At 31.9% G+C, this 60,948-nt stretch overlaps 8 protein-coding genes across 15 annotated transcripts in view; 4 read left to right on the plus strand and 4 right to left on the minus strand.

Annotated features, from left to right (window-relative positions):
- LOC106757680 (eukaryotic translation initiation factor 3 subunit C) overlaps window positions 1-3,408 on the plus strand; it is a 4,078-nt gene extending 670 nt beyond the window's left edge. For both annotated transcript variants that reach the window (XM_014640423.2, XM_014640424.2), the window contains exons 3-4: window positions 1-1,552; window positions 2,178-3,408. The exon at window positions 1-1,552 is cut by the window's left edge and continues 251 nt beyond it. In XM_014640423.2, coding sequence (XP_014495909.1) covers window positions 1-1,552; window positions 2,178-3,173 — 2,548 coding nt within the window. In that variant the 3' untranslated portion in view covers window positions 3,174-3,408. The remainder of the gene's footprint in view (window positions 1,553-2,177) is intronic.
- A 1,805-nt stretch (window positions 3,409-5,213) lies between these two features.
- Window positions 5,214-8,415, minus strand: LOC106756954 (TNF receptor-associated factor family protein DDB_G0290931). Its single transcript, XM_014639548.1, has 2 exons — window positions 7,486-8,415; window positions 5,214-5,855 (listed from the first exon to the last, which is right to left on the minus strand). Exons 1-2 carry the CDS (start codon window positions 8,413-8,415, stop codon window positions 5,214-5,216), a joined length of 1,572 nt encoding a protein of 523 aa, XP_014495034.1.
- Window positions 8,416-10,824: 2,409 nt separating this feature from the next.
- Window positions 10,825-23,581, plus strand: LOC106757619 (splicing factor 3B subunit 3). Of its 4 annotated transcripts, XM_014640333.2 has the most exons (16): window positions 10,825-11,231; window positions 11,458-11,592; window positions 11,745-11,824; window positions 12,321-12,404; window positions 13,356-13,440; window positions 13,794-13,954; window positions 14,084-15,197; window positions 15,339-16,028; window positions 17,023-17,333; window positions 18,336-18,651; window positions 18,807-18,962; window positions 19,413-19,551; window positions 20,149-20,225; window positions 21,077-21,216; window positions 22,568-22,676; window positions 22,966-23,581. In XM_014640333.2, exons 1-16 carry the CDS (start codon window positions 11,064-11,066, stop codon window positions 23,158-23,160), a joined length of 3,960 nt encoding a protein of 1,319 aa, XP_014495819.1. In that variant the 5' UTR covers window positions 10,825-11,063; the 3' UTR covers window positions 23,161-23,581. The 4 variants fall into 4 exon arrangements, with proteins under 4 accessions (XP_014495819.1, XP_014495818.1, XP_022635029.1 ...); XM_014640332.2 differs by having other exon boundaries at window positions 14,084-16,028; XM_022779308.1 differs by having other exon boundaries at window positions 14,084-16,028; window positions 23,204-23,581.
- Window positions 23,582-29,960: 6,379 nt separating this feature from the next.
- LOC106756955 (strigolactone esterase D14) lies at window positions 29,961-31,170 on the plus strand. The gene is made up of 2 exons (XM_014639549.2): window positions 29,961-30,360; window positions 30,498-31,170. The coding sequence occupies exons 1-2, from the start codon at window positions 29,981-29,983 to the stop codon at window positions 30,931-30,933; spliced, it is 816 nt and encodes a 271-aa protein (XP_014495035.1). The 5' UTR covers window positions 29,961-29,980; the 3' UTR covers window positions 30,934-31,170.
- A 2,665-nt stretch (window positions 31,171-33,835) lies between these two features.
- LOC106757576 (serine/threonine-protein phosphatase PP2A catalytic subunit) lies at window positions 33,836-40,987 on the plus strand. Its single transcript, XM_014640258.2, has 11 exons — window positions 33,836-34,121; window positions 35,262-35,318; window positions 35,707-35,790; window positions 36,105-36,176; window positions 38,078-38,149; window positions 38,352-38,392; window positions 39,049-39,115; window positions 39,746-39,937; window positions 40,050-40,139; window positions 40,231-40,338; window positions 40,425-40,987. The coding sequence occupies exons 1-11, from the start codon at window positions 34,029-34,031 to the stop codon at window positions 40,488-40,490; spliced, it is 942 nt and encodes a 313-aa protein (XP_014495744.1). The 5' UTR covers window positions 33,836-34,028; the 3' UTR covers window positions 40,491-40,987.
- Window positions 40,988-41,369: 382 nt separating this feature from the next.
- LOC106757575 (lipid phosphate phosphatase delta) lies at window positions 41,370-45,673 on the minus strand. Of its 2 annotated transcripts, XM_014640257.2 has the most exons (8): window positions 45,279-45,669; window positions 45,063-45,158; window positions 44,911-44,985; window positions 44,677-44,807; window positions 44,264-44,367; window positions 44,040-44,168; window positions 43,693-43,808; window positions 41,370-41,946 (listed from the first exon to the last, which is right to left on the minus strand). In XM_014640257.2, the coding sequence occupies exons 1-8, from the start codon at window positions 45,444-45,446 to the stop codon at window positions 41,545-41,547; spliced, it is 1,221 nt and encodes a 406-aa protein (XP_014495743.1). In that variant the 5' UTR covers window positions 45,447-45,669; the 3' UTR covers window positions 41,370-41,544. The 2 variants fall into 2 exon arrangements, with proteins under 2 accessions (XP_014495743.1, XP_022635031.1); XM_022779310.1 differs by lacking the exon at window positions 45,063-45,158 and having other exon boundaries at window positions 45,279-45,673.
- Window positions 45,674-49,872: 4,199 nt separating this feature from the next.
- On the minus strand, window positions 49,873-52,580 carry LOC106756826. The gene is made up of 2 exons (XM_014639426.2): window positions 51,945-52,580; window positions 49,873-50,703 (listed from the first exon to the last, which is right to left on the minus strand). The coding sequence occupies exons 1-2, from the start codon at window positions 52,467-52,469 to the stop codon at window positions 50,176-50,178; spliced, it is 1,053 nt and encodes a 350-aa protein (XP_014494912.1). The 5' UTR covers window positions 52,470-52,580; the 3' UTR covers window positions 49,873-50,175.
- Window positions 52,581-54,971: 2,391 nt separating this feature from the next.
- Window positions 54,972-59,725, minus strand: LOC106757628 (protein ROOT PRIMORDIUM DEFECTIVE 1). Of its 3 annotated transcripts, none has more exons than XM_014640345.2 (2): window positions 58,375-59,725; window positions 54,972-55,295 (listed from the first exon to the last, which is right to left on the minus strand). In XM_014640345.2, the coding sequence occupies exon 1, from the start codon at window positions 59,666-59,668 to the stop codon at window positions 58,451-58,453; it is 1,218 nt and encodes a 405-aa protein (XP_014495831.1). In that variant the 5' UTR covers window positions 59,669-59,725; the 3' UTR covers window positions 54,972-55,295; window positions 58,375-58,450. The 3 variants fall into 3 exon arrangements, with proteins under 3 accessions (XP_014495831.1, XP_022635033.1, XP_022635032.1); XM_022779312.1 differs by lacking the exon at window positions 54,972-55,295 and adding an exon at window positions 56,793-57,204; XM_022779311.1 differs by lacking the exon at window positions 54,972-55,295 and adding an exon at window positions 56,794-57,195.
- Window positions 59,726-60,948: the final 1,223 nt, after the last annotated feature.

Consider the following 60,948-nt stretch of genomic DNA (forward strand, 5'->3'; position numbering starts at 1 on the left):
TGACAAGATTAACAAACAGCTTGAGAAGGTTATGCGTGTCACTGAGTCTGTGAAAGTTCCGAATCTCTACATCAAGACGCTTGTGATGTTGGAAGATTTCTTGGCTCAGGCCTTGGCTAATAAGGATGCCAAGAAGAAGATGAGCAGTAGCAATGCTAAGGCTTTGAACACCATGAAGCAGAAACTGAAGAAAAATAATAAGCAATACGAGGATTTGATTAATAAGTGTAGGGAGAATCCCGAGAGTGACGAGGAGAAGGAAGAAGAAGAGAGCGAGGAAGAGTATGAGAGTGATGATGAGATTATTGAGCCAGAGCAGCTTCGGAAGCCAGAAGCAAAATCAGATTCTGAAGCCTCTCAGTATGATGATGAAAAGCAGGATGCTGGTGATGGTCCTTGGGACCAAAAGCTTAGCAAGAAGGATCGGCTATTGGATAGACAATTTATGAAAGACCCCAGTGAGATCACATGGGACACGGTTAACAAGAAATTCAAAGAGGTTGTGGCTGCTAGGGGCAGAAAGGGGACTGGGAGATTTGAGCAGGTTGAGCAGCTTACTTTCTTAACGAAAGTTGCTAAGACACCTGCACAGAAGTTGGAAATTCTGTTCAGTGTGGTTTCTGCTCAATTTGATGTCAATCCTGGGCTCAATGGACATATGCCCATAAATGTGTGGAAAAAATGTGTGCAAAACATGCTGGTCATTCTTGATATTCTAGTGCAGCATCCAAACATATTGGTTGACGATTCGGTGGAACCGGATGAGAACGAAACTCAGAAAGGGGCTGACTATAATGGACCAATTCGGGTATGGGGTAACTTAGTTGCTTTCTTAGAAAGAATTGACGTTGAGTTTTTCAAGAGCTTGCAGTGCATAGATCCTCATACACGGGACTATGTTGAGAGACTCAGGGATGAACCCTTGTTTCTGGTTCTTGCTCAAAATGTCCAGGAATATCTTGAAAGAGTTGGGAATTTCAAAGCTGCCTCTAAGGTGGCCTTGAGGAGAGTTGAGCTCATTTACTACAAACCGCAAGAAGTTTATGATGCAATGAAAAAATTGACTGAGCTGACAGAGAATGGAGATGATGCAGGGGAGACAAGTGAGGAGCCAAAAGGATTTGAGGAATCAAGAATTCCTACTGCATTTATTGTTACCCCAGAGATTGTGGCCCGGAAGCCCACATTCCCTGACAATAGCAGGACCATAATGGATTTATTGGTATCATTGATATACAAGTACGGAGACGAGCGAACTAAAGCCCGTGCAATGCTCTGTGATATATACCACCATGCTCTCCTTGATGAGTTCTCAATTGCCCGTGATCTGCTTCTTATGAGTCATTTGCAAGATAGTATTCAACACATGGACATTTCAACGCAGATACTTTTTAACAGGGCTATGTCACAGTTAGGTTTATGTGCTTTTCGGATTGGACTGATTTCTGAAGCTCATGGTTGTCTCTCTGAACTGTACTCTGGTGGAAGGGTAAAAGAGTTACTTGCCCAAGGTGTATCACAAAGTCGCTATCATGAGAAGACTCCCGAACAGGTACTTTCCCCCTCCCTTTTTACTAATGTTTATGATATGGTGGATATTTTTTGGGTTCTGATCTTAAGATTCAATGCATTCATTGTGATGTGACTAAGAGAGTGGATGAAAGATGTATAAATGCATTTATATTTGTGCTATTTTTCTTATACCACATATATTTTCAAACTTGAAAATCATTTTAAAATGCCACTCCTAGTCAGCAGTTAGGCTTTTCAGTGTTACATTTTATAAATTTGTTTAACTGATTTGGTTCACAATCACAACAATAAAAACTCAATGGTAACTATTTTCATGAGAAACTGTCATCATGTCAATAATTTGTTGCAAAAGAACTCAGAGAAGTGAAGGAATGTGAAGTTGTGATGATAATTTGTTCAGCGTGACGTTATTCAGCTGCAATTGTCTAGTTACTGTCTGTAGAATATTACGTTTCCTATTGTCCCTTTTAACAGTCCAAAGTTATTAGCTTTCAGTTTTATATGACTGATCAATGTAGCTGATAAATTCTGTTGAGGCGTAGTAAGTTCCCATACATATTTTTTGTTGTATTTGTTTTACAATTGTATGTAAGAATTAAATTTTGATATTGATGTTAACATAACTATTTTCGATCCTCTTTCAGGAAAGGTTGGAAAGAAGGAGGCAAATGCCATATCATATGCACATCAATCTTGAACTCCTGGAGTCAGTACATCTGGTATCTGCCATGCTGCTGGAAGTTCCTAATATGGCAGCCAATGTTCATGATGCTAAACGCAAGGTAATTTCTAAGACTTTCCGTCGCTTGCTTGAGGCCAGCGAGAAGCAAACATTCACTGGTCCACCGGAAAATGTGAGAGATCATGTTATGGCTGCCACAAGGTTTCTCGTAAAGGGAGACTTCCAAAAGGCTTTTGACATTATTGTGTCTCTCGATGTATGGAAATTTGTGAGAAATCGAGACACTGTGCTTGAAATGCTGAAAGACAAAATCAAGGAGGAGGCATTGAGGACATACCTCTTTACCTTCGCTTCTTCTTATGAATCCCTGAGCCTGGATCAACTTTCAAAATTTTTTGATCTCTCTGTTTCTTGCACTCATAGTATTGTCAGTAGGATGATGATCAATGAGGAGCTCCATGCAAGCTGGGACCAGCCAACTGGGTGTGTTGTTTTCCAAGATGTTGAATACTCCAGGCTGCAGGCATTGGCATTCCAGTTGACAGAGAAATTATCTATCCTTGCAGAGAGCAATGAAAGAGCAACGGAAGCAAGGATAGGTGGTGGTGGATTGGATCTGCCTCTAAGGCGGAGAGATGGCCAGGACTATGCCGCGGCCGCTGCTGGTGGTAGTGGAACAGCCTCTTCAGGTGGTAGATGGCAAGACCTGGCCCTTTCACAGCCAAGGCAAGGCAGTGGGCGTGCTGGATATGGTAGTGGTGGTGGGAGGTCAATAGGTCAAGTAGCCGCAGGTGGCTATTCCAGGGATCGAATGGGACGGGGCACAGGTGGTGGCTACCAGAGTGGACGGTATCATGATGGAGGTTATGGGAGGAGTGCTCAAGGGGGTTCTGCATTGAGGGGACCCCAGGGCGATACGTCTTCACGCATGGTTAGCCTTAAGGGTGTTCGAGCTTAAAGAAATTAAAATCATCATCCGTACGTCAGTTTTGAGGATTTGACTAATGCACTTTCTGTATTCTTGTATTGTAGACTTTATCTAAAATTTGCATTGAAATGTTTATGGATTTGTTATAATGTTACACATAAGCTTATTTTCGCCAGGGTTTATTCTGTTCGATTTTGATTAACCATTAGTACAAGAGGGCCATCATGTCGATTAATCTATTTTACATTGAAGAATGGTTCCTGAATTGTGATTTTGAGTACCAATGGACCTGTCTACTTCAATAGCACGGTTAGAGTAAACCATTTGGCTCTTCTCGACCCATCTAGCGATAAAAACCGTGGTTTCTATTGCATTATTGTCGTAATTTTAACACGGTAGTTAGAGCTTGTTGCATCTGACGTATATTAGTTGAAACTTATACTAAATTTGTGTTTTTTATGTGTGAAAATAATTGTTACAGCGAAAATGTTTATGCTAGTCTGTTTAATTGTATGATTCAAAGTACTTGAATGAGTTGTGCTTCTCTTCTCTTTATTTTTCATATCTATAAATAATAACTAATGTTATCAGTTTGCAATGACTAGCATCTGTCACCCATTTATACTTCACATTAAAATTACTTTTACTACTACTCAACAAGGGACGATGTAGCAGAAAAGGAATAGCATCATACAGAAGCCTAATTCCATACTGATGTAAACACAGTCCAGTCTCGAAGTTTTAAACTAATGGCACCACGATGAAGCCATGATACGATTGAAAATAAATTCGGAGCAAAAATAAAGAAAATTTAGGAAGAACCTCATCTTGCCTCCTTTATCATACATCAGTAGCATATGGATGTCTCCTCTCATCGGCCCTTTTACATTCTTCATCCAATGACTGCAACGAGTTCAGATAATTCAAAAACTCTAAATATATCATCTAAAACCTGTATATGTTAGTTTCATATATTAGTTTATGTATCACTCATCACTAATTAATGAGTAATAAATACTTTCATGAATAGAGTGATTTTTAATTCTTTTTAAAAATTGTACCTGAATTGACTATTGGAACAATGTAGACTGAAATTTGATCTTTTTCTTTTAAAGTAGTTCCTTCTTGATTTTTTCTTTTAAGTAATAAAGAAAAAGAAGGAGAAATAATAAACGTCTTAACAAATGGTGTTATTTTTTTTAAGTTTTAATATTTTAATTCAACCTCTCAACAAATTTATGGTTTATACACAATAAACCTTTCAAGAAATATATACATTTATTCATAATTAATTAATTAGATCACTTTAATAAATTGATTAATAAAACATGTTTAACAACAAATCTATATTTGGATTTATTTATTCTTAACACATAAAGCATTATAATTATCACACTTTTACCATCAGATATGTTATCTAATCCGTTTAAATATTAATCTTTCTATGGACCATCAATACTCACATAAATCTTGAGATGTCAAAGTATATCAAATTTATTATGCATATTTATTTAAATTATATAATTTTATTTGTGGGTGTGCTCCCACTTGAAGAAATGCGATTATTTATCTATTGTGTGATTTTCTTACATTAAAAACTATTTAAATTGTAAATTTGTTAGTAGAGAAATGTGATATATGATTCTCCTCCTACTTAGTTAATTATCTTAATAGATATTTGTTTTTGAATGGAAATTACTATACATTAGTTAACGACAAAATAATAGTAATACTGACAAAAATAACATAAATATAATGTGCATAAGTAAAAGTGAAATTGAAAAATTATATAATGAAGTATGAATAATCGCGAAAAAAAATAATAAGAATAATCAATAATGATATTAGAGTTTAGACAAAAATGAAAAATAAGCATGTTGTCATTTATTACAAAAATTGAAATGATTTTTCTACATTTAAAGATACATTTAGCAAAAGAACATTATTGAAAATTTCAATAAAAGTTCTCATTCTATATGCTCCTTTGGAGATATTGTCATAAATAATATATCTTATACCATGTAATTATATCTCATAAGCTTTACATGTTTGGAGTTTTTCTGCTCTGCATTAGTTGTCATCTTCACCATCTTTATCCTTGACATTACTCTGTGCACCATCCTTGAGTTCCATTTTTGAATTATATATGTTTTGTTGGTCATCCTTACCTTTGAATTTATTGTCTTCATTTAGTATTTGCTCATTGTCTTCAATAGGTTTGCTTTTAGTATCATTCTCTGCATCGTTCTTGTTTTTTACACCAACTTCCTCATTGGACATATTTTTGTTGAGTGTTTGAATGCTCTTTTCATCATCTGCTTTAGTTGTTAATTCTGAAGTTGCAACATCTTGATTATTGTCATTCAAGAGGTCAGTTTTAGTAGTATCAGATACATTTGTCATATTTGAAGTTTCTGTCCTTTCTTTATGACCTTCATTTTCAACATAACTAGGCTTATTATCTTCATTTTGTGATGCATTCAGTGTATCACTCGCTTCAACTTTATCTGGAGAAATGGTCATATTTGAAATATTAATGCTTCTTTCAGCATTGTTCATATTATTTTCGCCACCTTCCTCTTCACCATTATTGGCGTCAGTCTTTACATCACTTTTATCCACAATCGTTACTTTGAAAGGTTCTAGCTTAGCTTCAATATCCTTGACAATGAAGCTTAAAGATCTAACATCTCGAGCCTCTGTTAAACGGCTGTTTGGTGATGCCTATCACATAAAAACTACAAATCTAAATACTCATTATAATAAAATTAAAAGTATATCATTTAACAAATAATAAACAACGATGAAAATCAACAATTTTATAATGAAAATTAAGATAATTCCTATTATATTAGCATTTGTCCCATTCCAATCTAACAGGTAAGTTATTCTAAATAATATAATTTTGACAATAATATCATAAATCATAATACAATTTTTATTTTTAGAATTGTACTTAAACATCAATTAGTCAAAACTTTAAAGTGGACACAATTATGTTATCACCAATGTTAGTAAATGAGATACATTATAAATGATGTAAAAATTTATTATTTAATTTAAAATATGTATTGTAAAAGATGCATATTCATAATTTTCTACCATTGTTTCTCTATAATTAGAAGAAAATTTCATTTAGAATATGAAAAAAATATATAATAACATGATTTCTTTTAAAAAAAATTCTTATGTAAATTAAATTTATGTAGAAAAAAATTAAATATTTCATATAAAAATATTACAACTAAAATGGATGGACGCACAAATTATGTTATAAATAATTAATGTACTTTGTCAAATACAATCATTTAATAGACATTATTTTATTCATTGTGCCAGTTAAATTCATATGGATAAAAATAAAACAGTCTATATAATATTAGTATAATTGATATGAAGCATGCACACATTACATCACAAGTAATTAATATATTTTTGTGAACTACAATATTTAATGTTAATTAGGTTATGTCGCAAGCTTATTTCACTATATATGTCCCTAACCTACAATAAATGAATATTTGTAAGCATGTGTTAGATTGTAACAATATTTGAAAATAAAAAATCTTAATATTAAAAGCTTTAAGTTTTTTTTTTAAATAAACAAAATGTAAATTAGTAAAAGGAACTAGAGTAAACTTTTAATATTCTTTTTCCATTGATATGTTACATTCATTTTATTTAACACTACAAAAAAATTATTGAATATCAATTAAATTTAGAAATCAAAATAAATATTGACTAAATTAAACATTATTTTATAAATTAAAAAGTATTAATATTTAAAATAATTCCTTATGTTAATAAAAAAATATAATTGATTTATGAAATAAAGTTCAAAATAGTATCTAACATTTACTATTAAGATTTTAGTCATTTATTATTGTTATTTTTAATTAATTTGAAACTACATATCAATCATTTTTAATTTATAAAATAATGTTTAGATAAGTCAATATATTGACTAATTATTTTTTTCTCTAAATTTGATTATCATTTAAAAACATTGTTATACAATGATTTTCTTCAAAATGCCCTTAATCATAAATTAAATAATTTATTTATAACATCTTTTTGTTCAAATATTTTCAATAATATTTTATTGTGAACTATATTCATGAATAAACACATAATTTATAATATAAATCTATTTTATTGGTCTTAGAAATCTTATTGCATTTAACAATAAAGTTAACAATCATAACAAAATCATAAATTTAGATTTTAAAATTTTACAGTATAAAATTATGGTTGCTTTTAAAAGTTTTAGTTGAGAACAGATAATATTAAATTTTGGTGAAATAAAGTTGTAAGCTTTTTTAACTAATGATTGTTTACATATACTTACCTCTATTATTTGTTCCACTCGCCGAGTGAGATCATCTCCAGATGCTTCTTTGTAAATCCCTTTAAGAAAATGCCACAAGTGAGAATTAATATCATCAGAACGATGTTTTTCAATCATACATTGTGCAACTGCTGATCGACAACCAATAGCATAAAAAGGACAATTTACAAGCTTCATTGGACAAACAGTTATACAATGTCTGTCCATCTCACGTCTCATAATGTTAGCAGGACACTTCTGTTCACACGGAATTATCTTGAAAGGACAAGTTGAATCATGATCATTTAGATGAGATGCGCAAAATCTAGAATTGCAACCCTCATTTTCACATATTATAGATCTAAAGTTGCAATTATCTTTATGATTGGCAAGATCTTCTATGTCATTAAAACTCATGTTGCAATGATATGAGTTCTCAAAGTCAACATTTTTTAACAAAGTTTCTGCAATTTTTTCCCTCCTCTCAAGTGTCCAAAACCCATTTACTTCCATCTCTTGAACAAAATCTTCTATGTTATCTTCTCTCTTTTCACTTAGTAGCCATCCAGAAACCCGACTAAACAAATTTCTCTTTGAACTTGCAAAATCATCAACTAAATTAGAAATAATATCATAAGGATGGTCTGATACTTCACCGTCTGGACCACCTTCCAATATAACAGACTCAGCAACAAATGATTCACTTCTTTGGGTAAGATATTCTATCATCTCCTTCCTCATATCAACAGCTACTGAACCGGCTGTCTTAAAGAGATCTCCTGATGTATTATCAACACAAGCACTAGCTAGACCTGGAAGGAACATTTGTGCCAACTTGTGAACTACTTCTGTATCACAAAGATCACAATGAAACAAAGGTCCTCCTTGTTTTTCCTCTTCAAACTTCTCCGGCCCAAGGTCCACATCAATGGTAGGCATGTCCATTGTTGGTAATATCTACACAAGAATTTTAAGATAAAGCATTATCATGTAATGTTTAACACTTTGAACTCCCTTTTAAATTTCTTCAAAGATAATTTTTACAATCTATGAAATGACAACTATTAATCAATTAAAAAATTGTAAGTTGTAATTCAAAACATTGATTCATATTTTATAAACATCATCATTAATTATAATATCAAGCGTAAATGATGAAATTACATTGATACATGACGATAACAACAGAAATTAACTTTTAAAAGTATAATACAATTGAAATATGTTTATGAATGCACGAAATAAACAATTTCTATATCCAAAATTTTCAGTATTGGAAAGCGATTGCAATAAGAACAAAACATACCGACATAAGATGTATCGATCTAAAAATGTTGAATTCTGGTTTTGATTTTGATTGTACAAGTTCAATATTAAAAGAACATTCAATATTTTAGGTGATGAAATGCTACAACCTCATTCCCTCACCTTTAATATCAATTCTTTATCTTAACCATACAATTTTACTTTTACTATTTTTTATTTTATAAAATTAGAAATTTAATAGCTCTTGCACACCTTTCAAAAATTTGATAAATTTAACTATTTTGTTTTTGACAAAAATATGCAATGAACAAGGTATATATTTTAAACATCTATAAGTTTATTAATCAAAATTATTTTAAATAAATATTATTTGAAAACAAGTATTTAAAAATAATTTTTAATTAATGTTTCTATTGTTTATTCATTAAGTATGTTAATTGATGGTTAACATGTCAATGTTAACAAATCAACATTCAATCTAGTACTATATTAATAGATATCAATAGTATACATTAATTAATAAGTGATGAGAATTATATAATATTGACTAAGTGATAGGATAAAGGATAATTATAAAAATATAGAGACAAAATGTTTACTTTGTTTAAAATTTTAAACACGTCTCTCATTTATTATGACATTAAAAAATCATAGCTTTTTATGCCTATTATTTGTATTTCTTTTATAGATAGACAATGTAAACTATTATATTCGGATTTGATTTATGTTCTAAAAGTTATGAGATCTGAATTTGAATGAGAGTGACATGACACAGACGGTTTATTTCTTTCTACAATTCTGATAAAAATAATATATCACATAAAATTTATTATTTAATAAACATTAACTAAGGTTGTATAAAGTTATACAGTGTGACAAATACAAAGTATATTCTAAATAAAACAAGGAACTAAGTTTAATTCTGACAGTAGTATTCATATTTCAATGAGATTTAAAGAAAATAAAAAACAAATATTAATTATTTTTGTTAGTATAAATAAGTTTAAACTTTTTAACATGTGATACATTTTTGTTTCGAGTATTTAGTATTTATTTTGCATTTATATGTACAGTAACATAACTATTTTTGTTTAAATCTAATTTATTATTTACGAGAGTTTCGTTATCTCGCGTCAAAACACCCATATAAAACATAAACTGTTATGAAAAAAAGAGTTGAAGATGAAGAACGAAATGCAAAAATATTTTAAGGATAAATTTTAAAATGAAAGAAAAAACGAAAGAGAAACACGATATATAAAAATACATGTTAAGATTTAAACTAAAATGGCACAATCCATTAATTTTTAAAAAAAAAACTGAAAAGTAAAAATAAAAATTTGAAAACTTGAAATTTAATTGAGTTTTAATATAAAATAAAGGGTTAAATACGTTTTTAGTCCCTATACTTTGGGACGATTTTAGTTTTAGTCTCTCTTTCAAAGGTACAATTTAGTTCTTCAACTTTAGAAAACTCTGCTTTTAGTCCTTTTTATCAATTTTTTTTTTAATTTTATTTGCTATTTCAGATGCATTTCATTATAGCATTTGGATTGTTTACACTGTTTGACTGTTTGACACAATTTTGCTTCAATGTTAACTGAAAAACAATAAAAAAACTTTGGTAAAAAGGACTAAAACCAGAGTTTTCTAAGGTTGAAAGACTAAATTGTACCTTAATTTAAAAAAGGACTAAAACGAAAATCGTTCCAAAATACAGGGAAAAAAACATATTTAACCCTAAAATAAAGTTTGGGAAAAGTATTCATAATAATAGTTGCATCACTTTTTAATAAATTTTTATTTCAATATATTTTTAAACAATTTGCAGATTTCACCTCATTTTACATTTAGTCTTATTTTTAGATTTAAAAAAATATTTGTGACATTTTTTATTGTACTACAGCGTATAGAATATTTATGCCATGAATGCATATAAAAATCCAATCATCAAATATTAACCTTTGCACATTAAAAAATTTGAGTATATTTTCAATAAAATTGAATAAATATAGAAAAATAAATAAAATTGAATAAATATAGAAAAATACATATATAAATAATAAAAAAAAAAGTGTGTGTCTCCATTTTGTTTGTTGCTGAGACATGAAAGAAGGAAAAATACGAAAACGAAAGTAAAGGAGCCCTCTTCTTCTCCTTCTTCATCTTCATCATCTACTGAACTTGGAACTGTGTGTTTTTGTGTGAGCGCATAATCGTCACCATGTTATCCAACTCTCGATGAACGCTATTCGTACTCTCCAATTTCTGAGCTACCAAATTGAATCAATTCGCTCAACTCAAACCTAAGGGGCAACTATTCGGAAATGGCGGTTTCCGAAGAGGAATGCTCTTCAGCGAAGTCTGGTCCTTCTTCTTCTTCCTCCGCCTCGCGCTACTACCTCTCCAAATGCGTCCTCAGAGGAAGCGTCGTTCTTCAGGTCCTCTACGCTCACATTCGTTCTCCCTCCTCAGATGACATCATTTTCGGCAAGGTCAGCTTCTTCTCTTTCTTTTTCCCTCTATGTCTCTTTGTTTCGTGCATTACGGAAAATCTAGCTTATGGTGTGTTGCCACTACACGCTGCAGTGTAGAGTAGGTCTTCTATTTGGTGTAATTAACTGAACTGAGCCGAGCCGAACCGTGTGTTTCTCTTGTCATATTGTTTTGATTGAGATTGGGATGACATCTTGTGTTGCTCCTGTTTATTTGTGATTTCAGGAAACTTCTATTGAATTGGTGGTTATTGAGGATGATGGGAATGTGCAATCTGTGTGTGATCAGCCCGTCTTTGGCACCATCAAAGATCTTGCCATATTGCCTTGGAACGAGAAGTTTCGTGCACGTGATCCTCAGGTGTGTTGCTCGGTTTTCTAACTGTGTTCAGTTTGTAAGGAAACCATTGTATCTGCCTGTTTCTGAATCGATGAAGTTATTTGTTGTTGTGAGTGGATTACTTTTATATGCCGAGGTTGGTTTTATTTAGTCCTTTTTATTTGGTTCTGTAGCTGTGGGGTAAAGACCTTTTGGTTGCCACATCCGATTCTGGGAAGCTGTCGTTGCTCACGTTTTGCAATGAAATGCACAGGTTTGCTTGCCCTGTCTTTGTCTCTTCTCTTTTTCACTGGATTGGTATAAGACGTTATGGTCGAGGGTTTCCAGTTTCGGTTCATTAATGCATTTTTAGAACATCAGAACTGTTCTTTACAAGTCAGGAACCGTATTTAGTGGAAAAAAAAACGATATTAAATAAGATTTTGGCACCTACGAAATTGATCCATATTGAAATTGGTCTTGAGATTAACTTTATCAATGTTGGCATGCAATCATTCTATTAAGTTATTTCCAAGTATGTGGCGTATGATACTATCAAATCAGCATGTCTATTCCATTAATTCAAAAGTAACAGAGTAATTGCAGGGATCAAATTCACATATTTATTAGATGTTGAGCATCAGAAAAACTGAAAGTTTTTTGGTGGGATCAATTTTATGATGATGGTCAATTTTGGCAGTGCTGAAAGTTTATTTAATCCAAAAATAATTATTTTTTTAATTTTTTAATTTAGTTATGCATCTTTGTAGGTTTGTTTCTGTAACACATATACAGATGTCTATTCCTGGAAACCCATTGGATCTTCCTGGAAGAAGGTTAGCCGTTGATTCCAGGTGATGTTTTTTCTGGTCACAGAAATTCTTGGAAAGCATCTACTTTGTCTTTTTTACCATCTCTCAGTTATGTGTTTCAGTTCCATTCTGTAAACATATATTACTCTGCAAAACAATAAGGAAGTCCTCATCATTGGTCTACACGAGCTTCTAGGTCAACCACATAAATTACTTTGGTTAATAATAAATAGGTATCATGTCTGGTAGGATCTCCAGATCTTAAATATACTTTTGTAATCATATTTACAAACATCTTGTACCTTGAGATATATAGTCATTGGTGTGAGAAGGATGTATTGGAGATTCTTCATCTTTTAGAAATATAGCAAAGGTATATATGTGAGGTACAAATACCATCTTACAAATCTATTTTATAGCTTTTAATTAGACTCCATCCTAAATTCTTATACACAGTATTAAGCTTTATCACTGCACCCATAGATTAAATTTAAATCCTTCCAATAAACCAGTTTCTAATGCCAGTGAATTATTTCACTGTCGGTTAGGTGACTTGTATTGTTAACACACTAGAGAGCTATTTTCATAATTTTTTTGCTATGATATGTTCTTGTGTACGCAATAGAGTAATTTCATGATTACATTTGTTCTTCGCGAACTCTCTAAAAAACTGAAACCATTAGGTGAAGGGTCATGAATTATTTTATGTCTAGCACAACCTTTCATACAAGAGTCCCTTGTGCTTGAAAGCATGTACATTCCTTTGTCCCATCTTGTGTGGGTATTCAACTTTAATTTAAAAGTTTTGAAGCATCAAAAACCTCATGGTTAAACAGGTTTGATATCATGTCAAGGTCTTACTCATCTAAAATTTTAAGTTGTTGGATGAAGGCTCATGAATAGTTTTATACTTATTGTCTAATGACAAACGGAAAAAAGCATGGTAAGCCTTTTTGGTGAATATTACTAATTCCTATGTTTTTCTTTCTGCAGTGGTTGTTTTATTGCTTCTAGTGCATACGAAGATCGGCTGGTTATGTTTTCTATGTCGATGTCCAGTGGTGATATCATTGATGAGGTCTAAAATTACTATAACATTCTTCATTTTAGAAAAGCTGCATGCCCGTGTGCTTTATTTGTGTCAGCAAAATCCGTATATGAATATGAGAGAGAACTGTTTTTTTTTTTAAAGGTGGTATTGGCTATAAACTAGACATACATATAGGGCATGATTTTTGGTGGATCTTTGAAGAGATTGAATTTTGAAGGTTCTAATGTATCGGCTTCTTTTACCAACCTTTCTTTTCTTTTTCTTTTCATCTTGTAACAGTATATATTGTTATCTTATTTGTATTTTTTATTTTGTCTAATTTTGATAATTTGATTAATGTCTGAAGAAATATGCTTGTGATCTTTTTTGCTTAATTCTAGAGAATTCTATATCCTTCGGAAAGTGAAGGAACTGCAAGTTCTTCCAGAAGCACCCAAAGAACCAGTATGCGTGGTACCATTTGGAGCATCTGCTTCATTTCACAAGATTCCAGACAACCAAGCAAAGAGTATAATCCTGTACTTGCAGTTATTATAAATAGGTATGGTGAGGTGATACAATGTTGGCCACTCTCACAAGTTTATTCTGCCTCGAATACACCTCTGTGATGGAAGTTATCTTCTGTTTCTGCTGTGTACTCACTGAAGCATGCATTTTTTTTGCACTACAGGAGGGGATCCCTTCAAAATGAATTGCTATTATTGGAATGGAATGTTAAAGCACACAAAATATTTGTTATTTCTCAGTATGCTGAAGCTGGGCCTCTGGCATATGACATTGCTGAAGTTCCTAACTCTGGGGGACTTGCATTCCTGTTCAGGACTGGTGATGTTCTCTTAATGGATCTTAGAGATCCCCGCAATCCATTCTGTGTCTATAAGACTAACTTGAACATTTTGCCAAATGCCATGGAAGAGCAGACTTATGTGGATGACTCTTGTAAATTACACGATGTTGACGATGAACGGTTTAATGTTGCTGCCTGTGCTTTGTTGGAACTGAGCGATTATGATCCTATGTGCATAGACAGTGACAATGGTGGTGCTAATTCAGGCTACAAATACATATGCTCATGGAGTTGGGCACCTGAAAATAATAGAGATCCTAGGATGATCTTCTGTGTAGATACTGGGGAATTTTTTATGATTGAAGTTCTTTTTGATTCTGAAGGCCCTAAGGTTAATCTGTCTGAGTGTCTCTATAAAGGTCTGCCGTGTAAAGCACTTTTATGGGTTGAAGGTGGATATGTAGCTGCCCTTGTGGAAATGGGGGATGGTGTGGTCCTGAAATTGGAAGATGGAAGGCTATGCTATACAAACCCTATTCAAAACATTGCACCAATCTTGGATATGGCAGTTGTAGATTATCGTGATGAGAAGCATGATCAAATGTTTGCTTGCTGTGGTGTGGCTCCAGAGGGGTCATTAAGGATAATTCGAAATGGTATTAATGTGGAAAATCTACACAGGACTGCTTCTATATATCAAGGGGTAACTGGTACTTGGACTGTCAGAATGAAAATTACTGATTCACATCATTCTTTTCTAGTTCTATCGTTTGTTGAGGAAACCAGAATATTGTCAGTTGGGTTAAGTTTTACTGATGTGACTGATTCAGTTGGTTTCGAACCTGATGTCTGTACTCTGGCATGTGGCCTTGTGACTGATGGTGTACTTGTTCAGATCCACCGCTGTACTGTTAAGCTTTGTTTGCCCACTAAAGCTGCTCATTCCGAAGGTATCCCTTTGCCCTCTCCTATTTCCACATCTTGGTCTCCAGACAATGTGAGTATCAGTTTGGGGGCAGTTGGGCATAATTTCATAGTTGTGTCGACCTCTAACCCATGCTTTTTGTTTATCCTTGGGGTTAGATTGCTATCAGCTTATCAATATGAAATTTATGAAATGCAACATTTGGTACTGCAGAATGAATTATCATGCATTTCCATCCCTGGACAAGAAATTGAGCGAAAACCATCCAATTCATCCATTTCAGCAAATAATAGTAACATCTCTTCTTTCCAAAGTGGAGTGGACATCAGTAAAACCTTTGTTATTGGTACACACAGGCCGTCTGTGGAAATTTGGTTTTTTGCACCAGGTGGAGGAATTACAGTAGTGGCTTGTGGGACAATTTCATTGACTAATACAATAGGGACTGCCATCAGTGGTTGTGTACCTCAAGATGTACGACTTGTATTTGTTGATAAGTATTATGTTCTTGCTGGATTGAGGAATGGAATGCTCCTCCGCTTTGAGTGGCCGGTGGAACCATGTCCATCATCACCAATAAATATGGTGGATACTGCTTTATCTTCTATAAATTTGGTAAATTCTGCAAGTAATGTTTTAGGCAAGAGAAACGACCCTCCTTCAACACTTCAATTGATTGCCATTCGACGCATTGGCATTACTCCAGTTTTCTTGGTGCCACTAGGTGACACACTGGATGCTGATATAATTGCTCTTAGTGATAGGCCTTGGTTGTTGCATAGTGCAAGACACAGCCTTTCATATACTTCTATCTCATTTCAACCTTCCACACATGTGACTCCTGTTTGCTCTGTTGAGTGTCCAAAAGGAATATTGTTTGTTGCAGAAAACTGTTTACATCTGGTAAGAAAATCATATGACAGCATCCCTTGCCGCCATATTTTTTTGTTCCTTTATTTTTCTGTTCGCACTTTCTTTTGTAAATTATTGCATTGAAGATACTTGTAGATGGTATATTTAAATGCACAGAGAAATCTGAGATATATTTGTTGTGATTACTATCAATTATATAACTTGTGTTGTGGTGAATATACCATAATTTTATTAGATTGTCTCATTTCATTTCTTAATTTTTGCTGGTCCCGTTTCTTAATGGTGTCTAGTAAGTATTGTTCATATTTTTGGGTGTAGGGAGGATAATGTCACACCCTTGGGGCTCACGGTCAAAATATATAGGAGGTTTGAGATGGAAAAGGGTGCATATTACAATAATTTTGGTTAGTGTAAAGTAGTAACCAAATTATGAATGAATGGTTGGGGAAAGTCAGATGAGAAATTAGTTGTGCAAATGGACAGCTGGTAACTGGAGAGTGGATAGCAATAATTGGGAAATATTTGCAAGTGTGGGAGGGGGATGAGAAATGGGTGGGGGCCGAGTGAGGGGAGGAAATTGTTAGGTAAAAGTTGTAGTTCATACATTTTATAAAACATTTTTTCTTTCTATCTCCATTGGATCACTCATTTTATCCCAAATTTCTCTCGTTTCTCTCTTTCTCATTGTTGTAAAATTAGATGCACATTGGTCTGGAGAAACCATTGTGTTGTGAGTTATCTTCTCTATTGTTTTCTGCATTTGAATTCCCATAAACCAGAGGACCCTGCTTTATTCTATGATCTTGTCTTCCAAATATTATTAGTTGATTTTCAGTCCGAAACAGATAAGTTCCGTTAATTAATATGATTTAGGTTTAGATTACATACTCAATTCAAAATGAGAAGCATGTAGCTTTTTGCTGACCAAGAAATAACCACTTTTTCATTTCTTGTTTTATGCTTTGTGTGGTTCTTATTGTTTTGCTGTTTTGACTTGTACTGTATTTATGACTCGATACTTTAGGTGGAGATGGTTCACAGCAAGAGACTTAATATGCAGAAGTTTCATTTAGAGGGCACTCCTAGGAAGGTCCTGTATCACGATGAAAGCAAAATGTTGCTAGTGATGAGGACTGAACTGAATTGTGGTACATGTCTGTCTGACATATGTTGTGTGGATCCCCTAAGTGGATCAGTAGTGTCGACTTTTAGACTTGAACATGGTGAAACAGGAAAATCCATGGAATTAATAAGAGTTGGAAGTGAGCAAGTGCTTGTTGTTGGAACTAGTTTGTCTTCTGGTCCAGCCATAATGCCCAGTGGTGAAGCTGAAAGGTATGACATTTAGGTTTCCTTATATTTTGAATTTCCTTCTTTGTTTTAAATTCACAAGCTCATTGGTAGGAATTTCTTTCCTTTTTACTATCAAATTGTGAAACTGCTAGCTACCAATTTTCCCTGAACTGCACATGGCTTTTATGACTTTAAACGAGCTGAGCTGCTGGTGAGCTTCTTGCAAGTTCCTTCTCAAGGAGTGTACACATCTCAACTCTCGAAAAGAAGAGTTTGATTCGTGCTTCTGTGACAACTGAGTCCTACTAGTGTGCAATAATGCAATGAATAAAAGATAAGCAGTATAATTGATTAATGAAGCTTCAGGTAATAACCAGTAAACACCAGCTCCATCACCTACCTCACCGCCCTTAAATCCACCAGTTTGGGACTCAGTTGAACTTTTTGTTCATTGAAGTCTCAAATGTAAATTTTCTTAAGAGTACACTATAGTCTTCTGAACGGTCCTCCTCCTTTCCACAGAGATTTAAACAGGTGGGCTCCTGAAATCTTTATGTGGCAGAATGAGATGCAATTTTCTGATTATGCTCGGGTGTATTTTGCACCCAGCAGAATGGTCTATTTATATTCAGGAGTATTACAAAGATAATTAATGCATAAAGAATCTACAAGAGAGAAATTAAGATACTAATATTTCCCAAGATGCATTGAACCTAGTAGCTTTACCAAGTATGTAGGTTTAATGTAAAAGTCTGAGAGGAGACGGGTTTGGTCAGAATGTCTTTATTCTTCTGATTAAGAGCTGGCGTATGCTGAACCAATTAGCTTTTGCTTAGAATTTTCTCCATGAGAAAGAAAATATCAGGTCCCATGTCGTGTATAGTTTTTCATGAAGAACATGTGGGAGTGTAAAACACTGCTTATATTTACTTTGATAACCATGTATTGCATGTATGGTGGTGAAAGGTTAATATGTGCATCTGTTCTTGAAATTTATGCGCTTCATATTGATTACCATATTCTAATAGGTTGCTTCTTTTGCAGTTGCAAGGGTCGTCTTCTTGTTCTTTGTCTTGTTCATGTGCAAAATTCAGATAGTGGTTCAATGACATTCTGTTCAAAGGGAGGGTCATCATCTCAAAAAACTTCGCCATTCCATGAAATTGTTTCATATGCTCCTGAACAGTTATCGAGCAGCAGCCTTGGCAGCAGTCCTGATGATAATAGTTCTGATGGCATCAAACTTGATGAAAATGAAGTATGGCAATTCCGATTGGCTTATGCAACAAAATGGCAAGGGGTGGTTTTTAAAATCTGTCCTTATCTTGATCGTTACTTCTTGGCATCTGCTGGAAATGCTGTAAGTAGCAAATCTCTTGCCCTATTCTCCATTCGTTCTGTTACTTGCTCACTTTCCTAACTTTCCCAAAAGGATTCCAAATCAGAAGGTTTTGTATCTATTATCTTCATTTGCTTTATACAGTCTTCTCATCAGGTTACTTTCTTGCTATTCAGTTCTATGTTTGTGGTTTCCCTAATGACAATCCTCAAAGAGTGAGAAGGTATGCTATGGGAAGGACGCACCACATGATAACATCTTTGAGTGCACATTTTACAAGAATTGCAGTTGGTGATTGTCGTGATGGAATCATATTATTTTCTTATCATGAGGTGAGTGGTGATGGCTGTCTTCAGTGTATTTATTTTTCGAACTAAATTAAAGGACTAAACTAAAAATTAGTTTTATCCTTGGTACTCCTTTCCTTCTTAAAGACTTTATATTTTTTGTGCCTCTTATACCTGTCTTCATTTCCATTTGTATTAAAATTGTGGTGTTATGATTGAGGTGCGAAATGAGAAGTACTCATCGGTATGCATTGCATTTTCATGTTATGAACCCATGTCTTTCTGGTTTTTCAGCCTCAATTTCTTCAGTTTCGAGGATCCCCTCTTTCATTTCTATCTTTGTATTTCATCTTAATGAAACCTTTGTTTACGAAAGAGAAGTTATCTTGTATGTTTAATAGTTTATGATTGATATTTTTTTATTTTTATAACGTTCCTTCATTTAGAAAAGTCTGAGTGCTGCTGAACATGTTTAGTTTGTATGTTCTATGCTAGGAAGCTAGAAAATTGGAGCAACTTTGCTGTGATCCATCACGAAGGTTAGTTGCTGATTGCATTTTGATGGATGCTGATACAGCTGTTGTTTCGGATCGAAAAGGAGGCATTGCTATTTTATGTTCAAATCATTTGGAAGGTATGGTTTTCCTTGTGCAATTCAATTCTAGGGTTTACTTTCATCTTTAAAAATTTGTTTTCTCTGGTACCTGGGTTTTCAAAATGTAAACTATAATGTTTTGCCAGTTGCTACTAATCAAAATATCCCATTTCTGTTACTTCTGATTATGTTTGAATGAAATAGAAGAACATCATATTAATTTCTATTAAATATTTTGCCTGCTCATGTAACATACATAGTGGTCTTCCTAAAGAATGGTGGAATCAATGCAATCTCATTTGAAAATACGAATAACAGTGTAAGACCTTGTAGTTTGTGTATGATAACAAGTTTTTTTCAAAGCTTCAGTACCACCCAGCTTTCATGGTGTGACTGGATTGTGTTGTTTGTACCATGCTTAATGGTGTAAATGACTTTATCTTTAGTAGAATGTGATATGTTAGTATTGCCCATGTCAAGCTGCAATGCTGGTTAAGATTTTGAAAAAAAAAAAGAGCCTATTTTTATGCTTTTAGCAAGCTTAAAGCTATTTGTTCTTTTTTTTTTTTTTTTTTTTAATATTCCCCCTGAAAGTAAGATTCTAACCATATTTTTGTTATTGGTTACCTGCATCAGATAATGCGAGTACTGAATGCAACATGACACTAAGCTGTGCTTATTTCATGGCTGAGATTGCCTTGAGCGTACAGAAGGTATATCCTTTAAATGTCCTGGAAGAATGGGTATTAATATGCCTTAAATCTCGTAACTTTTATAGAAAATTTGATTTGTTTGAAGCTGAGGTTGCCCAGTTCTGTAATCGATCACTGCAATGGTGATGTGAATTACTCTTCAAGAGATAATTTTGATATTACATGAGACTCTACTCGTTAAGCACTTGTTCAATGATAATTGTCTGCTATCCAACTGTGAACTGTGCTAGAGCATGTCTTCATACGTGACTCAAAATACCAAACAAACCTTTTTGTTTTTATTCTTTCAATTATAGTCCTTTCTTCTTTGTATGATATATGCACCAAAGGTGAATGTTCTCTGGCATTCTGATTCTATGATAATGGAAATAATGCTATTCACCAATAAAGACAGATACATGGACTTGAATCCTAGAATTATTGCTTACAAAGCATTATTTTACACTGTTGTTTATAAATGTAATATAAAAAAAGTTAATCTCTCTTAGAAGTGTTCCAAAAAAAGTATTTGCAATGAATCATCAAGTGTCTTGGTGCAGTAGCTCATACTTTATGGCCTATATATGTTTTGTGATTGGTGCAACCAATAGCACTACCTAAACCAGAAGGGCTCTGCTATGTTTCACAAGCCCCATTCATTACTACTTCATGTATTTTGGCATTATATTTTGGTGATTCTATACTTTGGATTAGCTTCTTTGCTCTCAGAAGAACACTGATGATCTTTCATATTGATAATTTTGTTGTTGGGTTTAGTGATGACTTGTTCTGTAACTTGTCAATTTACTTGTACTCATCCCCTCTTTTATTTTAATTTGCTTTTTCGGTAATTTATATGTTTTATTACTCAGGGCTCATATTCATACAGACTTCCAGCTGATGATGTTTTGCAAGGCGGCAATGGCCCCAAGACAAATGTTGATTCACTTCAAAATACTATTATTGCCAGTACCCTGTTAGGAAGCATAATGATCTTCATCCCTTTATCAAGGTACCAAAATATGCTGTCAGTAACTCTCAATAAATATCCAGTTGAACATTAGTTGGGTTCAGTTTGGTCATTGTGGAACTTTTTATCTTGCATGATCTTGGTTGAGATAGATTTATAGCTTTCCTGGTCTAACCAAGTAAGGACTTCAAACATTTTGTGGTCCTTGGTCCATTTTAAAAGCATGGATGAGTTTTATTAAAAGGAAATTCATTTATTACTTTTTTGAGTCAAACCAAGAGCTTTTCTCAGAAGTTGTGATATTAAGATAATTAAGCCAAAATATGGTACTCTTCTATGGTTTTTTGCGTATCTTCGCCACCTTCTAAATACTTCGAGGAGCAGGGATATAGACCCTGAATGGCACGACTTGCATGTAATGTAGGCATAACTACCTGCATATGTACAAGAGCCTCGAGTCTGAGAAGTGGCGAATCAATTAGAGGCAGAGAATAATAGAAGGGAAGGGAACCATTGTTCCTGGAATGAACAATATTCTGAGTTAGAAGATAAAAAATAATAACAACTTAAATTATGCTTCAGACCTTGAATCTACAATTCTGTTTCATTGCTATTTTATCTGTAAATTTTCGTCTCATTGACACTGGTATATCATTGATATCATAATAGAAAATAATTACGTGCATACAGTTTCACCCTAATTTCTGACACAATCTTTTGCAACTGCAGTCCAATTTACATGGGGTGGAATGTGGATGATCCTTGTACTAAGATATTTTATTGTCTTGATGATGATATGGTTGACCATGTGTTCCAATATAGGATCTTTTTCTTTTTTAACTTTACTGCATTTAGTGTTTTAGCCTTGATAATTTACATGAAACAGTAAGTAGAAACATTGAGTTCCATCTAAATTTTCACTTGCGCCAGTTATCCGCTGAGAATAAGATTGCCCTTTGAGGATTCAGTTAAACTGAATGTACGGATAAAAAGATAATACATTAGCTGTTGATATTTATTCCCTTATTGACGAGGGATTGTGGAATGGCAATTTTTGTTGGTAGCGTCATTTACGAGCGTGTTGCTTTGTTTCGAAGATGTGAATGTTAAAAATGTTTTTAGCAAACCATACTTGTAATGGTATTCTGTTTGTTAGAATATATGAACCGTATCTTGGAGTATCCTTTAGGATTATAGAATATACGAAGCCTCTATGCCCAGTACCAAAAACCCATAATTTCAGCACTAGTGAAAATTTTAGATGCTGTTTATTAACATACATAATTAGCACCTTTCAGCGGATTGACGAGTTTTGGGAGGCGAAGCTCTTGTGCTTTTTACTTAGGCATTAGTTTTCTATATGTATGAGAAACACCATTTATCCTGTGTACAGGGAAGAATATGAGTTATTAGAAGCTGTGCAAGAAAGACTTGTTGTCCACCAGTTGACCGCACCTGTTCTAGGAAATGATCATAACGAGTTTCGCCGTCGTGAAATTCGGGTAAGTACTTCACTTCAGTTTATTATCATGTGATGATTCATTTTCATTTCAATTTTCCTCTTAGAATAAATATTGCTCACTGATTGAATATGGTTGACTCAATCATTACATAGAATAGATTCTGCCGTTCATATCCTTGATTCGTGCTCTTTTTCCTTTAATTCATGTTTGATTTAGCATATTTGAAGGAAATTCCATTTTAGCTTCCTGATAAAGCATTTTAAAAGGAACACAACTATTGAAAAGAATATGTTGCCAAGCATGTTTTCTTACATCTAATTCATATTAGGGTGGAGTACCCAAGATACTTGATGGTGACGTGTTAACCCAGTTTCTAGAGCTGACAAGTATGCAGCAAAAGATGATTTTGTCTTCCGAGCCACCTGATATAGCAAAACCAAGTTTGAAGCCACTCCTACCCCCCAATGTTTCTGTAAATCAGGTGGTTCAACTTCTTGAACGAGTCCATTATGCTCTGAACTAATTCACCTTCCACTTTCCAACTGTTTTCTTACAACGGCACGCAGAAATCGGAACTGTTTTTTTACAAAGGCACGCAGAAATCGGAACATGCATATGCAGTTCTAAACAATATTTTTCGTCAACAATTGCGGGCCTGCCTCTCAAAATGTTGTCTGATATAGACCTCAATTCTGTGAAGCCAAAAATCAGGTGGTAAGATTCCTGGTCCTCAACGACAGGTGCACTCTCCGCTTCGGCATCACTTGGTCTCTGTCTCTGTATCTGTTGTACTTCTCATGAACTATACTGTAGGAAAATATCTTTGGCACCATAAATTGTATATTAGTTAGTGAGGGGAACAGTTTTATTTCTTAGCTATTATGTTCAAATTTTAGAATTCATGTATATTAAATAAAATCATTTTTGTGTGAGTTTTTTTCTTAGACCTTGTTCTTGTGTAGTCATTCATTATTCCCATATATTTGTCTTTAGAGTGCTGCTGCTTAAAGTAAGGTTGTTTTATCTGTAGTTGGATCTGCAATTGGTCGTATCTGTAGACTTTAAGATGTCATACAGTGTGCGTATACCGTCTCTTTCTCCACACACACAATAAGAGAAGAGATAGACAAAAGAGAAAAGTATACAGAGCAAAGGAATACAACGAAAACTCAATCTGTACGCAAATATGAAATCCTAAATCCCTCTAAAAGAATTCTCTCACTAAAGTGAAACTAAAACGAAAGTGTTTATGAAAACCAGGAAGGTTTAATTAATTCTCACATATTTTCTATATGTATTGTAACATAGCTAGTGTTTCCATTCTGATATGCCCGGGTTGATGTTTTAGTCTTCGGTAGTTTACATATTGTTCATATGGATTTAATTGTTAAACTAACACATTATTCACAATTGATATATTTCTGTTAATTTTTTTAATTTATTCTGGAAAAGATGAAATTAAATTTAATTAATAGGGAAAGATACGAGACTTAAAAGGGTAAGTTTATTATGAAACATTAACACTCAATAAGAGGAAGCTAATATAAATTGTTTATATTTGTTTAAAAGTATTAAATGAAAATTACTTGCACCCATATGACCATCTCAATTATAAATAAAAAAAAAAAAACAGTTCTACACAAATATTAAAATTCAGGTATAAATATTATCATTAAGAGTATATAAAAGTTGATATATAATTAGAACTCTAAGTTTAATGAGTGTGTAATAGAGATTATACCAATTAAAATAACATGATAGGTCGTTCGAATATAAATGAAATTTGATTGTGGTTAGATTAATTATAATCAAAAGTCCAAGAAGATAATTATAAATATAAGTCAAATACATTATTACATTTATTATAAGTGGAGCTAACTTTAGTATTAAAACACTTCTAACAATTTTTCAATCTATTGAAGAATCACTTATGTGAATGAAGAAAATATAGCACTAGAACAAGAAACCAAAAAATTGTTTTAAATGAACTTTCGATCCGATGTCTAAAATATTTTTGTATTTATCGTGAAATTAGATAAAAACTTATTAAGTTCACATGATAACTAACTTAGGAACATGAAGAATAACATTGTGTTGAAGTCCCTGACCATTAAATAAATCTAGTGAAAATGATGAGAATGATACAAAGATAGACAGACAAAATGCAAAAGAAGTGTGAAGAGAAAATATGGAAATTGTTTTAACATAACAACACTTGAAACATATATGTATATATAATTTTTAAAAAATGATAATATAAAGACATAACAATTTTAAATTTAAAACAAAAATAATTGTAGCCACTGTAAAAATTAACTAGAAACAAAGTCACTTGAATTTTGATTACTATTTAGAATGTGATTGCGATATATTAATTACAAATGAAATACACACTGTCGTCAATGCAAATGCGTGAAAAAAAAAACAATAAAAATTGGCTTGAAATGGACACTTAAGTAGAGGAGAATCACAAAATGGTGTCTATTCTTATATATTAAACATTGAACAAATTTGAAAGGACAACAACAAATCAAAAGCTGCTAAAGTGTGAAAAATGGTTACAACGTAATACAATTGCAGATGATAGAATAACGTTTGTGTTAAAATTTTAATTTTAAGTCGGTAAAATTAAATTTGATTAAAATTTAAAATTAATGCCTGAGACAAATAAAAAAAAATGAGATTATAATTCTGTACTTAATTGGAATTCTAGTTTTGTAAAGTATGTAAGCTGAGAAAATAATCAACATTGATCAAAAGCAAAATACTAATTTTAACATATATTGTGAAATGTAGACTAGTTTTTTTTTATATTATTATTATTATTATTATTATTATTATTATTATTATTATTATATGGGACGATCCAATTAAAGTTTCAAGTTTAGTTCATTCTAAACAATTCGATGCAACTAACACAAAGTCCGTGGATATTTCCTAAGCTTAACTAAAAAATATTTTTCCTTTTTTTCATATAGAAAATGGTCAAACCATTTGAGAGGTTTGGATAGTATACACATTTCCTGTTGTATTATGTTTGACTTGAAAAAACTTATGGTTGTGTTTTACATTCACAATCAAAGTGAATAAAATACATTGAAAATGTTTGCCATAACAAAATGTCAAAGCCTATAGCGTTGCCCAAGAAATCATTAAAACATTCATCCTTTCATAAAGAAAGAAAAAAAGAAATAAGAGTAGCATGACGTATATTGGTATTCATTTTGACATATTTAACAAAAATAAAATTATACTTTTTCAAAAAAGAAATAAATAAAAAATAATAAAGAATAAAATTTATGTGTATCAAATTATTATTTAAAAAAAAAACATTTTCTTAGTACAAATGTCTTGGTTGCTTTTAACTATAAAGTCAATTCAAAAACTCAATTATTATATTTTATTTTTTTATTTATCTCATAGAATCTTCAAGATATTCTTCAATGCTACCTTTTCACATTTGTACTTTTTTTGGTAACACTAAAATAGCCTTTTTCACATAAATGACTCTTGCTTCTACGAACAGTCTTTCAAATAAAAACTAATAAATAATTTATTTAATGTTTGAAGCCGACAAACTATGTCATGTTTCATTCAAATTGCAAACAAGAATAAAAACAAATTATATATATATATATATATATATATATATATATATATATATATATATATATATATATATGTGTGTGTGTGAATGGTGTCAAAACGAACAGTTTGGTTAGTTTTAAAAACAGAGTAAAAATTCTAACTCGTCCTATTAAAAAACAACTTGATTCACTAGTTTTTTTAATTATATATAAATAAACGTTAAAATATGTTGTGAATATTTTTTAAGTTTTAATTGATTGAATAATATTTTTTATCAAATAAATTAAAATAATTATTATTTCTATATGCTAACTTATTACATTATAATTAATAATTTCAAAATTATAATATATGTTTGCATCTTTCAAATAATACACCGAAATTAATTTTCTTAAACTATTTTTTATTTTAATTTCTATCTAAAAATATGAAATAGCAAATCATAACGAATTGGCCGATTAAAATTTCTATCTAAACTTGTATTGTCATCCGTAATTAAATAAATAAATAAATAAATATATATATATATATATATATATATATATTAACAAAATTTTAAAATTAACTAATGCAATTTATTAAAAAAAATAATGTGGTGTAATAAATTGTGTAGCAAGTATGGTGGCTGCATTGATGCTGCTTTTATTGGGTTTGCAAGTCAACTGTTGACTTTATGCTTACCGTGATGTATGGGGAAATAAAATCTCTTGTGTTTTTCATTTTGAAAGTCACTTTTATTTTTTTTATTCTTTAAGTGATTTATACGGTGTTTTATGAGAAAAAAAATATTCAAATCACACATTTCAAATTAAAAGAATATAAAGTAAACAGAATTTCAAAAAAATATATTAAACTAAGCTTTGAATATTTTAAGGAAATTTAAATATATTTTTTTATCATAAAAAAAAAACCAATAATGGTTGCAGATTGAAGCTAAATGAATAAAAACTCAAACCATTATGATTATTGCTTCTACAATCACGACAAAGAACCTTAACCATAAAAGTTAGTCCTTGTATATTAAAATAAAACAAAATATTTAATGCATGCTTATAACATAAAAGTGTAATTAATGTGAGTTAATCGAGTTTATGTTAAATACTCTGTGAGTTGAATTTTGTTTAACAACACAATGTAATAATAATTAGGATTAGTTATTAAGAAGTTTAAAAACTGTAATTTCATAAAATAAAATATTTCAATAGACAAGGGATAATTATATTTATTATATGACAAGGTATAATTTATTTATTAAACAGTTTTTAATTATATATATTTTATGAAATTAAGTTGAGTTAGATTTAGTAACTTGTGAATACGGGCACGTGTCTTATTTATACCTTTTTTTTACACTTTCTGCACAATTTATTTGGTAAAAAATGCGTTATCTGATTTTACACCAGGCTGTCATAAAAACATACATACATACATATATATATATATATATATATATACATATATATATATATATATATATATATATATATATATAATATCTATATTTTTCTTAATAAATAATGTATTTTTTTAAAATTTATCTACTCATTTATGGGTATATAAGATTAGTATTTAACTCAAACTTTTCTATAGTTATAATACTTTTATGTGTGCATATAATGATAAAAAGATTGAGTGAAAAACTTGATTGTCAAGTTATACCCAAACTCTTTGTTATTAAGTCAACTTGTTTATGTTTAAAGGTCGGTGTACTTAAAAGAAATTGCTGTGAATTAAATTAAAAAGGTATCATAGTTTTTATCCTGGTTAGGTAATATTTAACAGTTCTTTAAAATCTTAAGAAAATTTTCAGTCGATCATGTTAGAAAAAGAAAATCATGAATAGACTAAAATATTTGTTTTTCTCTTAAACATCTAGTTATTAAAAGTTAATAAAGATGCATAATTATTTGACATGTTAAGTGTCATGTTAAATAAATAAGGTTCAAAAGAATAAGGATATAAGAGAAAGACAAATACATTAAACAATGTAATAAAATAAATATATTAAAATAGATATAAAACTGAAAAGTTAGTAAAAAATGAGAAATAAAATTAGAAATATTTATAAAAATTAAAATCCACCTACTTTTTAACTTATTTAATTTTAATTAAACTCACATAGTATATTCTTTCTTTAATTGTAAGATCTAGAAAATGATATTTTAAAATTGATAATAAATTTAAATATAATGAGGTTTTATTATTTTAATATTAAAAATGTTTATATAAAAAAAAGTTTTATAAATGAGTTTATTATTTTAAAACACATTATATCTTTACAAACTACTTTTTTAGAATTATCTGATTTATTTTTAAGAGTTTTCATCCTCTGTTTGTATGATTCAAGACCACAACAATGATCTTTACGGTGAATTTTTAATTTACACCAATCAATTTCTCTGTTTGAGTAAGATGATTTTCTATTCATTTCTTGAGTCCAATCTATGTTTCTCTTGCATGTGAGCTTTCTTTCATTTATATGTATCATTTTAGTTTTCTATACGAGTCTCTATTAATTAGTGATCATAAATGGTAAGTGTTGTTGTAAGTTATTATGATGTTTCTATGTGTAGACAGAACATTTTATAAGTTTAGAAATGTTGAGTTGTTTTAAAACTGTTTTAACAAATTTATTTAGGTAAAAGAAGCTAGTTTTGGTATATTTTGTTAATTTGACAAATGCATTTTTGCTCCTAGATCAATATAAGATGACTTTTTTTGACTAATGTAGTTTGGTATGTATATATTGATGAGGTTATTTTATATGATTTTAGTTATAACTGGATGTTAGAATGATTAGGCTTGATTGAGTTGAGCTTGTGTTTGAACGAGAGAATTAAAATTTCAATAATTGAGTAAATTGGTACAAGTCTCAATATTTTAAAAATTATTTTGAACGAAAACACTAAAGGAAAGTACCAAATTAAGCAATTGAATAAGACAAATTCCCTTTATCATAGCATGATTTTCTGATACAGCACTCAGCGCTAATTTCCTTATGCAGGCTTAGGAGAAATTTAACTCCAGAACTTTTTAGCACCCTGAGCACCAGTTTTGCAAATACTTTAGTGTTGAGCACGGTCGTTGAGAATCAATTTTTTTCTCATGTTTCTAGTTTTAATGGTTAATATATATAATGTGAAAATGTTATTTTTTAATGTCTAGTTTCTTTGAAGAAGAAACGTTTGTAGATCCGATGTCAAAGTGATGCCAAAACTATCTTATTTCTATTAAAATCAATTGGTGATTGTATATTAGTTTGAATGAACTACATGTATATCTCTAACTTTGTAATAATAGTAGGTTTTGAAACTCTCTCGTCCATTATATATTAATATCAATTTATAATATATAAATAATATAAATTTTATTTTTCAAATTGATTTTATATATAAATTAAATTTAAAATCTTCTTGATATAAGAGTTATTTGTTAGAATTTTTTCTCCCAAAAATCACAAAACTATTGAAATTAATGTAAAAAGGATCCGCGAGCAAAGTCATCCGTCTCATAATTGTATAAAGTTGCTTAGTTGTATAGAAAGTGACGTGCATAATACTGTCAATTGAGCACTTTTTGGAACTATTTTTTTAATAATAAAAAAATATTTAAAACACACTATCAAAAAATTATCAAAAAAAATTATTAAAGAGATTTTTTTTTTTTTTTCTACAAGGTTGTCCTATATATTTAGCCTCCAGACAACCATGTCTCTATTAATTTGTTCCTAAACTGTTCCATTGCTGAAGAAACATATGGGAACAGCGTGCGGAGGCATAGTTAATGCTCTAAATGCTAATCTCAGTGGAAATGGCACTCAAACTTTGGTTCTGGCTCACGGATTTGGCACAGACCAAACTGTGTGGCATTATCTTATTCCCTTCCTTGCATGCTACTTCAAGATCCTACTTTTCGATTTGCCTTTCACCCCAAATGCAAGTTCTTCCCTTTATAATCCAAACAAGTATTCAACTTTCGATGCATATGCTGATGACTTGGTGTGCCTTCTCGATCAGCTCAATTTGAAGAAAACTATTTACGTCGGCCATTCCATGTCAGCCATGATTGGAACCTTGGCTGCAACAAAGAGACCACAACTCTTTCACCATCTAGTCCTCCTAGGTGCTTCTCCAAGGTACTTTCTCTCCTGCTTTTTCTTTCATTAACAATTTTTTTATTCACTCAATTTTATATTCCTATCTCTGTATTTCTAACAAATTTTAAATATACAGTTAAGTTTCTAAAATAGTGTGCCCGTGAAACTTTGTTTAGGTATTTGAACGAAGAAGGATACGAAGGAGGGTTCACAGGATCAGAACTGCACACAATCTTCGAATCAATGCAAAAGAACTTTTCAGATTGGGCACACGGATTCGCTCCATACGCTATCAGCGCAAACGATCCTTCTGCAGTTGCAGAATTTGAAGACAGTCTGCTAAGAATGAAACCAGAAGTTGCACTGAGTGTGGCTAAAACAGTGTTTCTAAGTGACCTCAGATGGGTTCTGCCACGAGTTCGTGTGCCTCATTGCACCATAATTCAGACCAGAAAAGACCCTATTGTTCCTGTAAATGTTTCTTTCTACATGAACAAAAAATTGGGCACTCCTTCCAAACTCAAAATTCTAGAAGTACCAGGTCATTTTCCTCAGTTGACAGCTTCTACTTTGTTGCTGCAAGTTCTTAAGGATACACTCTCCCTCAACTGACATATAAAAGTCTGATATATCATTTCGATACCTAATATTAAAGTTAACAAAAATACCCCATTAGGAGGTAACATGAGTCTCTAGCAGTCTAGTTATTTATCATTACTACAATTTATTGTCATTTCTTTTTAATTCTTCTTAAAATACCTTTGATTAAAATATTATGTTGTAGTCTTATTCTGTTGTCACTTCTTATATCTTAAAATTTTAATTAATAATAAAATAACTGCATCTGTTCGATTATATTATCTCAATACAGTGCTACCTTATGTTATTTATAATTGTGATTTATTGTAGCTCGTTATTTAATGGAAAATGATATTTTAACACCAATTTTTGATATCATTTTGACACTGCACACGTGTTAAAATGTGGTTGGACGATTTCAAATTAAAAAAAGTTGAGGCAAAGACATATTTAGAAGAGAAAAACCAAAGTTTTTTTTTTTTTAATTTGAAATCGTCCAACTACATTTTGACACGTGTGCAGTGTCAAAAAATTGGTGTTATAATATCATTTTCCTTATTTAATATTGAATGCATTTTTTAACTTAACTTGAAGACTTTTTTTTAGAATGAAAGGATGAAAAAAATTACTATAGTTTGATAAATGTATGTACAATTTATTTATATTAAAGAGAAAAATAGAATAAAATAAATTTGATTACAAATTGATTCACTTTTTCGGTCTTTGAATAAAATTAATTTTATGTTAATTCGATTAGTAAATAAAACGTTTAAGAAAATCAACTGATAATTAAAAATATGAAAGTGCAAGAAGAAACTGCCAACTACTAAATAGAGTGAGTTAAAAATAAATGATACTGGGCTTTCCTTCTGACTATTCCCACGCTCATAATATTGATATTATCTTTGTTTAGAAAGACATTCCTATGTTTCACGAAAAAAGTTGATAAGCCAGATTAATCTTAGATTTTTTATCTATAAAAATATATAACCTCATTTATATATATATATATATATATATATATATATATATATAATATTTTTATTATTAATTAGTTTTAAAATTAAATATAAATTACTTACACTAAAAAGTAACTTCATGGTACTATAATTCACATGCGTTGTCGGAAATTTTGGCCTCTTAAAAAAAGGACAATACTAGATAATTAAGCAGGGAAGGAGGATAGGCATAGGCTACTTATTCTCAACACAACAAAATAAACTAAGGTTTTAATTTTATTTAATGAAATCTCTACATTTAATAATTTACATTGTTTATAATAAATACTGGATTGTAGGCTAACTAAGTACTTTTGTTAATTTAAGTTGCCTGTACGAGAATTTAAAACTCTAACATAGATTAATACAGTAATTAACTAATTTAGAGGTGATTTATTGAAGTTATAGAATATATACTACTAATTAATAAAAAAAAACTTCATCAATACAATTTTAAAACAATTATTAAAAAATAAAAAAAAATTAGGGTTAAATATGTTTATAGTTCCTATACTTTGGGGCGATTTTGGTTTTAGTCTCTCTTTTTAGTCCTTCAACTTTAGAAAACTCTGGTTTTAGTCATTTTTATCAAATTTTTTTAACTTTATTTGCTGTTTCAAATGCTAACTGAGAAACGCATTTGAAACAATAAATAAAGTTAAAAAATTTTGATAAAAATGACTAAAACCAGATTTTTCTAAAGTTGAAGGACTAAATTGTACCTTAATTTGAAAGAAAGACTAAAACTAAAATCATCGAAAAGTATAGAGACTAAAAACATATTTAATAAAAAAATTATCATAGATAATCATCTATGATCAAACAATTACATAAAATAGATTCATATTTTCTAAGCATAACTTTTTTTCATGATTATTCCTCTTATATTCTTATATCATTGGTATCAAGTTCAATATATAACTTAAGAAATATATTTATTTTTAATTTATATTCAAGATGGTTGTACCTTTCTATTTTTGCTTAACAAAAAATTTATTTAATTTATTTTTAATAAAATATACAGAGATAGATTTGTTTTTAATTTGAAAGCTTTAAAATAAAATTGAAATTTATTACTATTTTGAGTTTTAATCCAGTTTTATTTTAATAAATATATTATTTAAACGTCATTTAATATGTAAAAATAATAATATTATTAAGTTATTGAAATTTATCAAAATTGAAGAAAAAATAAAATATAATTCTGCATTCAAATTTAAAAAATACAAACATATTTAATCTAATAATAAAATGTTGTACTATCAACTTTCACGTAAAAATATCACATAATACTTTTATTTTGAAATAATTAATAATTATAAAAGTTACAAATCATTGTTATTCTTGCATTTGAACAAGTTTATTTACTTTCAATTTAGTTTCATCGCATCATTGAATTAATTTTTATTATATATTTCAATAATATACTCGTCTTGATTTAAATATATTACAACAATATAAATAATTATAGATTAAGGATTTTCTAATAATGCAATTTATATTATTATTCTTTAATATATTAATTAGAATATGTTGACTATACATAATTTTTATGTTATTATCTAATCAATAAAAAAATTATCTCCATTCCGAAAATATTAACATTTTAATATATATATATATATATATATATATATATATATATATTATATTTTGTAAAGTCACTTTAGAATAAATACTTAAACACGTTTATACCTTTAAATTAAATATGATAATATATTACAAGAAATATATGATAATAAATTTGTTGGCTTTATAAATTTTTTTAAAAATGTTACTTATTTATTATACAATTTTTAAAATTTAATAATTAAATATAAGTGAATTGTTGAAAAAAATTACCAATATTGAAATTAAATAATATAAAAATAAACTTCGTTTTAAGTAGAAAAAACACAACGTGGCCGTTCATGATTGGGAGGGGTGAAGTCCTTCTCGCCACAGGTAAATTGAGAAAGAAAAAGATCTGAAAAAGAAAAAGAGAAAGGAAAAGGGATTGTTGGACACCGTGCAAATCAAGCATTTAGTTGTTTGTTATTTCACGCGCCCCCCCCTCTTCGTTTGGACCTTCTCTTGCTCACTCACTGCAACGGCGCCGGAGATTCGTCGCTCCTATTCTCCACCGCCGCGATGGGCGCCAATTCCATGCTCTCCGAATCCTCTCACGATGTCGACGATCAGATCTCCCAGCTAATGCAGTGCAAGCCACTCTCCGAGCAACAGGTTCCTTTCCATTCCTTCGATCTGTCTCATTTACCTACCAAAACGCCACTCACGTATTCAAATTTTCTTGATTTGTATACTTGTTACCTTTTCACGCTCAATAGGAGTGCTGTTAACATCGCGTGTGTTGATTTCACGTAATTGCGACTCAGATGCCATGATTCGTTGCGTTTTGATGCGATGTGGAACGATTGGGAGATTAGTGGTGTTTGTTCACTGGAAAACGATTTTCGGATTTGGAATCTGCTTTTAGGCGTTTTAGCATGTTGTTAACGAGTTTCGTTTGCAGAAGATAATTTCGATGTCCTCTTACAGGGTATATGGATGTTTTGTTAGGCGTTTGGAGGCTAGCCATAGCCAAAACGTATATGTACTTGAAACTGTTTGACACTGGAAATTTGTTTTTAAGTGAACTGTTGCTACTTACCTAATATAGCATTAGGTAAATTCAAGAAGAACAAAACTTAGACAGTTATTTTTGTGCAATTAGGGTTGTTCTGTAGTTAGAACTGAAGTTTCATCTTGATGATTAGTATGGCAAAGGTTTGCTTTATAGGTCACCGTAGGTTATCAGAGTGAAATTTCAGTAATGATTATACAATAATACCAAAGACACCTACCGTGATGTACTTATCCCTCTTTGAATAGAGTAGCATGTTGGTGAGGGATTTTTAAAGAGAGACATGGCTCTGTTGGCATGCTAGTGGAGTGAGTGTTGGCTTGCTATGGCTTTTTGTTCCGAATGAAACTTAACAATGATTTCGGTTGAAGTGATTAGATTAATGGAAAGGGACGCTGGTGCTTGATGCATTGTATATGTATTACTTTAATGGTAATTTCTAGATTGTCTGTCTTTTGCAGCAAGATTGTTTCATTTTTCTTTCCTTACAAAGGATCTTATCTCACTAAGTTTGTTTACTCGAACTGTACTGAGAAAGTAAAAGTGCTGGATTTGATTGCTACCTGAGTGAGGTGTGTTGGGAAAGGTTTTGCCATCATTTCATTATATCTTGTTTTAAGCAGTCGTGTCCGTTTTTGGGGAACTATCTCAATTTTCAACTACTTCTTGTGGTACTATTGCACTGGGGGAAATAGATATAAAATAAAAAATAATGATTGTGTTTTCTGCTCTGCCTGTAGGTCAGAGTTTTATGTGAGAAGGCCAAGGAGATTTTAATGGATGAAAGTAATGTTCAGGTGCAACCCTATCTTCCAGTCTATTAACTCATGTCTTCATTTACATGATGTCATTTTCTATTTCTTAAACATTGATTTTAGTTGCATCACCGTTGTCAATCTTCTGCTTGCTTGCTTTGCATGTATCTTTTTTTAAGTCATAAATGAGCTATTGACGTTTGTTATTTTCAGTTTTATGATTTTCTTCTTTTGTGTGGATTCGGCCATTCATTCATCTGATGTCATTTCTATTTTAATGCCTGTTTCTGGAGGAGGATCTAATTTTCTTGTCTTGTATAGATAGATGTTTTACGTCACTGTATCTCTGTGCATCTGTTAGTTACTAGTTTATTGTGCTATAGGGAGACAACTCTAATTATTTTTTGTGTATGCCTCTCCTGTATTGCAGCCTGTTAAAAGCCCGGTGACAATTTGTGGTGATATTCATGGGCAGTTTCATGATCTTGCTGAACTGTTTCGAATTGGAGGGAAGGTATAATTTCTGACTATAGATTTGGTTCTGTTTTCAATCTTCTGTTTCAGCTGGGGAATGTCTTAAATAAACTAATTGAGACCTGTCAAAGAAAAAGCTTTTGAAGATTGAAGTGCATCAGAGGTATTGAAGAGTAAATTGTAAAATTCAGGAACTACAAATTAACTCCTCTGTGGCCCTATTACTCTGTCAAAAGTTCCGTAACATTTTAATTTTCTTAAATGCATTATGTGGATATATTTTTGTCAGCTTCTGTATAGTATATTTTGCTGATTTTTAGGCATGGATTCTAAATATACCTGTTTTGTTTACAGTGTCCAGACACTAACTACTTGTTTATGGGTGATTATGTGGACCGCGGTTACTATTCAGTCGAGACTGTAACTGTAAGTACAACCAAGATAAACTTGTTTGTTTTTCTTAACTTTTGGATGGTTATTTTTATTGAAAATTTGGTATTCACTCTGTCCCCAGGCCTCTCTGTGGGGTAGTCATTTTTCTCATTCATGCACTAGGTTGGGAATTTTGTTCTTGTGTGGTATTCAATGAAGTTTGGATAGCTCTTTCTATATAAGGTTGAAAACAGAAAATAAAACTATTCCCAAATAGCTAATAGTTCAGGGTTTAGAATGTGCCGCAAAGGCACCTGATAATTGAGTAGCAAATGTTTTCCAACGTGTCTTTATTTAGAAGGCTCACTAAGATGAAAGGTGAATTATATGCACTCAATATTGTGTTGAATATACACATAAAATAATTTATTTATAATAAAAAATATATGGATTAAGCTGAAAATACAAATAAAGAATAATAATAAGCTAACATAAAATAAAAGATAAAAAATAAGATATCTAATAATCTAATATATTTAACACTCTCCCTCAAGCTGGTGCATACAAATTGTAAGTACCAAGCTTGTTATAAGTATAATCAATTTTCGCTCCCATAAAAACTTAGTGAAAATATTTGTTTCTACACTCGGAGTGATACTAAATTGTTAATAATTTGCGAAGACAACATACCAAACCTAGAAGACTCTCCCTGAGCAACAAATTCAGAAAATTGCTCCATGTATATCTCTTCTTTCAATTTGCTGTTCAGGAACACATTGTTGACATTCAATTGATAAAGAAACCATTGTTGAAGAGTCACTATAACTATAAATAAACTAACAAAAGCCATGTTTGTCACTGGAGAAAAAGTACATATGGACGGTACATTGGTAACAAAAGAAAGGTCTGAAGAGACAACAACGAAAGAAGCCATGGACAAATAGGAGAGAGAAAAACCCTAAAAATTCTCCAAGCACAAATTCTGAAAGAGGAGAAAGAGGCAACCTCGACGCTTTGAACCGTTGTTAGAGAGGAGATGGGACGCATAGCACTATGGAAAAGGGAGTAGATCCGCAATTTTGAGAGGCGTGCAAGAGTGCGTAGGAACTTTGTTGAAGGTGTCATTTATGGTACGACGATTGTCTGGCCGAGACAATCAAAATTGATGCATCGGTGACGGTGACAAGCAGTGACTATAACTGCTATGGTGGCGGCGGTCACACTGAGCAAGGGCGACGAAACTTTTTTCCTAAAAGAACCATTCTCTAGATACCATGTTCAATATAGTAAAAAACTATATATGGGATTAATCTCTCATTAATACTGTATTTATAATAAAAGAAATATGGGATAAGTCCAAAATACAAATAAGGAATAATAAAGATAAAGATAAGATATCTATCTAAGATATCTAATAGTCTAATATATCTAACAATATGCATTAAAATTGTATAAAGTTTGCATTATCCTAAAATCATTTTTCAGAATTAGTTTGTTCAACTTGTGAATAACAGATAAAGTAGTTTCACATACAATTTTAGGCATTGTAGTGGTTTTGAAAAAGGTCATATTTTGATGAAATCTCAAACCTGCAACTAATACATGCAGTTGAATTTCTTACAGAAGATGTTTCAGGATTCATCTTCTAACTTTACTGATTTTGACATTTGTTGATGGTTGTAGCAACCTAAGAATTTTCTGAATCTTGATATTTCATCTAGTAAATTTCTTTTCAGTTATTAGAAAGAGGCTCACTTGTTTACAGCATTCAAGAGTTTCCCCATGTTTACTTATGCAGTTATGCTGTGATAATTTTAGATCACGTAATTTTCCTTTTAAGTTGGGATGCAGAGTGAGATGAAGTTACACCGATATTTACTTTTGTTTGATATTGTTGTTTGTAATTCTTTTTTATTGACAGTTTGTTAGAAATGCTAATTAGTTATTCTATACAGCTCCTTGTGGCACTGAAAGTGCGGTATCCTCAACGGATTACTATTCTTAGAGGGAACCATGAAAGCCGTCAGGTTTGTGCTTGAACTCTTTCCAAACTATAAATAACTTTTTTGATCCTGTAGTTATTTGTGAACGGCACATAAATTAGCTAGGCTTGTATATTTGATGATAATTTGTTTCTAAACTTTTTTATCTATGATTGAAGACTTCTATGGGCGTTTGATGTTCATTATCTGTTGAACTAATTGTTCCTTCTATCGATCGTTAATGCAGATTACTCAAGTGTATGGATTTTATGATGAATGCCTTCGAAAGTGAGTTTTCAACACCTTCATTATAGGTTCCATGGAGCAAAAGTTACAAAAATAAGATATTTCTATCTAGAGAAAGATTTGTTTGTGTACGATGTTATAGTTGATTCAATTTTACTACTTTTACCATGATGGAGTCACTGAAATTTCATTTTGGATGACAACCGTACAGGAATTCTTTTTCGTTTCCCTGCAATATGCTCTTTTTGAATATCAACTTGAGAACTTGTTTAACTAGTTTCTTGTTAGTATAATGTACTGGGATGAGCATCTGAATCTTGCTGTTGATTTGGTGTCATGAACTTGTTAAGCTGTAATTTTTATGTTAATTCAGTTTTACATATTGATGGGTGTGTGACAATGGGACGTCTGATTGCCTTAGTACTTAGTGGTGATGTGATAGTGGTTGTTTGGTATAAGATATCATATTGATGCCTAATGTGCTATGTTCTTGTTAACATTGGAAATGAATAATTAATTCTGCCCCTGCTTTATCCCAAAATAAAAATTATATGATTTATTAAATGTGAAAATTTCAGTATAAATTGAAAGTGAGAGAACAGAATAACATACTTGGCTTCTAGCTTATATACAATATGATTTCTTGTTTTTTTTTTTCACTTTCGTGACAATTACTGTTTTTTATTATTTATGTGCAGGTATGGTAATGCTAATGTTTGGAAGACCTTTACAGATCTTTTTGATTTTTTCCCATTGACAGCGTTGGTTAGTATCTTTTCCCTACCCTGTTGAAAATTTAAAATTTGGGGGGAATTTTTTGAATGCATTGCATCATCTTTTTGTGATATCATAGGTGTAGTGTTTTCCTTTTTATCAAAAGGTTCAAAGAACTCAGATGTCCACTTTTTTTACATTTCACATTTATCTTTAAACATGGCATGGCTGCTTCCTCAAGAAGTTAAAATCAACGTTATGCTAACATTGCTCTTTATATTGTCATGTCGTGCACCTTATCTGAGCTGTACTTTTTTCACAACCGATAGACTTTCCTACATTGGTGTACAAAATGTTTCAATTTTCATGGGGTATTATATGAAGTGATGAGTTTTTTTAACAAATACATGTAGTTGGTGAAGCATAAATGCGATAAAATTATATTTCTAGATATGCAAGTTGTTTAACCCGGTTTCTGTCAAAAGATCTTTTTTCTTTTTCAAAACTAGACATGATTATCTAGTAATTTCTCTCAACGGATATAATTTGTCTTTATTACGCTGTAAAATATAGACTGACTATTGAACAACTTTCATATAGCTGAGATTCGACATTGTTAGTTAAAATTTTAGTTGGAGGCTTCTGATCATCCGGGTGCTATTTTAATATATTCTCTTCCAGGTTGAATCAGAAATATTCTGCTTGCATGGTGGACTTTCACCTTCAATTGAGACCCTTGATAACATACGGAACTTTGATCGTGTTCAAGAAGTTCCTCATGAAGGCCCCATGTGTGATCTATTGTGGTCTGACCCAGATGACAGATGCGGCTGGGGAATTTCTCCTCGAGGTGCTGGATATACTTTTGGCCAGGTAAACATAGCTTTATTTTCGTACTCTACATTATTGAATTTCTTTTTTTGAAGCATTTAGAGATCTATTATTATTATTTTGATTTTATTCGAATTGACATTATTTCTTTCAGGATATATCAGAACAATTTAATCACACAAACAGCCTCAAGTTGATTGCTAGAGCTCATCAACTGGTTATGGATGGATTTAACTGGGCTCATGTAATTGTTGTTCCGATGTATTCTCTTCCATTTGCTCTCTTTAGAATTATAGCTGTAAAATCTTGGATCTGCATTGTTTATTTTGTAACAGGAACAAAAGGTGGTTACCATATTTAGTGCGCCAAACTACTGTTACCGATGTGGGAACATGGCTTCCATATTGGAGGTTGATGACTGCAAGGGACACACATTTATTCAGGTCTTTTTTGGCCATTCAAAATATAATTTATGTGGCAACATATTGTGAACTTAGTCTTGACGTTGGATTGTCTGAATTTCTTGCAGTTTGAACCTGCGCCTAGGAGAGGAGAACCTGATGTGACTCGTAGAACGCCTGATTATTTCTTATAAGGTGGCTGTTGAATGTCATACCGGTATATCATTGTTACCTCTACTGCACTAATTTCAGGTAGTTGCGCGCATCCTCATCATGAGATTGCTGTAAGCATTTATCTCCATTGATATACACATCCGTCCGTTTCGGGTTGTCCAAAGACTGCTTTGATGTATAATAGGCAGGTAACTTTCCACTGATCTGTTACACTCGAGAACTTGCTGGGGCACCTTGTCTGGATACGTGGCCAAGATGATGACTGCTATGTCAGAATTCATATTGTTCCAGCAAAAATGTGGATATTTTTTGTTTGTTTTCCTCTCTTTATTTTTTTTCTTCATGTTCAGTAACTCTAATTCAAGGCTTTACAGGCTATATGACTGGACTTTTTTTGTCTCGTGGATGTTTTTGCTTAAGTTCTATCATTTTTCAGTTTAAGTTGCATGATAGTGATTCAGTTTTGTTCTTATGTTCAACTTATCATCAACGCTTATCTGAAGTTAGCCTCCACTCATCACTGTTTGCTATCTTTCATCTTTCTCAATATATTTTACGTGATATTTTGCTGATAACATACGATTATTGGCTTCTTATTGAGGTTAGCTCCGGTCACCTAGATAGACTTGTTGCCGCGATGTGTTTGTTGTTTATATTGATATTAATTAAATTAAGGAGCTTTTGTAAAATATAACACCGTCGGTATGATGTGGGGCTATGGTAAAAGAAATAAAATTCAATTTGCTACATCTATTTGGTCTATTTGGTTTTTGTCTCTAGTTTTATCGGAGGATTGGGTGCAAGACTACTACTTCAAAGGTATTGTTCCGGACAAAAATAGGAGTAGCAGGGCCTTTTTATTTCCGTGCTATGGGCCTGGAATTAATTGCAAGAAAAAGTAATCTGGAGGCGAATTAATATGTATGAGGAAATCTTTACATTTTTACGCAAAAATTGTAAACATCCGGAATGGATTCTCACGTTAAAATTAAACCGTGTGGGGGCTACTGTTATGTTCTTCGATGACATGACATCTGGCTATACAGAAGTTTTCCAAAATTTGTAAGCGTGTGATCACAAACTCATGTATGAAAAAAGCGACGGCACTAGATCAACTACAGACCAGGCAAGACCTGCATACTGAAGAAATCTAATTCCAGTATCAACATCGAATGCCTTATACCGGGAAAGAAGCTTTTGCAAGTAACCTTGTTTGAGCTTATCAGTCTTCTTCACTGCAGCGGATCCATTCAATGTGGGTATGTAGCTGGTTGATTTTATTGGGATGCCCAAGGTGTTTGCTACCATTGGAATAGTCCATTTTGCGAGAGCCTTACTGCAGAATTTCACAGTTAGAATTGTAGGTATGCCCACCAGCATCCTTCCCGCAAATACAGGCACACTCAGTTCTGAAGAGAACAAACGAGGAACGTCGCCATGGTGAAATTGATGGTATGTTTGCTGTACTCCAGCCACCTGAAGAACACCAGCATTTCATAAAACCATACAGTACAAAGTAGAAAACGCTATGATCAAATATAATTGTCAAAATATTCAAGAACAAATTACAGGTGTCAAGCTATTCAAGTTTACACCATTTCCTTCGCAAGAACCCAGACCACTCTTACAAGGGGTTATTTGTCTATTAAATATTTCTATTACCATTCTAATGTCAATTCACGTAACATTTTAGTTTTCCTCCCGTAGAAACTAAAATGTTCCAAATGCATTTCAGATGCCAGAAAAACGATTGAGAAGATAGCTTTTTCGTCACTTCCAATGACAGTGATGCACAATTTAGAATTTCCAAAACTATGTAAGAAAAAATAGATAATTAACAAGGAAAGAATAGATAATTAACAAAGGCACATTCAAAAAACGTGGGAGAAAGATGGTATTCCATATATTAAATTGTAAAAATGAAGAAAACCCAATCAATTTGAGGATTTATCCAATTGAAGTACAATAACCAATAAAATTTTATACAATTATTTTATTCTGAATTTTCCAATAGTGCAGTTACTACCATAATTAAGGCAGAATTAGTTCTCTTTCTTGTCATTAAATAATATATATATATATATATATATATCGAAAATGTTATATATCTTCATTTATCACAGCTTTTATTATTTATTTTATTCATTCTACAATTTTCTAAAATATAAAATTATAGTTACCAAAGTAAATAATCAAATTATACTAAAATGAATAATATATGTAATAAATTATAAAAATATTAAAATCTAAGTATTTTTTATAATTAATTATAAAATTTGTCATCTTTTACTTTGGATAAATATTTCCAATTTTATCTTTTTTTACGAGACAGTCTCTAAATGACCTGCGCTTATTTAGAGTTTTATTCCCGATAACTCTTTTATTCTAGACTGTAAATCAAGCACAAGTTCAAAGAAGAACAAAATAAGAAAAACATTTATTTTCTAAATGAAATTAGTACAATTAAATGTTACTGACTAGCTTTTTCAATAATTATAAATCAAGTTTTTTTATTATATTCAAACTAGAATGTATAAATTTAAAGGGAATAGTAATTCAATAAACAAAAAACATAGCACTATTCTTCTCTGGCCCTTTGCATGTTGAGTTGACATTGGAGAACTATCAAAACAAATCCTGAGAAAGAACATGATTCTAACTTCCCCAAATACCCCTACAGCCTAAGCTCTACCTAGATAGATAGCTTTCTGACCAAACTAACTAACAATAACTCTTTAGTTCCCCATTTTGCCCCCTTACTTCACTTTATAAAGACTGCTACAATTCCTCTTTTTCCTTGGTCAACAACCTGACCAAATCAAACGTTCAAAGAAACTATTCTATATCTACTCTGCATAAATTGATATGAAGCATTTCCACCTAAACGTTACTACTATAAGCCATTAGAGGAACAATGTTAGATATAAGGTGGCTGGTTTAAGTCAATTCAGTGAAGTCACCATCCAAACCAATCAGATAGATTTTAAATTCTGATCTGGTGTTGCTGTTAATGTTGAAAGTTGTCTAGACAAGGCCATCTTTAGGTCTATGACTTTAAGTGAGTGTTATATTCCAAAATCCTGTTTTCATTAATTATGTTTTAACTGTTTTATCCTCATACTATGAAGATGTTACTTGATCTTGTGTAGTAGATTCATTTACAATAAAAGAAGAAAAGTGAAACAAATTTAGATGATGTCTAAGGGTGAGCTAAGAGCTTACAATTCCCAGTGCGACACCATTGAATGCAGTGTGAAACTCGAAGCTTGGAGTTGGAAGTTCAGGTGTAGGATAAGCAAAAAGCAAGAGGAAGCTCAAGACAGCCCAAAAGGATGTAACTGCAGCAAAAACAGATTAAATCGAGATAGAATACAAAGAATAATTGTCAAGATCGCAGAAACTAAAAGGTGGAGAAAGTTATGCTTAAGAAATCTTTAATACCTTGAGAATTTAGTTTTTTAATGTAAAAATAATAATACAGTTTCTACAATCAGAACACAAACAAGTACTGTGATTAATAAAGTGCGAAGTTATCATCTGCTGAATTTATTGATTAGAAGTAAGAATACCATTTTGTCCTGAGATCACAAAACTGTCGATGTGTTCATGAACCGTAAGCCAGAAAGCAAGGATCACCAATCCAACAAGAAGCCCAGCAAGAACATCAACGACACTATGCATGCCAAGATAAATTCTTCCTGCAAAAATACCAAAAAATATCATTGTTTTGCAGTGAAATAGACCAACAAGAGGAAGCTGCTAACGATTATAAATAAAGCGATAGAAGACCTACCCAAACCAATGAGAAGCACCAGCATGAAGGCAAGAGAAATTCCAAGATAAGTAATATAGGCACCTTGAATTTGAGTATGAGTCAGAACATAGTGCAGAAGGTAGCTGACAAACATCCGTTCCAAGGAAAGTAATCCATTAATGACAACCACAAAGAGTTGAAAGCAAAGGTTTCATCTCTCTCAACGGATAATCTAACATTGCAAACACATTTCCACCTCTTTACTTTTTCATTTAATTTTTACTTTCTTTCCTTGAACCGGAAAATACATAGGAAGAAAAGTAAGATCAACAGCCACCTTGCCACAGACTAGGAACCTTTATAACATGACATAAACACTCCCTCACTTTAAGGACATGCCTCAGAATATGGCATAGAAGTAAAAGAAAATAAAAACAAAGAGTAATAAATACCCAGATAAGCAAACTGTGTTGAGGGTGTGAGAAGAAGGCAATCCATATTCTAACGCGTTCTCTTCTTCATCTTTTGTGGCAGTTACTCTCTTGACAGGTGGAGAAGCAGGTCTTGGAGCTGAAACCACATCCTGTCGAGTGACAAATAATACCAGAAGCATTTAATAATATAACCAATGGCCGAATCCAATGTTGAATTGAATCATTAAATACAAGCGAACAAACAACAAATACCTTTATGCAATTACCAAGATAATCACAAAACGCCATCAACAACGTCATCTGCCTCGCCAGTTTGCCATGTCCACTCTACACAAACAAAATATAATTCTTCAAAGGCAAATTCTCAGATGTCTGACATCACCTACATAACATGTAGTTCGTACCCAGAACAGCAGAGGGAGAAAACCAGTGTAGAAGGGCACAGAAACAACGCAAGACAACCCTGAGAAAAGTGCATCCAGGAACCCAAACCCGTAACTCTGCACCCCAGAAAGAAAAATTCAACTCGTACACCAAAAAGTTAAAAAAGCTCAGAGCTTTGAGCGAATAAAAAAACTATGTTTAAATCGAAGGCAATTGGGGTGGAATTTAAGAGTTACCTGGATCTTAAGGACAACAGATGTTTGAGTTTCAACATGATGAGAAACCCAAGGTTGAAAGAAAGATCTAAGCTTGCGAGTAACGTCGAGGTATGAAGCAGAAACAATCCAGAAAAGTATTCCACCCAAAACCGCACCTTGCCACACTGCCGCACCCTCACCCTCCATTCTTTTTCTTCTTCTTCTTCTTCTCCCTCCCTCTTTCTGGGTTTTGGTTTTGGGGAAAGAGAAGAAGAGAGGAACCCAAAAACCCAGAAAGAAAAACGCAAGAAAATGAATGGCTGAATCAAAATTGGACCGTGGAAGTTAGAGGAAACTATTCTTCATACAATTCAACTTTATTTATTTCTTTACATCGCTCCAAAAATAAGGAGAAAAGGTTGAAAAATTTTATTTTTATTTATTTTCTATTTGCTTTTGAATAATGAGAAACAGGGAAGATATTTGTGAGCCATGAATTTTTATATTCTTTGGACTATAGTCCACGGATTCGGTGGAATTTGGCTGGCGGAGAACAGTGAAGAAGCTTCACATTCCAACGCGTTAACGGTAGAAAAATTCTTTCTTTCTTCTTTTCCATTTCTTGGGTCATGGATCCTCTGTGAAGCAGTGAAATCGTGAGACATTAAAATTTACCGTTAGATATATATTAACAAAATAATGAACAGCTAAGATTTGTTTATTTCATGCATGTTAACATCATTTTAGTAAATTATATTTGAGTCCTAGTATGAGATTGAAATGTGGGGTGTATCTGCAAAGGAAAATGATATTTTCACACTGACACCATTTTGACACGTGTGCAGTGTTAAAATAGTGTCAAAAAATAGTGTTAAAATTTTATTTTCCATCTGAAAATTCGTTTTTCTTGATAAAACAGTTGAACATCACCGTCAAACCAAACTGGATTTTGTTTTTTCTATTCTTTCTTAGAAACAAAATAAGAAACAAAATAATCTTGATAGACACAATAATAAAACACAATCACAAATGAAAAAAATGCAATCATACCTTCTATTAGCGGTCATTATGATGGACAACCGGTGAGCCATAAATTAAGATAGTCCACCCTATAGGTGATTTTTTATTTTGAAATTTCACTCATTTGTTGAGTTTTTTTTTCTCAATTTTTTAAATTGATTATTATAATTTTATTTACATATCATCTTAAATAAATATTCACATTAATCTACGTTATTTTATTATCAGTCATAAACTAGAAAAAAATATTGCTTAATAATGTCTTAATTATAAGTTACAAACTAATTAAGTGGAACAATAACTTAATGTCTTAATTATTACTGCAGCAGATGGTAAAAATTTTTAATAAAAGAACAGTGACTTAATTATTTATTTCTTAGTATATGTGAAGAGGATAGAACTTGTACTATCTTTATGATTATGATTTATTTAATGAATGACTAATGTTGATAAGAAAAATATGTATTAATCTTTTGAAACTCAAGTTGTTTTAATATTGAGAGTGTAACATCTTATTTTAAAATCTTGTATTATTTTTGTGTGGGTCTTTTAATATTACGTATGATGTAAAGTTTCTGCACATGTCATGCAATCCTTGTTTTAGAGGAAGACTTTACTGAAAAATTTTATATCATTTTAATGGGTTTAACAATAGATCTACAATTTAATTTAATATTTAAATATTAATTAACTAATATCTAATATATATCTTTTCCTATAATTTAGTAGCTTTAATTATAAATTTGGTAAAAGTTTTTGTAATGGGAAAAAATAGAGAGAATATGAGATTGTTGATTGTGATTGATAACTAATAGAGAGGCTCCAACTAATAGTGTTAGTTGGTTAATATTGGATGACAGATAGGATGCAATAAATGCATTCAAACTTTTTTTCTTCCTTTTGTTAGGTCACTCAAAATTTAATCAAATATTGGAAATTTCCACAACAATAATATTATTATGCACACCAAGGGTGGAGTCTATTTAAATTATTACTATAATATATATATATATATATATATATATATATATATATATATATAATTTCTTGTATTTAGTTTTCATTTCTTTTATTGTTAACCACTTATATAGTTATATCATATTTATTAATTACTCAAACTTTACTTACATGAATTAATTACTGAAAATTATAAAATTTTAAGCAAAAACAACATTTAAAATATTGTTTCTATGTTATTTTTGTAACTAGGAGAAATAATTTATAACATGAGAAGTCTTAATTTAAAATCGATGTGTCATCTTTTTCTTCTAATTCATAGTGGTTTTAAAAAATTTTAAAAATACGGACTATTAATTTAATAAAAAAATTGAAGTTAATAAAACATCTGAAACACTTCATTAAACTTACTTACAATCATCATTAAATAAATAGAGTAAGAAATGTAAAACTACTATGGAGAAAGAAATAATGATGAACTTATTGTTAATTGAATTTTTATGAAAACATTTTAATATATTTTTCAGTTTCAAAACTTTGTTTTATAAATTTTGATGATATAGTGTAATTTAGAAAAGAATAAATGTAATGATCAAAAGCATCTAATATCCCTGAAATTGGTAGAGTTATGTCTGTCACAAAGTAATTGCTACAATAAATAAATACAAAATTTTAAGAAATAACACTATCAAACCTCATGAAACAAGTCTAAAAATTGTTGACTAGAAAGATCATATTTATGAAAGTAATTGATTTAACTTGAATATTTTATCTTCTCTTTCATATTTGAAAAATTGTCAACAATGTTTCATTTGGTTCATTTATCTCATCATAAATTAATACAAAAAACATGGTGACATGTCCTTAAAAAAAATGAACACGATATAAAACCTATCATCAAAAACTCTTAAACTACAATAAATAAATTATATATTTACTCTCGATCAAATAAAAGTTTTTAAAATAAACAAATAATGCACAACTAAATGAGGAAAAACTTAATAAAAATTTTATCAAAGTAAAATTAATGATTATCACACTATAAAACCAAGTTTTATTTACACTATCCTTAAAATTCTTTAGTGATATGTCTTTAATCAAAAGATTGATAATCATCAACTTCATACTAACATCTTTAATGTCTACTTAAAACGTTTTCTTATAACTAGATATTTAATATTAATATGTTTACTTTAACTTTCACTTCTATTATTTCTAGTCATAAATAATGAAATAGAGTTATAATAATATAATTTCAAATGTTTATCAATCGAATGTACACCAAAATTTTAAAAAATTTAAGAATCATATTTCAAAATTCATACCAAAAGAAGTGCAGAGTGATATGAATTCGTACTAAAGAGGTGAAGAATGATTTTAAGAAGAAAGAGAAGCAAACAATGGGGGTGTAGGAGGAAGCCCACTACCAGTATCCATGTATAGGCATTGTAGGCTTCATGGCCCGAATTTAGTTTGCATAACTTTTGAATTTAACACACCTTTTTCATTTGTGAATAATTTGTTTGTATTGTATCATTCAATTTAACATACATAATATTTGAAATAACATTTTTAGAACCTTCATCCTTCTTCCCACTTTTTCATAGGTATGAAAAAAAAAAATCCTAAATTATCCATAGTTAAGTCTACCTTTTTCTCATGTAATATGAACTTATTTGTAAGCTTCAATCGGCCTTTATAATAAGAAGTTAAAAGTATATTCATAATATATAAATATATATATATATATATATATATATATATATATATATATGTATATATAATGTAAATTTATCTTTCAATAAACTAAATTTGACCTTTGTTTATATAAATTAAACATCTTCAAAATTAATAAAGATGAACGAATATACAATTTTGATATTTTGAAAAAAAAAATGTAACAAAAGAATAATATTAATATTTATCTAAATAGATTGATCCGTTAAAATTAATTTTTAAATAATTTAAATTCAAACGTTATAGCTGAATACATTTTTATACAATTTATAAAAACATTGGTTTGACTTGATGTAAGATAGGAGCATTGATCGTAATTGTAACACAAAGATACATTTAGGATATGCTAATATGATGTTTTCGTTTTATTTTTGTCATATCAATAGTGTTGTGGTATAATCAGACAATTCATAAATAATTACGTGTTTAATTAAAAATACATTTTAACTAAAATATACGTTTCAATGAAACCAATTTTTCTCCTTCTAACATCTTGACTACATGTTTCAATAAAGCCAAATTTCAAAACTAAAATCGCTTTAAAATGCAATGAAAACATTGCTTTGCAGAATTGAATTTAATCTTTCAATTTTAAAAATATTAAAGAATTTAACCTTTTTAATTAAATTTATTTAATATTTCAAACATATTTTTTTACATAACATTAAAACAGAAATATTTTAATGTGTAAAAAGAATTTAATTAAAAAAATTAATTTACATATTTATAAAATTAAAAAAGTTTAAAAAAGAAAAACTAATATTAATTTTTATCAAAATATAAAAAGCATAGTTAACCTTATATCATATTCTGATTTCTATCCAAACAAAATTCAACCCAGACTGACATAAAAACTTTTATAATACTGACATAACACATTTGGTATGAAATTGTGAGAAAGAAAAAGGTGACGAACATATGAGACAATCAACTGGCATAAGAACGTGAGGGTCTAAAGCAGCCAAAAGGTACCCAACAAACCGGGCACAAATCCAGCCTATTTCAACACAAGGAACCGAAAAAAAAGCAACATTCTACGGACAAATAATACCCGACAGACACCAACGATGCCCCGAATCACATGGCAGAGAGACAGAATTACCAGTCCAAATCAGTTATATATGACGAAAATCAGTAATACACAATTACGAAGCAATCTAGATATATTTTATTCGTTGAGTAACAGTTAGTTAGCAATATAAGTAAGATTTGGGATGATGGATCATGTATGCAAGGGTGATCTCCAATCTAGATGTTCTTGAGGGTAGTCTTTGTTGAGTTCTTTGGGGGGTATGAAGCAGTCCATGGACAGGCCTTGGACGTTGAATGCAACATCATCAATGGTCCAGGACTCTTCCAACCGCGTGATGGCAGGGCCTGTCTTTAGATTGTCTCCAAACCTTGTGATGATCACGGTTGAATGGCCAGCATGTGCAATCATCACACCATCAACCATTCGGTAATCATCAATTTTTGTTGACATTGTGGTCTCCCAATAAGTGGGGTGCGTCCCAGGGGATTGAATCCTGGTGAGGTAAGAGTCCTCTAGGTGCACCAGTAGTCCATTTCTCTGGCTGAAGTAACCAAATGCAACGTGCTTTATCATCTCCGCAGTGTTGTCACTCCGGTCAACCAGATCCTTCTGATCTGCTGAAAGCTTTAGCACGAAACAATCCATGCCTGAGATTTCTTTTTCTCCCATGTATTGCGCCGCACAGAATACAGCAGACACTGCCAATGGGTCCAGTCCCTACAAGAGTACAAGTAAATTGTGGTTTAAGGGTGTGGCACTCACACAGCCACTCACTCACATCACTACCACTCTCTGCCAAACACCACCTTAAGATGCTCATCAAGTCAAATCAACATCTACACATCACCTAGTTCTTCATAGTAGACCCAAACCCACCTTTTCCCCTACAAAGTACATCTACACATTAACACTAAATTCCAAACTCTGGTTTACTTTACACTTTGACAGAATTGATCATCACAGAATTAATTTGGAACTTATCTTAATCACTATAATTTGAAGACTTTTCTTTTTTTTTTTATAAGAGAATCTTGAGTTAAGTCATGCCAAAACAGTCACACGTGGTCATGATCGTAGGCCCCTCCATAAATAAGAAAAGGAAACAGAAGAATGTGGTTAGATCCAACAAATGAAGGGAATTTTGTAGGAAAACAATGTGTTGTGGAAATATTATTCGAATATTAATTAAAAGGAACCAAAAACCCCAGCAATCAGCATTGATGAATTTTAAAAGGAAAATTCAAAAACGTTAATTTAATTAGGAGTGGTGCACATCAGTTATATCAGATATTTCGTTTCACTAATAACCCTACTCTCATGCCCCTCCATTGTTCATTTCTAAATTGGCTTAAACATTCATACCTCTTATTTTTCATAGCCAAGGCTCGATCAAGAGCCACCATAATTTAAAATTCTCTAACTAGATTGGGACTCGGATCCGAAAAACACGACCAACAACACTATAGGAATTAAATATCAACAAATCTTACTTACCCCGAAACAAAATACCACTGCTACCTAGCAACAACATCGTCAACATATAAATAGACAAACAAACCAAGGACACGCCACTCATTATAATTTATTAAGACAACAGATCATGGACAAACTGTTAAACAATTCAGATTACTCAAGTTTATGATCTTGCCAATTTTACATTTACTTTTTGCGTCACCCCTATTTAAATTTTGATTTAATTACAGTTTTAGACATTTAAGATTAATTTAATTTTAACTCTTTAAATATGAGTTTAATTTTTAAATATTATATATGAGGGACTACGATGATATATTAAAATTATCTTTACTCCTTTAAGTTTAGTGTTTTAACTGTTAAAATCGTTTTTTTTTCCAATTTTTAAGAGATTATCCTTTTCAGATTCATTTTGATAATACACAAAAAATAAATTGTAGAACTTGAAGACAAGTAATCTCAAAAAAATTTACGATTGAACTTGCCTGAACGGCGCGACGAAGAGGACGGACGCCGCCTTTGGCGGCGTGTGCGCCAATCCAGGGGGTGTGGCGCCAAGCGACGGTGCCATCACTACCGGCGACAACCTTCTGAGTTGCTGCGACGAGCTCAATCTGCCACTTGTCGGGGAGCATTTGCCATATGACAAAGCAGCCTCTCTCGGAGACTCCGGTGTTGCCGACGTCGTCAACGACCCACATTTCGACCTTCCCGGTGGCGAAGACATTTGTGACGGTGGTGGGGAGGTTGCGGCAGCCGGTGGCGGCGGTGAAGTGTTGGATGATATACTGAGCGGAGGAGGAGAGCTGGTTGAGGGGGGCGTGGGGTTTGGAGTGGGGAGGGACAGGAAAGAGAGGGCAAGCGAGAACGCTGAGTAAGATCTTGAGGTCAGGTTTCTTGTGGAAGAAGTGCGTCTTTATCCAATTCCAGTTCCGCCATTTCTTACACGACCTGCTTCTCTTCTCTTGTTCGTTTATGGGTTCTTCCGACAATGTCGCCAAACGACCCATCTTCTTCCTCAGATCACACACTCTCTCTCTCTCTCTTTCTCTCTCTCAGATACACACAAAAATAACAGAAGCTGTGGAATCGGACAATGTATGTATGTATGTAATGTATGCAAACACACTCCCACTCTTTCTTAAAAAGGAACAACAGCTTCACCTTCTAAACAAACGCATGACAAGTGCGTGTCTGTCACACACCATCCACCCAACCCTATCAATAAAAAATTCTAAATATAATAGCTATTATTTAAACTTCAACACAATTAGTAAATACTACTCCGTAGCAATAAGGTTGTAAGAAAAGAGACAATTTTATTATATATGATTACGTTTTTAAGAGATCGTCAATAAATTGAAAAACCCATAAATATATTTGACTGGATGAAAGAAAAAAAAGTACATACTTATACAATTTTAAATTTTGATTAAGTTTGTTTCTGAAACTTTATAAATGAATAGTTATAATTATTTTAATTTTGAATTATTTTTAATATAGATTTATATTAAAATAGGAAGGATGTGGCTGTGAAGGAATATTAAGGATATAGTTATGGCGACGCATTAGGAGGAGAAAATTAAGAAGAAAAAGTAAATAGAATAAGTGTTGGATGGTTGGTTCTTAAAAAGGGTTTTGACTGAGTGGAAGCGTCGCAAGTTAACAGCTTTATATCAGTTATTCCATGCCTTGGTTTTGTTTTGATCGGAGGAAACCCACGTTCCTCACACTCTTCTCATGATGTGCTTGTCACGTGCTGTGCAACAGTGATGCAATCTGCAAATGGAACAAAAAAAATATATATAATAGAGTAGGCGCGTGGGATATGAAGGGGAGGTGTATTTAGTAATGTTGTGGAGAAGGATGAGCTTTTAAGGGAGGCAATGGCTAAAATGCAATGCAATGTTGTTGACGTGTCCACATCTTCTACCATTTTCAATAATTCTACTTCTGGTGGTTCGGTGCCATTTTCATTTTCTTTGCTTTCTTTTGGTTCCTCGTTTTTTGGCAAAGATTTTAAGTGTCATTTATAAATGCACTTATTGCTCAGAATTTTATAAATGCAAAATGGAGAAGCTAAGGCTGAATACATAGTTTGGATTATGCAATTCGCACTAACACCAGACAAATGCGCATTCATTTCATATATTAGCTGGATATCTAATGCTATAACGACTTCAACATCTATAAGGATATCCTAAAAATTCAGATAAATTTCTATTTTTTTTCTATAGGACAATGATATTTTGACAATACTTTTTGACAACAGGACACATGTCATCATTTTATTGGTCTATTTGAATTTATATTTAAAAATATTTAAAACGAACCAATCACAAGCTGTCACGTATGCGTTGTCAAAAAGTTGTTAAAAAAGTGTAATTCCTTTTCTATATTGTACTTGTTAGTTCAAAATTTTATATGATTGTCTTGTGAGAAAATTTAATATATTAATGGTAAAAATGGAAAGAAAAAGTGACAAACCATTAACAATTGAAAGAAAAGATTGGGAGAAATTGTGAATTAAATTTTTTTATTAATAAAAATACTATAAATAGTGTCTTATATTTTTATCCAAAACTATCACATATTTGGTATTAAAATCGACTTTTCTTCTTCTGACTATAAGAATTAAATATGTTAGTACTAGAAACCAAGAGGGTAGTTTTAGTCTGTAGAATGGCTGACTTTTTATGCCATGTGGCCCACACACATTTAATTTTGTCGTGTCTTCCCACATTTTATTATTATTTTTTTTCAATGAGCTCGGATTTATTTATTCTCTTGTCAATAATGTCTTTTAAATTTAGAACTATATGATAAACTACGATATTTTTATAGTGTGCGACAGTTTTTCAAATTTTATTTTTATTAGTTTCATTTTAAATTCCTTCTTTTATATTAAATCTTTTCGATTTCCTTACTTTTTAAAACATTTACAGATAGAATATATTTGCATTAGTTCCTTTTTTAAGGTATAATTGACTTCTTGAATACTTTTTTTGTTGATAAATTTGTGTTCATTATATATTTATCTACTTATACAGTTTATTTAATCAAATCAATATTTTTTGTGCGATAAAGTTGCGAGGAGATTAATTGTATCAAGTTAAGGTTTTAAGAAAAAAAAATGACTCTATAGTAATTGTATCAAATTATGTAATGCATAAATCGTTTAGATCGAAAAATATAATGAGATGGAGGATGTGGCATAAAATGGCATACAAACAAAAATGTCATTATCTGATATGGCCAATTGGCTGCCGTTATTTCATATCTCCTTTTTTTCTTATAACATCGTGAAATTTGCAATGAAGGAATCTCAATAATTTCCCCCAACCTTTTTAGGAGACTAGATTTTTACAGTGATTTTGTTCAACGTTTGGAGCATACAGTGCAACATGTATAACTTGTACCCAAACATGTGAATTTCATAAATTATCACCATCAATCTTTGGTTCTTTCATCTTGCATTTCTAATTATTTTATCCCGTACCTCTAATTTCTGAAAATAACTTTATATTTTTATTCATTAAATTTCGAAATTTAATGAAAAAATAATAAAAATTCAAAAAGGTTCCTTACAGTGTGATACGGAATAACAGAACCAAGCAATCAAGCTAGTTACATACGAGTTAGTAAGGAGCAGAATTTAGCACCCAAAAACTTGTTCACAATCTACACCTCGCAGAGTTCATCTACACCTCAGATAATTCATCACTCGTTTCAACCTCTTCCTCCCCGGATTCCTCACTTCTTAGCTCATCATTCTCGACAATCAAATTGTTGTCGTTGTGTTTCAATCACCCATCCCATCGATAGAGAAGCCCCGACTGAAAGATACAATACAATTTGATATGAAAATATCTTACAAAATATTTCTCACTATTAGATGTTGAAATTTTGTTCTTTATTATTACACCTTTTCTTCATTATAAATAAAAATATTCTTCTTTGTTCACAACACACAAAATTCAACACGAGTTTCTCTATTCTCAACAAAGTGCAAGATAACATTTTTGATGACCTGTTTTGTAATCTTGTCAATAATCGACAACTAGAATTTGGTAACATACATGGTCAAAATCTAAACGTAATTTTAACTTATCAACACCATACACACTTACCAAGTTTTTTTTGTCTATATCTTACAATGAGTCGGCCACACGAAGATCACATCATGCCTACTCTATTAACACCATGATTGGTCTATTCTTTGAATTGCATTCAAAAGACATTAAATACCGAAAATTGAGCTTCAAAAAAGAACAAGATGCATTGGTGGATATAAGTATCTCTAAGTTCAACTCACTCCAGTAGAACAAATGGCTAGAAGTCAAACTTTTACCACTGAACTTTATTTTCAGTGGGAATAACTGATTAATATAATTCTCCCAATGGTCATACATATGGTTTCCTTGAACCATAACTCCACTAAAGTACACCAAGACAGGTAATTTTTTTCAATTGAATTTAACCGCTACTATAGCAAGTGCTAAAAAAAAGAACATGACCTAGATAAACAATTTCAAGTGCAGAAGACAGGTTAAGGAGAAAAGTCCAGAACTAAGGAAAAAACCTAAAACCAAGGGTAGGAATCCAGAACCAAAATGATAAAAACTAGAAGATCCAAAAAGGAAAGCTTTATAAAAGCTGCACAATAAATTATAAACAATTTTTAACAGATAATATATAAATATATATGCCACTAAGAATGGATAATGTTCAACAATTTACTCTTGATGATGTTCACGTAAGACTTAAACTACTTTTGAGTAACAACTGACAGCCAAACTCATTTAATAACTTTTGCTTCAACAAAAGTAATAAAAAAATTAATCTTAGGTTGTAAAATTAAATTAAATCTAGCGGTAAGGAGCACTGTCAAGTATTCTCGTGAGTCGTGACCACTTTCTTTTTTATATCAATATACCATTTTGAATTTGTCAACTTTATGATGATCATTGCATATGCAAAACAACCTAAACTGTGAATATTATCGCTACAGTAGTGAGATATTGAAGTCCAAGGCTAATCAGCCACATGATTGGAAGGGCTTGAGAATGGGGCGATTACTTAATCGATACATGTATAGAAACCCGATAGAAAAGAACGTAGAAAATTTACTTTATAAGGAAAACGATTGGGCAAGATGTGGGTGAAAATAAGGCATTATCAAAAAATTTCTATGACAAAGGTGATATGATACAAAGCAGATCATTTCAAGGCCCCCCACAAGGAGATACCTGGGAAAAAGACAAAGGTATGATCTACCACTTTTACAATAACTAATCAATCAAACGTTTCTTTCGACGCTTTTCTTAGGAGAACCTCGTCAATAAAGGACGCAGGCATATTTAGGTCTAGGCATAAAGAAAACACACCTACTTAAACTGCAGTACTGGAGCAATACGTATCAAAAGACCGAAAAAGACAAACTACCAGCACTTCTGTGAAGTGCAGTCAGCAATACAGCAAAAAAGGAAAGTAAAGCAGATGCCAAAACGTATTCTCCTTATTATGGTGAAAACATCTAAAATCATTTAATTCAACAATGCCAACATGCCTGAATGGAAGTTTTTCAATACCAGAGGACAAATTATTTTTTAGACCAGATACACTGCAGTATTATTTTATCAATGCATGCATCGCTTGAAGTTGTGAGCAATAACAAGACTCCTATATATAATTATCTTGGACTTCAGGCACTTTCATCATCTCCCTTTAATGCACCTACAACACCTGGTCCCATTTAGGAAAACAAATTCCAGAGTACGAAAGAAAAAATCATTATCAAATTCCCCGCCAATTCAGTAATTGTTGACACAGATCAGATATAAGGAATTGTTTCCGAACCAATTCAGAAAATTATAACAAGGATCATGATATTGTCCCTAAATTGTCAAAAATTGTTCTCTCCTTCACAATTCCCACTCTTTGCCATCTCTAAGCTAATGAAAATGAGCATCCCTCTAAGTAATTTGCTGCCCTAATCTCAGCCGAGGAATCATCCGTTATTTCTTTCTATACTTCAATGTGTCAAACAGCAAGGTCATGAGACCAACAATGTGTCAAACAGCAAGGCTGAGACCAACAATGTGTCAAACAGCAAGGCCACGAGACCAAAGTTACTTCAATGTTGGCGTGCTCATTCACATTCTTGACTTACTATACGTTGTTGTTAAGATCATGACACCAAAAACACTTCAAAGTGGTAAGGTAAATCTCATTCTTCACCTTGTAATCAATAGTCTTGCACATAGAGGAAGACCGCAACTATGCCTAGTACATGGATTAATTATCTTACATATTGGTGTTGCAGTTTCACCAACTTAAGCATGAAGCTAACCAGCAAATATCCCTAGTACTAATTACCTACAATCCGTAGACTATAATGGCAAAGGTTCTTACATGGACAGACAGATGTAGCAGTCTAATTGTGTTCGAGAGCGCCCTCATATTGGCAATAGGCTTTAAGGTGCTTAAAGAAGCTATGTCTACTAGAAGAGAATGGAAATTTATAGAAAGAGATAAAAAGAAAATATACAAAATTTAGACCAATTACTTCTAAATCAAATTTAATTTTGGGATAAAAGCCGACAATGCAATAAATAATGTAAAATCAGGATGCAACCAGCTTTATAACTAATTCTTTATGAATTATGTAATAAACTTCAATTCACAAGAATGAATATAGGCCTTCCAATACACATCTTGAATTTCAATGGTAACATAAAATATGAGCCTTAATCTGTTCATTAATTGACAACAGAATTACAAATGTTCCACTGTCACAGACAAGAACTATCAAACAAATGTTAGAGCTAAAAAAGGTTCCTTACAGTGTGATCCACAATAACAGAACCAAATAATCAAGCTAGTTACAAGTTAGTAAGGAGCAGAGCTACTAACCGGAGGAGGAAATAAATTATCTTTGAAGAGAATACAAGTTGCTCATACAAACAGAATTCAGCACCAAAAAACTTATTCACTCTTCACCCTCGCAGAGTTCATCACTCGATTCACCCTCAGATAATTCATCACTCGTTTCAACCTCTTCCTCCCCGGATTCCTCACTTCTTAGCTCATCATTCTCGACCAACGAATTGTTGCCGTCGTGATTCAATGACCCATCCCCGCGATAGAGAAGCCCCGTCTGCATGACACGGTAGAATTTATCTCTATGTCGGACAAGAGGGTGGGGGTCAACCAGTTTCCCACTCTGGTACCCTTCCCTGAGAGTAATAGTGGTCGTTTTACACTTCAGTGAGAGGTAAAAGATGCCGGGATACCGAGTGAAAATCCGGGTAAACTTGTGCGGAAGATTCAACTCTTCCCTCAAGCTCCTCAAGTAGTTCCTCTTTGTTTTCTTGTGCAGAGTTAAACTCAAAAGCTCGTGCAGAACCCCAACCACGCGCTTCTCCATCAAATCGCTGTTGGGATCAATCTTGGAGGAATCAACATAGGGAGAAACATAAGGCAGCTTCTGAAACTCCTCCATCCACGTCCTCACCTTCTTCTGCGCGCCGTAACCCCTGGGAAACTTCATCGGGAAAGCCAATGCCGATTGTCCCCGCTTGAATTCCCGGTAGTGGGTCCCACACTCGTTTCTCTGTTGCAGCGCGGACACAGCGAATTCCTCAGGCCATCGTGCTAGTTTGAGCGAAACGACGCCGTTGGACTTGACAAACTGGAAGTCGTTAGGGAAGTTGGGGACGAGGGTTTTCTCGAAGGAGTCGGGTAAGCCGAGGTCCCACTTGAGCGAGTGGAGGGAACAGAGGGGCAGGGCGCGTGAGCGGGTCATCATGAGGAGCTTGGAGAGGCGTTCGACTGCGTTGTTTTGGTGAGCTTGGTGGAGTGCGAGTTCCTGGGAGTGGAGAAAAAGTGCAGTGTCAGTGAGGCGGAAGCAGGGGAGGGAGGGCCAGCGCGGGTGCGGGAACTCTTGGAAGAGGGTGGGGTAGCGGCGGAGGAAGCGGAGAACGGGAACGGTGAGGCCGAGGAGCTTCTGCCAGTCTGCAACGGATTTCGCCGTGAGGAAGGCGGTGGAAGAGCGATTGATAGCGTCTTTCAGGAGACAGGCCGCTTTGAGATCGGTTTCCTTGTCGATGACGTGATCGAGGCTTCGGTTCTTCACCCATTTCAAACGCACTTTCACTATGCCCCGCCATTGCTGCCTCATCCACGGAATGACGCCATTTTTGTTCATCTTCAACGATCTTTCCCAAAACCCTCTTCGTGTTCAACCATCATCACCGTCTGCCAATGGGCCCCCACCTACTGTCCAATAAAAACATCGGCCCAAAAGCTTAGACTTACTGGCCCAACTAAAACACCAATTATCCTGAGGAGAAAAAAAAAGTGAAAAATAGAGTGAAAATTATTTTCTTTTAAATTAAAAAGCATTATTATTATAGTATTATTTTTACAATTGATTAATGAATTATATTGTAATTTTTTTTCTCATCACGTTTTACATAAAAAGTGAGATTTATAAACATTTTATCTTCGCCTACTAAACCACTTTTTTTTTACTCACGTTCTTCCTCATTTTCCTTTTCATTTATACTAAACTCACCCTTAAAATCAATTTATAAAGCATGAATTATTTTTAATTCTATATGTAGATGTTTATTTTGAAAAATACTTGTGTACTTTAATGTATCTATTTCTGGCATATCCCAACACAAACCAGCTTTACTTTATTTTTAAGAAAAGATAGTTTGATTGGATATACTCTCAAGTTGCTTCTATGGCATTGATAATCTACTTTTAATATTTTTTTGTATGAAATATTTTATTACAAAATTATATAAAGGTATAAATATTTATGAACAAAATACTGTTATTATTAACATATTTGATAGTATTTAGCTTTTTAGAGTTTGTATATGTTCTATCCAATTCCTTCGTTTTGTTAATTTGTAAGCCAAATAAACGAATCTATCGAACTGAATTATAACAAATGCTAAAACCATTGTTAAAATAACATATGTGTATAATTACACCAAATATCACACTATCACTAATTTAATAAAAAAAAAATTGTTAGATTATAATTTTATATTGTAATTGTTCACTTAAAATTAATAAAAATAATATGATGATCAAATTATTTATATTTTAGTATATTTTAGAAAATATATCATATCGATTTTGATGTACATAAAATATATGTAAAATATTTTTGGATTAATATAAAATTTTGTAAGTAGTGAATTAAAAAATGATATAATAAAAGAGATATTTGAGAATGTAACATTTACTTGAACTAAAAAGAACGTAGATTGATGTAACGTAATGTTTGTGTAAGTAAAGATCAGAACAGGGAAAATATAAGAAAAACAATTTATCTTATGACTCTTAGTCCTAAAACTAGATAGATGTATAAAAGAATGTTATTTAATATTTTTTTTAAAGCTAAAATAGATGTATCAAACTTCAAACATTTAAATTGTATTATACACTTTTTAACGACTTAGTTAGCAT

This window comes from Vigna radiata, chromosome 3, assembly GCF_000741045.1.
Source record: "Vigna radiata var. radiata cultivar VC1973A chromosome 3, Vradiata_ver6, whole genome shotgun sequence".
NCBI lineage: Eukaryota > Viridiplantae > Streptophyta > Magnoliopsida > Fabales > Fabaceae > Vigna > Vigna radiata.

Bases quoted from the DNA above. Each gene is read 5' to 3' on its own strand.
- LOC106756954 (XM_014639548.1), bottom strand. From the start codon at position 8,415: ATGGACATGCCTACCATTGATGTGGACCTTGGGCCGGAGAAGTTTGAA. The intron at 5,856-7,485 runs ATATGTAAACAA...GCATCACCAAAC, and splicing joins AACAAATAATAGAGGTAAGT to AGCCGTTTAACAGAGGCTCG.
- LOC106757619 (XM_014640332.2), top strand. From the start codon at position 11,064: ATGGCGGTTTCCGAAGAGGAATGCTCTTCAGCGAAGTCTGGTCCTTCT. The intron at 19,552-20,148 runs GTATGGTTTTCC...TACCTGCATCAG, and splicing joins ATGTTCAAATCATTTGGAAG to ATAATGCGAGTACTGAATGC. The intron at 22,677-22,965 runs GTAAGTACTTCA...AATTCATATTAG, and splicing joins TTCGCCGTCGTGAAATTCGG to GGTGGAGTACCCAAGATACT.
- LOC106756955 (XM_014639549.2), top strand. From the start codon at position 29,981: ATGGGAACAGCGTGCGGAGGCATAGTTAATGCTCTAAATGCTAATCTC. The intron at 30,361-30,497 runs GTACTTTCTCTC...AACTTTGTTTAG, and splicing joins CTCCTAGGTGCTTCTCCAAG to GTATTTGAACGAAGAAGGAT.
- LOC106757576 (XM_014640258.2), top strand. From the start codon at position 34,029: ATGGGCGCCAATTCCATGCTCTCCGAATCCTCTCACGATGTCGACGAT. The intron at 38,393-39,048 runs GTGAGTTTTCAA...ATTTATGTGCAG, and splicing joins TATGATGAATGCCTTCGAAA to GTATGGTAATGCTAATGTTT. The intron at 39,116-39,745 runs GTTAGTATCTTT...ATTCTCTTCCAG, and splicing joins TTTTCCCATTGACAGCGTTG to GTTGAATCAGAAATATTCTG.
- LOC106757575 (XM_014640257.2), bottom strand. From the start codon at position 45,446: ATGGAGGGTGAGGGTGCGGCAGTGTGGCAAGGTGCGGTTTTGGGTGGA. The intron at 44,986-45,062 runs GTACGAACTACA...TTGTTTGTGTAG, and splicing joins TTCTCCCTCTGCTGTTCTGG to AGTGGACATGGCAAACTGGC. The intron at 44,169-44,263 runs GTAGGTCTTCTA...GTATTTTTGCAG, and splicing joins GGTGCTTCTCATTGGTTTGG to GAAGAATTTATCTTGGCATG.
- LOC106756826 (XM_014639426.2), bottom strand. From the start codon at position 52,469: ATGGGTCGTTTGGCGACATTGTCGGAAGAACCCATAAACGAACAAGAG. The intron at 50,704-51,944 runs GCAAGTTCAATC...GTACTCTTGTAG, and splicing joins CTCTTCGTCGCGCCGTTCAG to GGACTGGACCCATTGGCAGT.
- LOC106757628 (XM_014640345.2), bottom strand. From the start codon at position 59,668: ATGAACAAAAATGGCGTCATTCCGTGGATGAGGCAGCAATGGCGGGGC.